Genomic DNA, 72,089 nt, shown 5'->3' with positions numbered 1-72,089 from the left:
ATTTATTTATATATTTTATTTATATATTTATATTTATTTTTATTTTATAATTTATTTTTATTTTTTATATTTTATTTATTTATTTATTTATTTTTATATTTATTTATATATTTATTTATATTATTTTTATTTCATATTTGCTGATACATTTATTTATATGTATTTCTATATTTATTTAATTTCTATTTATATTTTATTTATTTAAATTTATTTATATTTCTACTTTTTTATATTTATATTTATTTTTTGTGATTTTTATTTATTTCTATTTTTTCTATATTTATTTATGTTCATATTTGTTTCTATGTTTATTCTTATTTATTCATATATTTATTTATATGTTTTCTATAGTTATTTATATATTTCTTTATATTTCTATTGATTTAGTTATTTATTTATATTTATTTATTTATTTTTATATTTATTTATTTAGATAACTATCTTCTATTTATTTTTATATTGAGATAAAGTCGATATATGTTTATGTTTGTCATGTTTCTATTAATTTATCTAGTTATTTTATTGATTTATGTTTGTATTTATACTTTTTATTTTTCTTTATATATTTATTTATATTTATCTATATATTTTTTTATAATTCTACTTATTTGGATTTTTTATATTTATTTTTATATATATTTATTTATATATTTATTTATTTTTATATATTTATATTAATTTTATATTTTATAAAATTTATATTATTTATATTATATTTATATTTATATAGATTTATTTCTAATTTATTGTTTAGATACTTGTGTTTCTTCTATTTCTATTGATTTTGGATCCTTTATCCCGGGGGGGGTTCGCTTGGTGTTTGTTACACAGAGAGGGTCCGACCGCACAGCACAGCACAGCACAGCACACAGCACAGCACAGCACAGCACAGCACAGCACAGCACAGCACACAGCACAGCACACAGCACAGCACAGCACAGCACAGCACAGCACACAGCACAGCACAGCACAGCACAGCACACAGCACAGCACACAGCACAGCACAGCACAGCACAGCACAGCACACAGCACAGCACAGCACAGCACACAGCACAGCACACAGCACAGCACAGCACAGCACAGCACAGCACACAGCACAGCACAGCACAGCACAGCACACAGCACAGCACAGCACAGCACAGCACAGCACAGCACAGCACAGCACACAGCACAGCACACAGCACAGCACACAGCACAGCACAGCACAGCACAGCACACAGCACACAGCACAGCACAAAAAAAATAAACAAGAATAAACATGGAATAAACAGCAATAACCATGAAATTATTAAATCATTAAATCAAATTATTAAATAAAGAAGAATCAGCATTAAATAAACACAAATAATAATTAAACAAGAATAAACATTGACTAAACTCAGAATAAACTATAACAAACATGAAATAAACACGATTAAACATGCATAAATATAAAACCAACATGAATAAAGACGAACGCTCATGAATAAACATTAACATTCATGAATAAACATGAAATAAACAAGCAAAAAACAATCAAAAATGAGAATAAACACAAAATCAATCCAGGCACTCATGCATAATCATGAATATTCATGACCGGCCGCAACCTTTGCCCCCGGGCCGCGTCTCCCAGCAGCCCCCGCGCCCTTATTTGCATACGCTCATGCATATTCACGCGCCGCAGGCGGCCAACGCCGATGGGTCGCGGTTATGGTAATTACATGCTAATGATGGCGGGCGGCCTGGTAATTACATGTTAATGAGGCGGCGGCATGCTAATGACAGGCCGCATTTATGGTAATGAGATGCTAATGAGCGGGTACGAAGTTTGTCTGGAATCAAAGTCGACAAAAACATTAATTTTATCAAAAAGTGAAAATTATTTTGTGAAAAAAGTTTCCTAAAATTCATTTTTTTTAAAAAGTTTCTTTAAAAATTAAAGTTTTAAAAAGTTTCTTTTGAAAAAATGAAAGAAGTTTGTTTAAAAAGCTTTAAAAACGTCAAGTTTATTCTAAGATACAGTTGATGCTAAAATAAACTTTATTTTAAATTTTCCTTAAATTTTGTTGGAAACTAAGCTTGATGTGAAATTTCAACTTTATTTGAAAATAAAGTTTAATTAAAAATAAAGTTTAAAAATAAAGTTCAATTAAAAATAAAGGTTAATTAAAAATAAAGTTTCTTTTAAAATAATTAAACCTCAAGATTCTTTAAAAAGAAAGTTTGTTTGAAAAACTTTAAAAATATCAAGTTTATTCAAAGTTGATGGGAAAATAAAGTTGATTCTTAACTTTATTTAAATTTTATTGGAAAGTAAAGTTGATGTGAAATATAAATTTAAACATAAAGTTTAATGAACAAGAAAGTTTAAAAATAAAGTTCAGTTAAAGTTTTTTTTGAAAAAAAAAGTCAAGTTTGTTTAAAAAATTTTTAAATTATAAACTTTATTCAAAGATGAAATTAAAAAACAACATTTATTAAAAAGTCAAGTTTAAATTTTTCTCAAAAAATATTTTACTTAAAAAAGTTTCTTGGAAATAGAAAGTTTATTTTAAAATTTATTTAAAACCAAAGTTGATTTAAAACGAAACTTTGCCTAAAAAAAAGTTTAAAGTTTAAAGTTTTTTTCAAAAATAGATTTTATTGAACATAAACTTTTTAAACATAAACTTTAAATGTTTCTTCTTTAATTTTTTAAAAGTCAATTTTTATTGAAAACCAAAATTTGAGATTCAAAGTTTAAACGCAAAGTTTAATTAAAAATCAAGTTTCTGGATCGAAATTATTTCTAAAAATAAAGTTTCTTCTTTAAACAATTTTTTAAAAATAAAGTTTGAAAGTTTGAGGGAAAAAGTTTGTTTTTAAAAAGTTGCAAAATAAAGTTTCTCAGAAAGAAATAATTTCCAAGTTTATTTAGAAATAAAGTTTAAAAAGTCAAAGTTTCTTTTAAAAAACTTATAAAAAGTCAACTTTAAAAAATAATTTCTTCCAATGAAGAAAATAAATTTTATTGAAAACTAAATTTTATTGGAAACTAAATTTTATTTTAAAAGAATGTTTAATCAAAAATAAAAGTTTCCTTTAAAAAACTTACCAAAAAGTCAAGTTTATTGAAAAGTCAATTTTAAAAAATAAAGTTTATTCCAATTATTAAGAAAATAAATTTTATTGAAAATTAAATTTTATTGAAAAGAAAGTTTAATCGAAAATAAAAGTTTCCTTTAAAAAATTTACTAAAAAAAAGTTTATTCCAATTATGAAAAAAAGAAATTTTATTGAAAAAAAAGTTTAATCCAAAAGTTTCTTTAAAAATTTTTTCATTTAAAAAGAAAGTTTATTAGAAAGCAAAGTTTTAAATTTTTCTCAAAAATCATTTTTAAAGTTCATTTGAAATGCAGTTTTTCTAAAAATGAAGTTTAATTAAACTTTCTTTTTTAAAATTTTGTGAAAAGCTCAAGTTTAAAAGGAAACTTTGTGAAATATCAAGTTTCTTGTAAAGTTTGTTCCAATTTTTAAGAAAATAAATTTTCTTTAAAATAAAATTTTTATTTAAAAAAAGTTTCTTGAAAAAAGTTTAATCAAAAGTAAAAGTTTCTTTTAAAAAATTGTTTTAAAAAGAAAGTTTATTAAAAAGTTTAAAGTTTTTTCAAAAACAATTTTTATTTAAAACTTTACTGGAAAATAAACTTTAAAGTTTCTTTTAAATATTTAAAGTTTAAAATAAACTTTTTATTAAAAAGTTGATTGAGAGATAAATTTTTTTCGGAAATAATTTTATTGAAAATTTTATTGGAAACATAAAGTTTAAAGTTTCTTTTTAAAAATTCATTTCAAAATAAAGTTTATTGAAAAGTTTTTTCTGACATTTTTTTTTCCCAATAAATTTTATTGGAAACTAAAGTTGGAAATACAAAGTTTATTTTAAAAATGAAGTTTAATTCGAGTTTATTGAGAAGTTTGTTCGAAATATAAAATTCAAACACAAAGTTCATTTTTTTTCTTGAGGAACAAAAACATTTATTTGCAAATATTTATTTTCGTAAAGTTTAATTTTTAGTATAAAATTATTAAATTTTAATATTTATTACATTCTTCTTATTTTTTAAAATATTTTAAATTGGAAAAAAATTTTTTAAAGAAAAGTTTATTTTTTTTTAAAAGTTTCTTTTTGAAAATCAAATTTTTTTTGGAAAAAAAAATGTTTTTTTAAAAAAAATAAAGTTTCTTTAAAGGAAATTTAAAAAGTTTATTTTTAATCCAAACAAGTTTTAATTTAAAAGGAAAAGTTTGTTAAAAATGAACAAAACTCTTTAAAAAGTTTATTTTTTTTTATTTTTCGGGAAAATTTAATCTGTTATTGTTATTTTTTAAAATAAGATTTTAATGGAGAGAAAATTGCGGTTTGTTTTGTAGTTTAAGATTCATTCATAAATTAGTTTTCAAATGATAATTATTAAAATTTAAATAATCAGCTTTTAATTATTAGAATCGTTAAAAAATTTAATAATTCTTAAATACTTTTCATCATTCTTAATACATATAATTTCATAATTAATAAGATTCATTAATAAATTAGTTTTACGAAAATAATGATTCTTAGCATTTTAATAATCATGTTTTTGATTCTTAAAATTATTATCAGAATGTAATTATTTTAAGACAAATGGTCATTATTAATAAATATGGTTTTATAATTAATAAGATTAATAAAATAGTTTTAGAATAATAAGTATTAGAATTTTTTATTACAATCGTTATTAGAATCTAATAATTATTGATACATGACGTCATTATTAATAAATAAAAATTTATAATTAATACGTTTCATTTAAAATTAGTTTTAAAAAAATTATTTTTAGAATTTTTAAAAATCAGATTTTTTATTATTAAGGTTTTTATTAGAATGTAATTTTTAAATACAAATGGTCATTATTAATAACTAAATTTTATAATTAATAAGATACATTAGTTTTAGAAGAATAATTATTAGCATTTTTAATCGTCACCATCATATATTTATCACAAAGATTCTTAAAAAATAATTATTGTTAATAAACGTCGTCATCATTAATAAATAGGATTTATAATTAATAAGATTAATTATAAATAATCATAATTAGAATTTTAACAGCCATGTCGTATTTTTACTAGAATTTTCATTAAAATGTAATTATTATTAATACATGTCATCATCATTAATAAGAACAATTTTTTAATTAATAGGATTCATTAATGAAGTTGATTAATGATTAGATTGATTAATAAATAAGCGGAAATGAGTCAAAAATCATGAAGAAAATCACTTTTCTCACTTTTTAGAAACTTTTTTCAAACTTTCTAAACTTTCAAGAAACTTTGGAAAACTTTTCACAAACTTTTTATAAACTTTGACAAACTTTCTACAAACTTTACAAACTTTGAAAACTTTTTACAAATTTTCCCTAAACTTTTCTCAAACTTTTCAAAATTTTCACAAACTTTTAGAAACTTTAAACAAACTTTTTACAAACTTTTAAAAACTTCAGCAACTTTTATAAACTTTTCAACTTTTGAAAAACTTTTCATAAAGTTTTTGTAAACTTTTCCCAAACTTTTTCTAAACTTTTTGCAAACTTTTAAAAGCTGCACCAACTTTTTCTGAGCTTTTCGCAAACTTTTCAAACTTTTGACAAACTTTTTCTAAACTTTTCTCAAATTTTCCCAAACTTTTTACAAACTCTTTACCAACTTTGAAAAACTTCTGACAAACTTTAACACTTTTTACAAACTGATAAAACTTCACAAACTTCTTGTAAACTTCCTACCAACTTTTCCCAAACTTTTACAAACTTTTTACAAACTTTTAAGAAACTTTTCACAAACTTTTACAAACTTTTACAAACTTTTTACAAACTTTTTAGAAACTTTTCTCAAACTTTTTACAAACTTTTCAAACTTTTCCCAAACTTCCGGCCGACTCTCGGTTCCGCCGCGTCAGCGTCTGCCGGGCCGTCCTGACGCGGCGTCTTCTCCCTCGGCGCGTCCTGATTGGACGGCCCTGCCCCTCGGCCCCGCCCCCCGCCCAGGCCACGCCCACCAAGCCCGGGTAGAAAAGCGCCCGGCGTCGGCCCAGGGAGACAGGGAAGCAATCGGAACCTTCCGGAAACGCACAGGAACTTCCGGAACTTTCCGCAACCGCAAGGTGACTTCTCTTATTTTTATTTTATTTTATTTCATTTCTATCTTATTTATTTATTTTCTTTTAATTTAATTTGATAAAGCAAAAAGCTTTTTTATTTTCTTTTTAAAATTTTTTTCTTAGATCAGTAATTATTATTTAAATGGATTTTTAATTTTTTAATTTTCGGAATTTCTTTTCACAATTTCTCATTTTTTATTTATTTCATCGTTAAATTAGGTTTTTATTTTCTTTTATTTAACAAGTTTTTATTTTTATTTTTTCTTGATTTTATTTTCAGATTTTATTTATTTTATTTTTATTTATTTTTCCGTTTTCATTTCCTGTTTGATGATTTTCATTCGTTTTATTTTTATTTTGTTTGTATTTGTATTCGACACGTGATATTTCTATTATTTATATTTATTTCCGTCTATTTATATTTTTTATATTTCTACATTTCCATGTTTCTATTAGTATTTTTTTTTCATTTTTATATTCACATTTATGTTTTACATTTGTTTTATTTTTATTCAGGATTTTTTTTAATGTTTTGACGTTTATATTCGTATTTGTTTCTATTCACGTTGATATTTTTATATTTGCAGATTTTATGTTTTTATTGTATTTACGCTTTTTGTATTTCTATTTATTATATATTAATATTTATTTGTTCATCAACCGACTGTTCGATCGATCGCATCGAACTGCTTTGCGTTAATAAACCGACTCTGCGATCGCGGTCATCAACCGACTATTCGATCGGATTAAACTATTTTGAATTAATAAACCGACTATGTGATCGATCGAATGAAACCATTGTAAATTAATCAACCGACTATTCGATCGGATTAAATTATTTTGCGTTAATAAACCGACTGTTCGACCGACTCACTGACGCCGCCCCCTCCCCCCCGCAGCCGCCCGTGCCGTCGTCATGGCGACCTGGCTCGTCTTCGCCTGCCTGCTGGCCGCCGCCGCCGCCATGCCCGTGAGTGACCCCCGACCCCGCGACCCCACGACCCCAAACCCGACCCCCCTGACCCCATGACCCCAAACTTGATCCCTGTGACCCCGTGACCCCGTGAAACCACCATTCAAAATTCAACGTATTCAATTAATTTTTAAATTTAATTAATTGTTAAATTCGATTTTTTAAATTTAATTCTTTATTACATTTAATTTCTGACGTAACTTTAAATTTCATTTTTCCATGTAATTTTCCATCGATTTTTGTTTTAAATTCCAAATTTAATCCGAACTTTACTTAAATATTTCTTTTTAAAAATGTGAGGAAAAAAGGCAATTTAAAAAAAAAAAGGAGAATTTTCCGACGAATTAATTTTTATTTTCCCTAATTTTTTTTTCTCTCTCCCCGTTCTCGCCGTCGCCACGGCAACCGCGCGCCCGTCGCCACGGCCTGGCAGCTCCCGGCTCACCCCGGCCACCCCGGCTACATCAACTTCAGCTACGAGGTGAGGAAACAACAACAATCATATTAATTTTAATAATAATTAATAAAATAAAAAATAATAATATTAATAATAAAAAATAACTAAAAATAAAAATAATAAGAATCATAAATAATAAGAATAATTAATAAGAAAGATGAATTCGTGACGCGAAGCGCGCGACTCAGTTTCCCCTCCCGGGGCATCCGACATTCGCTCGTGAATATGCATGAGGGCCGTTTTTTTAAAAAAATGATTAATTAGCAAATGAATTATTCGTTGATCGTGTCATGGTCGGACGTTCATTATTTGATCAATTCGCGGTCGTCGCATTCGGTGATTCATTATTTATTATTATTTATTTTTAATTTTTGTTAGAATTTTAAAATTTTTTTCTTTTATCTATTATTATTTTTATTCTTAATAATTTTTATTTATTTTATTAGTATTTTTATTCATTATTGTTAATTCTTATTTATTATAAATATTGTTATTTGTCATTATTATTCTATTATTATTTAATATTATTCATTCTATATCAATTTTTAATTATTTTCTAGTTAAACATTTTTATTATTTTTTAATTATTATCTTTATTTAGTTAGTTTTTTAATTTATCATTTTTTAATTTATTTTCATTTATTTTTTTTTACTTTGATTTTATTTTTACTTTTATTTCTTAATTATTCTTTATTTATTATTTATTAACATTCATTTTTATTATGATTAGGCTTTTATTAATAGTTTTTTATTTAATGTTAGACATAATTACTGTTTCTTAAATTTTTACTTATTATTATGTGTTTATTATTAATTATTGATTATTATTTATGATTATTGATTAATATTTACTGGTGTATTTCATTTTTTCCGAATTTTATAAAAATTCAGAGTTCTCGTAATTCGTGAAATAATCCGTTGTTCATTTCCCAATTCGATCAATATCGACGTCGATTTTTCTAAAAATTGATGATTCGGTTAATTAATTTATTCGAGATTCGATCGACGATTTCCGTTTCCTCTTCGACGATTTAAAATATTTAAGAATATTGATATTTAAATGTTTAAAAAACGTTTTTTCTGAATTTTATCGTATCGATAATTTTATAGGATTCAACATATAAAACTCTTATTTAATCGCCATTTCTCATTCTTGAATATTAATTATTTTCTTAAAAAATTAGATTTGTAAAAACGAACTAAAACAAATAACAGAATCAGTTAGAAAAAGTTTAAAGTTTTAGAAAAACAAAATTTCCCCGGGAAAAATTAAAAAAAGGAAAAAATCAGAAATTTAATTTATTGTTTTGCGTTTGATTTCAACACAATTCCTTTTTTACATAATTTTTTAATTTGTTTTTAATCGGAATTTTTATTTTGATTTTCTGGCGAATTCGGCTTTTTTTTGCGATTTTTCGTTCTCTGTTTTTTTTTGGATTTTATATTTAATATTTAATATTTATTTAATATTTCACATTTCGTGTTTTATATTTTCTATTTTTCCTATGATTTTTTATTTTAGCTTTTGTATTTTATGTTTTTATTTAATAGATTTTATATTTTGTATTTCGTATATTTTAGATTTTAACGCCCGCCTTGTCATGTCTTTTATATTTTATACATTTTGTATTTTTTATTATTTTATATTTTATATTTTGTCTATTTTGTATTTTAGATTTTGTATATTTTATATATTTTATATTTTTATTTATTTTGTATTGCAGATTTTGCATATTTTATAGTATTTTATATTTTACATTTTGGTTTTTATATTTCTATTTCAGATATTTTATATTTTATAAATTTTCTATTTTATCTTATTTTATATTTTGTATTTCTAGATTTTATATTTGACATTTTGTATTTTCTATTTATATTTTGTATATTTTATATATTTTACATTTAGTAGATTTTGTACATTTTATATTTTATATTTTGTATTTTACATTTTGCATTTTTAACGCGCGCCTTGTCGTGTCTTTCCGCAGAAAGGCCGGTCGGCGGCCTCAGACTATGACAGGACGGCGCTAGTGAGTCGCCCCGCCCCCTGACGTCACGGCCCCGCCCACCGGCCCCGGCCCCGCCCACAAAGCCCCGGCCACGCCCACAACCCCTGGCCACGCCCCCTGTGCTTCTAGTTCCGCCCACCACATTATAATTATAGAATTATAGAATGTTCATGAATATTTATTATTCTATTATTAATATTCAATGACTTACTATTAAAAACTAATAATTTTCCTCATTTAAAAAATTTTGATTATTTTATTTCTTATTAGTAGTAATTTAATATGAAAATTAAGAATATTTTATTTTATTCTTAATTATTATTAGTCGTATTAGTAGTAAAAGAATGTCAATAATTCTTAATTTTCTATAATTCATTATTCATCGATGCCGATCATTTCTCCTAGAACTGGAATTTGCCTCATTAGCATATCTATGAATATTCATCATTAAAATATTTACAATTATATTTTTTAAAGATTCGGGCTGGGAGAAAAAAAACCCAGTGCCGAACATGCAAATGGCGGGGTGGGCGGGGCGTTTCGGGCATGAGATGCAAATGAGATGCAAATGAGATGCAGACGAGCCCGCCTCCGCCCAATAGGTGCTGACACCGCTCAAGTGGTACCAGAGCCTCGTGCGCCCCCAGGTAGGCCCGGGTCACGGGGTCACGGGGTCATGGGGTTGCGGCAGGGGGTCAATGCACCGGGGGGGCGTGGCTACTGCCAAGTGGGCGGGGCTCGGGCGGGAGGGGTGAGTGGGCGGAGTCGGCACGTGCCACGCCCACTTGCTGTCCGTCCCCCGCCCCGCCCGCCCCTCCCTCCCTCCCACCCCGACACGTGACCCGCCCACTTCCTGTGCGGCCCCGACCTTCGGCCCGCCCACTTCCGGTGTGTGTTTCATTTCTCCTCTCGCCGCTTCCTCTCCGTAACCCCGCTTCCGTTTCACTTCCTGCCTTCTCTCTGACGCACTTCCTGTCCTCCTGCGCGTCCTGTCCATGTCCACATGATGTCCGACCCCCATTTCCGGTCCTTTCCTCCACTTCCGGTTCACTTCCGGCTTCCTGTCGGCCTACACTTCCGCTCTGCCTGCCACTTCCGGTCCATTGCACAACTTCCGGTTGACTTCCTGCCCTTTCTCTGCCCCACTTCCGGTCCTTCCGCACTTCCTTTCCGTCTCCACCTGATGTCCGACCCCATTTCCGGTCCGTGTCTGGACTTCCGGTTCTGTCCCTGCTTCCTGTGCGCCTCCACTTACTGTCTGCCTGCCACTTCCGGTCATTTGCACCACTTCCGGTTGACTTCCCGTGTCCTCTCCGACTCACTTCCTGTCCGCCTGCACTTCCTGTCCGTCTCCCCTTGACGTCCGACACCACTTCCGGTCCGTCCCCCGACTTCCGGTTCCCCTTCCTCCTTCCCGTCCCTCCCCGGCCCGTGTCCCCCCCCAGTACCCGGCCTACGCCTACGAGCCGGCGGGCGGCTGGCTGCACCACCAGGTCGTCCCCGTGTCGCCCGTCGGCCCCGCCCACCCCGCCGGCCCCGCCCCCAACCCCCTGGCTCCGCCCTCGCCGCCGACGTCGCCATCCGCCGCCGCGCCGCCGGCCCCGCCCACCGCCTTCCTGCCGGGCCCCGCCCCCTCGGGGCCGTCCAACTCCGCCCCCGGCGTCGGCATCAGCCCCGCCCACTTCCCGCGCGCGCCCGTCGGCGGCCACGCCCCCACCTTCCTCCCCGGCGGCCATGGCCACGCCCACCACGTGCCGCTCGTGCTGGCGCCCGCCGCCGGCCACGCCCCCTCGTCCGCCGCCGGCGCGGGCCACGCCCACCTGCTCCCCCCGCCGGGCCACGTGATGCCGGCCCCGCCCCCGCCCGCGCAGAGCCCGCTGCTGCCGCTCTTCCCCCTGCAGCCGCTCGCGCCCGTCCTGCCCGCCGACCTGCCGCCCCTCGAGGCCTGGCCCGCCACCGACAAGACCAAGCGCGAGGAGGTGGTGAGTCTGACCGCGGGATCACGGCGGGGTCACGGGGTCACGGGTCACGGTCACGGGGTCATGGGGTCACGGGCAGCGTCCGGGTTCCGTGGTTGGGTTCGCGGTCATGAGCTCGTGATGTCGGGGTCAGGGTCACGGGGTCACGGGTTCACCGGGTCACAGGGTCAGAGTCTGGGATTTGTAAGGTAAAGGGTCGGAGTCGAGATTTCGTGGTTGGAGTCGGGGTCACGGGTCATGGGGTCGCAGGGTCACAGGGTCACGGGGTCACGGGGTCATGGGGCACCAGAAGCACGGATGGACAGGAAGTGGGTTTGGGGAGGAGGATCAAGGGGCGGGGGAGGTGGGACAGGAAGTAGAATCCCACGTCCCGGAAGCGGGACAGGAAGTGGGACGAGAGGCAAGCAGGTTCTCGCGGAAAGGAAGGCCCAGAGCAGGAAGTGACGTCACGCAGCACGTGAGTCGCCCCCCCCACCTGGAGGTTCATGACACCGGATGGGTCGGCTCATAAATATGCAAAACAACCGGGGCCCCGCCTCCTTCCGCCGCCGCGGCGTCTCACGCGTCTCTCCTCTCGCTTCCCCCAGGACTGAAGGCCGCCGCGCCGGGCTCCGCCCGCTCCCGCTCGGCCACGCCCCCTTCGCCCGTGTCCACGCCCACAAGGCCACGCCCCTCCCACTTGCACACGCAATAAAATTAAAAAAAAAAGTACGGTTTTTCGTGTCCGTGTTGTCATTCCTGCCGCCGAATCCCTTCCTGCCACACAGGAAGTTCCCCCCCAAAGCCACAGGAAGTCGCCCTGGAACCAACCGGAAGTGGCCCAGGAGCAAGCAGGAAATGCATTATCCCCTAGTGACACAGGAAGTTCCCCTCCAGCCACAGGAAGTGACCCAAACAAACAGGAAGTGGCCGAGAAATTAACCGGAAGTGGTCCAGGAGCAAACAGGAAATGGCTCAGCCCCTAGTGACTCAGGAAGTTCCTCTCAAGCCACAGGAAGTGGCCCCAGAATAAACAGGAAGTCGCCCTGGAACCAACCGGATGTGGCCCAAGACCAAGCAGAAAATGCATTATCCCCTAGTGACATAGGAATTTCCCCTCAAGCCACAGGAAGTGGCCCTGGAATAATCAGGAAGTGGTGCCGGAACCAAACGGAAGTGATCCAGCGAGAAGCAGGAAATTTCTCAGCCCCTAGTGACACAGGAAGTTCCTCCCAAGACATAGGAAGTGGCCCAGGAACAAAGAGGAAGTGGCCCTGGTGTCACAAGGATGGGACTGGGCTCATAGCTGAGAGAGGAAGTGACCACACATACACAGGAAGTGACACTGAATTCCACACAGGAAGCGGCTGTGGCTCCAGTGACACCGGAAGTGCCCCTGGTACAGGCAGGAAGTGACCTTAGACCAAGACAGAAAGAACATGGGCCACTAGTGACACAGGAAGTGCGTCAGAATCCCACACAGGCAATGGTTTGAACAACAGGAAGAGGCAGTGCCCCTACTGCCAAACCGGAAGTGCCCTGAAGCAGCACAGGAAGTGTCCGTGGAACCAAACAGGGAGCGTCAGAGTCCCTAGCCGAGACAGGAAGTGCATTCTGTGCCCACAGGAAATGACATCGCCCCCCCAAACAGGCAGGAAATTGTGCAACATCCACACAGGAAGTGTTGGTCGAGTCACAGCTGTGCACCTAGAAACACAGGAAGTGCGGCTGCTACAGGCAGGAAGTGACCTTAGACTGAGACAGGAAGTGCCGCCGCCCCTGGTGACACAGGAAGTGCCACAAGCATCGACAGGAAGTTCGCACGCCCCGAGGGAGGAAGTGCCCGTGCCCCTAGTAACACAGGAAACGTCTGTGGCAGCGACAGGAAGTACCGAGGCTCAGGCAGGAAGCGTGTCGGCCCCTAACCGGGACAGGAAGTGCGTGTGGCGCAGAAAGGAAGTTGATTCCCGCTTCCTCTGGACAGACAGGAATAACAATAATAATTAATAATAATAATAATCTACATATTGAAATTACAATTGTATGAAAAATAACGTCAATTGAATCACATTGATACGTAAAATAAAAGAGAAATATGAATCATTAACGTAAACGATAAATCCAGGGAGAAAATAATACAAATTTTCGAGTATTAAATCACGTTAATATTGAAAATTTTTTTAAATTTTCATGTTTTTTGAAAATCTGAAAATTTCAATACCAAACGAAAACAATGAATAAATGAAAATTAAAATTTTAATCCACGAATCTATTCATAAATTAAGAAATCCTATCGTATCCGATCGATGACAGATGCTGAACGGGAGATTAAACTGGAGTAAAAAATAATGGGGGGAAATGAAACAGGCAAAATCCAAAACGTTTAATTATCATATAATATGATATAACGCAACATAACAAGATGGAAGATATTTTAATATAGTAAAATGCAATATAATATAATGTAATACAATCTAATATGACATAATATGACATAATAAGATGGAATATACTTTGATATACTAAAATACAATACAATATAATATAAAACAATATAATAAAATATAATGTGATATAATATGACATGACGTCATAAGATGGGATATATTTTAATGTACGAAAAAAATTATTTTATTATATTAATCACATTATATAAATTATTATATTCTATAATTCATTTTATACAATCTTTGTCATCTTTTCATATTTTATATAGTTTTTAATTTCTTATAATATTCATTAATTAGAATAATAATTATTAAAATCCTGATGATTAATTTTAATTAATAATTAAACAAATAATTATTTTTTAGAGATTTTTATTAAAATTCTAATATATTAGAATAATATAAAAATAGTATATATTCTATATAATATAAAAATAGATTTAAAAAAATATCATGGAAAATAAAAAATTTATTAAATAGATATATTATATATATAAGAATATAATTTATAAATAGCTATATTATATATTATATAAGAATATAATATAATGTAATACAATAATTAGTATTGCATAATTAACATAATCTATACTATCCCATCATTAATATCTAAATAAATAGAATTTTCATGGACAATAAGATAATGAATATGCAAATCAGCATTAAACATCAGGTGAAACTAATCGAAGAGAATTAAAAAAAATTTTTTTGAATATAATTTAAATAAAAGAAAATATAATCCATATGCAAATCCATAAAATAACGTCAAATAACCTTTAAAAATAATATTTACAATATTCTGTAAAAAACAAAAATACAAGTGAAAACACTGGAAGATGATTTAAAATAAATTTTAAAAATTAAAATTTAGACTATGGAAAAATGAACATGCGAATCAATAAGAAAATGCAGGTGGAAATGATTTCAAATAATTTTAAAGAATTTAAAAAAATTAACAACATAAAGTAATAAATATGTCAATCAAGTTTTAAATAGAGGCGATTCGAAACAACTTTCAATACTTTTTTGAAAATATAATTCACAATATAAAATAGATTCTACATCAATATTTAAAGACAGGTGAAAATCATTTGCCATATTGTAAAATAATTTTTTAAAAATAAAAAATGTGCCATATAAGATGATATAATAGACATGTAAATCAATATTAAAAGACGGGGAAATTAAAATAAATAACAACTAATAATAACTATCACTACCAATAATCAATAATATTGACTAATAATGATCGATATTCTCTAATTTAAGGAGTAATTAGCACTAATAGTCACTGAGACCGAACAATAATCATTAATAACGAATTAACAATGCCGAACAAAAAGAACCAAAAATGCGTAAATAATAACGAATACAAATATCTAATAATGAATCAATAATCACTATCACGGCCAATAATAATCAATAATATTTACTAATAATGACCGAAAATCTCCAATTTAAGGAGTAATTAGCACTAATAGTCACTGTGACCGAATAAAAATCACTAAAAATGAATAAATAATAAGCAATAATCACTATCGCCACCAGCAAAAATCAATAATACTGACCAATAATGACCGATAATCTCTAACTTAAGGAAGAATTATCACTAATAATCACTATCACCGCATAAAAATCAGTAATATTGACTAATAATTACCGATAATCTCCAATTGAAAGAGTAATTATCACTAATAGTCACAGTGACCGCGTAAAAATCCCTCCTAATGACCAATAACGATCAATACCCACCGATAACCATGATCAATCATGAGTGACAATCACTAACGGGGACGAACTACAAAAAAGGCAGTGCGAACTACACTTCCCTGCGGGCATTGCGGCGACTTCCGGCGACCACTTCCGGAACCGGTAACGCGCGGGAAAACTACACTTCCCAGAGTTCTGTGCGGCCACTTCCGGCGGCCACTTCCGGTGTCGGTAACGCGCGGGGAAACTACACTTCCCAGGGGTCTGTGCGTCCGCTTCCGGCGGCCACTTCCTGTTTTGGCAACGAGAGCCGCGACTTCATTCAGACACCGGAAATTCATAGGGTTTCAGGGGGGGAAATAATCAAAATAATCGATAAATAATCGATGACGGTTTACAAAGTCATTAGCCAAAAACTAATCGTCATCAGCAGAAGAAACAAAGTAATAATTAGCCGAAAATAGTTAAAGATAATTAGAAATACACATGAGAAACATTAGCAAAAATAATAATTGAATAAAAATGAAAGCCAGCCATAAAAATAAAAATAAATAGCAAAAAATGATTTGCAATTCAAATAATAATAAGTAGCAAAAATAATAATAATTGGCAGCACAAATAATCCTCATCACTAGAAAAATAATGATTGGCAATAAATTGAAAATGATTTGCAAAAATGATGGCAGAAAATAATCATTAGCAATCAAAATAATAATGAGCAATGAAAATAAAAGTTGTAGAAATTCGCAGAAATCATGATCAATAGCAATGAAAATAAAAATAATAATAAAAACTAGGAAAATAAGAATTAGCAACTAAAATAAATACAATTAGAAAAACCAAAAAAATCAAAATTGGCAATAAAAACAATTAGGAAAAATCATAACAGATAATAATTGGCAATAAAACAATGAGCAAAAATCATAACAAATCATAATTCGCCAGAAAAATAAAAATAAGATATAGCAAAAAGAAGAACTAGCAATAAAAGTGAAAGCAATAGCAAGCAGCAAACAATAATTAGCAAGGAAATAAAAGTCATGGCAGCGAAAAATAATTATAAGTAGCAATCTAAATTAAAATAATCAGCGATAAAAATAAAAATAATTAGCAAAAAAAATAAAAGCAATAACAAGCAGCTAAGAAAGAATAATAATTATCAACAAAAATGAAATAATGAATAAAAATAAAAATATAGAATATATAATATCTAATAAATATATATAATATAACAAATATGACATAAAAATATAATATAATCAAAATAACAATTATCAATCAATGCAAAAGTCATAGGATGCAGCAAACAATAATAAGAATTAGCAATAAAGACGGAAAATCCCTCGTCCCTCACAAACCGGAAATGGCGTCGGTTTTCCCCGGATGGGTCCGTATTTCACGCCGGCGGCGGAGCGCGCTAGAAAAGTCCCGGATGTAATAATGACAGAAACCGGAAGTCCGACCAGGAAGCGCGCGAGAAAAGACCCGGGGTCGGGAGCGAAAAAAGTCACACGTAGCAAAACAAAAAAAAAATCATCTAGAGACCCGGATGATGACGCGTTACGGATGCGCCGCTGGAATTTTTAAAGTCGCGGGAGACGAGCGAAAAATGTCCCAGTCGCCGGTGCCAAAAAAGTCCCGCAGGAAAATTAAAGAAAAATCAATAATAACAAGAATAATAATAATAAATAAGGCGAAGGCCCCGGATGATGACGGTTTCAGGACGCGCCGCTGGGATGTTGAAAGTCGCGGGAGACGAGCGAGAAATGTCCCTGTCCCCGGAGCGAAAAAAGTCCCGGTGGGATGCCAAAGTCCCGGAATGGGGAAAGGCGGCGGAAGCGGAAGTGCGGCGGCGGAAGTGGCGCGTCCGGGCGGCGGGAGGCCCCGGATGTGCGGGCGCAGCGGCGGCGGCGGCGGAGGCGGCGGTCGGAGGAGGCAGCCCCGGATCGAGCGGACGGACGGACGGACGGACGCGGGGACAGAACGGGACCCGGATGAGGACGAGGAGGATGATGATGGCGGCGGCCGCGCGGGGGTCGTGACCCCGGGGTCGTGACCCTCACTCTCCCCCCCCCCCGCCCCGCGCGGAGGAAACGCGTGTCTGTCTGTGTCTGAGTGTGAGGGACTGACTGAGCCCGACCGGAAGTGGGTCGCGGGGACTTCCGGTGCGCGAGTGGGCGGGGCCTGCGCAGCGGAGACGGAGCCCCGGATGGAGCATGGACGCCCGGATGTGCAGGTGGGCGGGGCCTGGGCGAGGAGGGCGGGGCCTGAGCGAGGTGGGCGGGGTCAAAGGGGAGCACGTGTCCGGTGGGCGGGGTCGGCGGTTGGACTCGGTTCTGTGTGCTTCCTGTTGATTATTATTATTTATTATTCTTAAATATTATTGCTATTTGTTATTATTAGTGTTGTTATTTATTATTATTTATTATCATTATTAAATAGTGTTATTATTGTTATTATTTAGTATTATTTTTTATTATTTTTAGTATTATTACTTAAAAGTGTTGTAATTTATTATTATTATTTATTCTTATTAAATAGTATTGTTATTTATTATTATTTTTCATTATTAAATAGTATTCTTATTTGTTATCTTTTATTCTTGTTTCTTATTATTTATTGTTTCTTCTGGTTTATTGCTGGAGTTTCTGTTATTATTTTTTTATTCTTAGTTTTTATTTATTATTATTTTATTATCTTAATTTTGAAATTTTATTTAATTTTTTTATTATTTTTCATTCTTGGTTTGTTGCCGTCGTTTCCATTTTTTGTTGTGGTTTGTCATTATTTGCTCTCATTCCTCGTTATTGTTTCTTGTAATTGAGGTTTTATTTATTATTTCATGATTGTTATTTGATTATTTTATTTATTTGATTGTTATTATGACGTATTATTCTTCGTGGTTATTATTTGAGATGATTTATTATCATTATTATTATTTATTATTTTTTATTCCGTTATTATTTGTCACTATTATTTTTTTCTCTTATTTGGAATTATTTTTCTCAATTTTTTGATATTATTTTTTCTCTTATTTATATTATTTTCTCTGTTGTTTGATTTATCCATTAATCTTTTTTATTATTGTGATGATTTGCTGTTATTAACGGTTTGTTATTTATTTCTCGTTTTTACTTTTTATTATTCGTTATTAATTGTTATTTTCATCTTGTTTATTATTATTGGTTATTGTTTGTGAATATTATTTGTGATTGTTATTTTGACATGGTTTATTACTGATTATTTGTTATTGTTACTTTAATCTTGGTTTTTATTATTGGTTATTGTTTGTTAATATAATTTTTGATTGTTATTTTTATCTTGTTTATCATTATGGGTTGTTATATTATTCTTGTTATTTTAATCACGTTTATTATTCTTGTCTATTAATATTTTTTGTTATTTTCATCTTGTTTATCATTTCTTAATATTCATTATTCTTGTTATTTTAATTTTGTTTATTATTATTGCATATTATTTATTAATATTATTTGTTCTTGTTTTTTCAACATTGATTATTATTACTGGTTATTATTTGTTGATATTATTTGTTGTTATTTTAACACTGCTCATTAATATTGGTTATTTCATGTTAATATTATTTTATTCTCGTTATTTTCACATTATTATTTGTTAATATTTGTTATTGTTATTTTAATCTGGTTTAATATTCTTGTTTATTCTCATTGGTTATTATTTATTGGTATTATTTCTTCTTGTTATTTCAACAGTTATTATTGTTATCGGTTATTATTTTCTTAATATTTGTTCTTATTATTTTCATCTTGTTCATTTTTGGATATTAGTTGTTATTGTCTATTATTAATTAGTTGTTATCTTGTCACTTTATTGTTATTGGTGATGATTGAATATTCATGAGTCGTTATTGCGACATCATCATTACTCACTGTGTATTACTAATTATTATTATTATTAATCTAGATTTTGATTCCTGGACCTTATCAGGATCCGTTTAAACGTTGACATCTTGTTATTAATTAAATTTTTAATGATTAAATTTTCCTCCATTATTTGATTATTTCGCAATTATTCTTCACAAGGCAAAAATTTCTTGATTAAAATTCGATTCCGCCGAAATCTGACGGATTCCCGGTGTCTTTTCCTTCCTCATGAATATTCATGGCTCGTCATGCTCATGAATATTCCGTCCCCGCCCCCCCCGCAGCCGCCCGTGCGCGTCGGGCTGGACGCTCGGGCCCGGCTCGCCGAGCGCCGTGGACGGCTACGAGCGCCACGCCGGGTGAGTGACCCCTGACCCGCGACCCCTGACCCCGACGTGACCCCGACCCCACCAAAGCCACACCAACTTCCCCATGCGGGAGATTGTACTTCCTGTCGGGGTTGATCCACTTCCTGTGTGGGAATATTCAATTCCTGTAGGAGAAAATCCACTTCCTGTAGGGGAAACTCCGCTTCCTGTCGGGAAATTGCACTTCCTGTAAAGTGCCATCCACTTCCTGTGTTGAAAGAGCCACGTCCTGTGTTGGAATATTCACTTCCTGTAGGGGAACATCCATTTCCTGTCGGGAAAATTAACTTCCTGTGTGTAAACATTCACTTCCTCCTGCGGAAAATTCACTTCCTGTTATAAAAAACCCACTTCCTGTTGCGGAAAGTCCATATCTAGTAGAGGGAGATCCACTTTCTGTGTGGGAATGATCACTTCCTGTAGGGGAAAATCTGCTTCCGGTGGATGAACATCCACTTCTTCCTGAGCGAGATCCACTTCCTGCATGGAAATATCCAATGACCGTGTGGAAAGATTCACTTCCTGTAGGGAAAAGGCACTTCCTGCGTGTAAATTATTACTTCCGGCTGATGAAAATTCACTTCCTGTAGGGGAAAATCCAGTTCCGGCAGAGTGAGATCCACTTCCTGTTGCTGAAATTCCACTTCCTGTCTGGAAATGTCCACTTCCAGTATAGGAATATTCATTTCCTGTAGGGGAAAATGCACTTCCTGTAGGGGAACATCCACTTCCTGCCTCGCCCCGTCCACCCCCTGCCCCGCCCCGCTCCCTGCTATGCTAATCTCATGCTAATTTCATGTTAATCTCGTACCCACCGCACAGCCCCGCCCCCGACGACGCGGCCCCGCCCGCCCCGCGCACGCTCGCCCTGCGCCGCGACCCCGTCCTCGGCTTCGGCTTCGTGGCCGGCAGCGAGAAGCCCGTGGTCGTGCGCTCGGTCACGCCGGGTGAGCCGGGGGCCGCGGGGTCGCGGGGTCGGAAGGGGTCGCGGGGTCAGGGGTCACGTGGTCGCGGGGAAGGGGCGGGGTTTTTTGTCGGTTTTCCGGGTCCCGGGTTTGGGGTCGCGCTGACTCCGCGGGGTCGCGGGGGGTCGCGGGGTCGCGGGGTCGCGCAGGCGGCCCGTCGGAGGGGAAGCTGTTCCCGGGCGACCAGATCGTGCGCATCGACGAGGAGCCCGTGGCCGCCGCCCCGCGGGAGCGCGTCATCGCCCTGGTCAGGTCAGTGCGCACGCGACCCCCGACCCCCGACCCACGCGTGACCCCTGACCTCGCCCCGACCCCCGATCCTGGCTTCCAACCTCACCGCGACCCCCCCAACCGGCCTGACCCTTGACCTCTCCCTGACCCCCCACGTGACCCCTGACTTTCTGGATCCCCATGCTGACCTCTGACCTGACCTGACTGTGACACGCCCCCCCTTGGTCTGACTCTGTTCTGATCGTGACCTCGGGTGACCCCTGACCCCCGACCCCACGCGTGTCACTCTCTCTTTCTCCGGCAGAAGCTGCAAGGAGTCGATCGTCCTCACGGTCGTGCAGCCGCTGCCGGTGCGTGGGGGGGTTGGGGGCATGCAAAAGAAGCGCATGCAAACGAGGCGCTGGTCCGGCATGGAAATGAGATGCAAATCACACACCTCCCTCTTCCCCCTTTATGCTAATGAGCCCGCCTCGTCTGCTTGTCCTGCCCTTTATGCTGATGACCGGGTCTCATTTGCATGTCCCGCCCCTTTGGGCAACGCTCCTCGTCATCCGCATGTTATGCTAATGAGCATGCTGCATTTGCATGTCCCGCCTGTTTGCCCATAACCATGGCTCATTTGCATTTCCCACCCACATGCTAATGACTGGGTATCATTTGCATACCACGCCCATGTCGCGGCCCTATCGCTGACGACTGCGTCTCATTTGCATGTCACGGTGTCATGCTAACGGACGTGTCTCATTTGCATACCCAAACTGCATGCTAATGACCGGGTCTCATTTGCATATCCTACCCCGTGTGCTAATGAATCTCCCTCATTTGCACGGCCCTCTTGTATGCTAATAAACCCATCTCATTTGCATAAAAGCCCTGACCTGCCCGCCACGCCTTCATGCTAACAACTGTGCCTCATTTGCATGCCCCGCCCCTCACACCCCCGCCATGCCTCATTCGCATGCTCGTTTGCATATCATTTGCATGCTCGTTTGCATGCTAGCTCTCATTTCCCCGCGCAGTCGCCGCGCTCGGCCTTCATCTCGGCCGCCACGCGGGCCCGACTGCGCTCGCGTCCCGCCCGGGTGCGCTTCGCCGAGGACGTTGCTGCCTCCGCCGCCACCGCCGCGGGGGGAGACGGGCGGCCTGAACCGGTCACGACGGTGAGTGCCGGGGACGCCGCGACCTTGCGGGACCTTCTGGAACGTTTTAGAACCTCATAGAATGTTCCGGAAGGTTCCGGCATTTTTCCTTTTTTTTTTGCTATTGTTTGTGACCCCGCGACCTCCCCGTGACCTCTTGACCCCTCCATGACCCTCTCTTTACCTCACTGTGACCCCGCGACCCCCCATGACCCACCCATGACCTCACCGTGACCCCGCAACCCCTGCAAGCCCCCAGAACGTTTTAGAACCTCATAGAACGTTCCAGAAAGTTCCGGCATTTTTCTTTTTTTTTTGGTTTCTTGGTGACCCCGCGACCTCCCCGTGACCCCCTTGTGACCTCACTGTGACCCTGCGACCCCCGCAGGCCCCTGGAACTTTTTAGAACCTCATAGAACGTTCCGGAATGTTATACAATTTTACTTTTTTTTTGGTTTCTCGGTGACCCCGTGACCCCCGGTGTACCCCCCGTGACCCCACCGTGACCCCTGACCCCTGCAGGCCCCCGGGAACGCACTGCTGTTCCTGCCCGACGTGCTCAAGGTTCACCTGGAGAACGGGCAGACCAAGAGCTTCCGCTTCGACGGGCGCACGCGCATCCGGGTGCGAGGGATGGACGCGGGGGCGGGAATATTAATGAGCGGGCGGGAATATTAATGTGGGGCATGAATAATGATGAGCGGGGCGTGAATATTAACGATATGGCTGAACATCAATGAGCAGGGCATGAATATTGGTGAACTGGTCGTGAATATTAATGAGAGGGCATGAATATTAATGACTGGGCGTGAATATGGATGACCGGGGTCATGAATGTTAATGAGAGGGGCGTGAATAATGATGAGAGGGGCATGAATGTTAATGATATGGCTGAATATAAATGAGCGGGCGTGAATATTAATGATTGAGGCCTGAATATTGATGAGCCAGGTTGAATATTAATGAGCGGGGTGTGAATGTTAATGAGAGTGAAGGATATTAACGAGAGGTATTTATTGGCCTTTCTGGAGGGTCATGAATATTAATGAGGGGCCACTTCCGGCCCCCGCCCACGTGCCGACGTCACTTCCTGTCCGCGCAGGACGTGCTGCTGACGCTGCAGGAGAAGCTGGCGCTGCGCGGCGTCGACCACTTTGCGCTGGCGCTGGAGCCGACGGCGTCGGGAGAGGCCGGGCCGGCCGAGCTGCTGCTGCTGCCCGAGCAGGAGACGCTGGCCCGGGTGCGACCCCGACCCCGCGACCCCGTGACCCCGTGACCCTGTGACCCCAACTGAGAGCCCTGCCGAGTCTCAACTTCCTGTGGGAGACCACTTCCTGTTTGCGGACTTAGGGGATGTCGCACTTCCTGTTTCTGCCACTTCCTGTCTGCGCCTTCCCACTTCCGGTTTGAGCCATGGTGGCCAGGGGAAGCTCCACTTCCTGTCTCTGTCACCACACTTCCTGTTTCTCATATTTAGGCTAGGGGAGGCCCCACTTCCTGTCTGTGTCCCCGCTCCCTGTCCCCTGCGCGTCACGCTCCCCCCGCCCCCCCGCCCGCAGGTGGCGGGCCGGCCCGACGCGCGGCGCATGCGGTGCGTGTTCCGCGCGAGCTTCGTGCCCAAGGACCCCGTGGACCTGCTGCGCCGCGACCCCAACGCCTTCGAGTACCTCTACCTGCAGGTGGGCGGGGCCAAGACGGGGCGGGGCCAAGACGGGGCGGGGCCTGTGGAGGGCGGGGCCTCGGGGGGGCGGGGCCCGAGAGTGGGCGGTGCACCCTGTGCTGACCCCGTGACCTTTGGCTGACTCTGACCCCGCGCTGACCCCTGGCTGACCCCGGGCTGACCCCGCGCCGACCCCCGGCCCGCAGAGCTGCAACGACGTGGTGCGCGAGCGCTTCGGGGCGGAGCTGGACGCGGAGGCCGCGCTGCGTCTGGCGGCGCTGCAGGTGCACGTGGCCGCGCTCGGCGCCCGGCGGGGGCGAAGGTCGGCGCTCAAGTTCGTCGAGTGAGTCGTCCCGCCCCCGGGTTGGGGTCGCGGGGTCGGGGGGTCGCGGGGAGGTCACGGCGGGGGCGCGGGTCGTGGAGGAGCTTACGACTGGTTATTGTTGATCGGTGATCAATCATTGGCTGGATCATCGATGATTATTGGTTATTGATCTCTGATTATCAGCTATCGGTCGTCAATGATTGGCTATCGGTCCCGATGCCCGCGCGGCGTTTCGGTCGTTTTTGATTATGCACCGCTGGTTATTGACTCTCGATCGTGGATTATCGATCTTTGGTTATTGATCGCTCATTCTGGATCTTTGGCTGTCGGTCGCTGATTATTCATCTTTGGTTGTCGATCGCGGGTTATTGATTTTTGGTGATTGATGACTGATTATTGATTTGGTCATTGATAACTGATCACTTATCTTTGGTGATTGATGACTGATCGTTATCATTGGTTATTAATAACTGAACATAGATTTGGTCATTGATCGATGATCATTGATTCGGTTATTGATTACTGATTTTACTGATAATTGACTATCGATTTGGCTATTGAGAACTGAATATTGATTTGGTCATTGATCGATGATCATTTATTTTGTCATTGATGACTGATTGTTATTGATGACTGGTGATTGATGGTCGGTGTCCGTCCGCCGCCCGGCAGGAAGGAGTGGGGCCTGGGCGCGTTCGTGCCGCCGGCCGTGCTGCGCGTCATGAAGGCCAAGAGCGTCCGCAAGGCGCTGGCGCGGCTCGCCAAGGACCACGAGCACCTGGCGCCGCCCGGGAGGAAGGTCGGTCGGTCGGCATGGGCGGGTCGGGGGTCGCGGGGTCGAACGTCTCGGGGTCGAATAACAAGGAGGGAGCGAAATTCAAGGGCCGAGGGGGCGGAGACCCGGGCGGGATGTGGGGGACAGGGCACTTCCTGTGTGGAAAAAAGCCCCACTTCCTGTATAGAGAAATGCCTCACTTCCTGTGGGCGCCATGTTGGGGGACAGGGAACTTCCTGTCTGGAAAAAAGCACCACTTCCTGTTTAATGTTGGGGCACATGGCACTTCCTGTTTGGAAAATGAACCACTTCCTGTTGCTGCCATGTTGGGGGACAGGGCACTTCCTGTCTGCCTGCTTTCCCTCACTTCCTGTGGGTTCAAAACTGCGGGAAAGGGCACTTCCTGTCTGGAAAAAGACCGACTTCCTGTGGGAACCAGTTTAGGGGACAGCACACTTCCTGTCTGCGTGGATTCCCCACTTCCTTTTGCCGCCATGTTGGGGCAATGCCTACTTCCTGTCTGCCTAGTTTCCTCACGTCCTGTGGGTTCAGTATTGGGGGAAAAGGGCACTTCCTCTCTGGAAAAACGACCCACTTCCTGTGGGCACCGGGTTAGGGGACAGGTCACTTCCTGTCTGCCTTTATGCCTCACTTCCTGTGGCCGCCATGTTGGGGGAATTGGCACTTCCTGTCTGAGTTTCTCACGCTTCTTTCTCTTTCTCTTGTTTCCTCTGTCCACGTGACCCCGTGACCCTGTGACCCCATGACCCCGACCCGCACCCTGACCCCTCCCACTGACCCCCGACCCCTGCTCCCTCCACCCGCGCCCTGACCCCGCGCTGTGACCCCGCGACCCCGCACCGTGACCCCGCGACCCCGTGACCCCGCGACCCCCAGCTCTCGGCCCTGCAGGCCAAGGTGCACTACCTGCGGCTGCTGAGTGACCTGCGCCTCTACGGGGGCCGCGCCTTCCGGGCCACGCTGCTGGTAACCACGGCGACGGGGCGGGGCCGGGGGAGGGAGGGGCGGGGCCTGGGGTCGAGGGCCACGCCCACCACCGCCCGGACAGAAACCGAGGCCACGCCCACTGGGAGGGGTTGAAGCCACGCCCACCGGCGGCCCCACCCGCCCTTGACCTGTGACCCAATCCGAGCACATGACCCCGTGACCCCGGGTTGACCCCGTCCTCTCAAATGACCCCGTGACTCCGTGTGACCACGGACTGACCCCGTGACACCTGGTCGAGCCGACCCCGTGACCCCACGACCCCGCGACTCCGCGACCCCGCGACCCCGTAACCCCGCGCCCCCAGCAGGCGCAGCGGCGAGCGGAGGTGACGCTGCTGGTGGGGCCGCGCTGCGGGATCAGCCACGTGGTGAACGCGCGCACGAGCCTGGTGGCGCTGCTGGCCGACTTCAGCCACGTGACGCGCGTGCGCCTGCTGCCGGGCGACGGCGCCGGACACGGACACGGACACGGAGGCGGAGAGGAACCCGGGCCGGGCGTGCGCGTCGAGCTGCGCGTGCTGGACGAGCAGGTGGGCGGGGCCTGACGGACAGGAAGAGCAGGGCGTCCTCACTTCCTGTGGGCGCCACGGTGGGGGAAAGGGCACTTCCTGTCTACATTTTCCCTCACTTCCTGTCTGTTTTCTCACTTCCGGTGGGCGCCATGTTGGGGGACGGGCCACTTCCTGTCTGTCTCCCCCTCACTCCCCCCGCAGTCGCTGACGCTGCTCATGGCGGCGCCCGACGCCGTGACGCTCGCCTGCCTCACCGCCGGCTACTACCGCCTGCTGGTCGACGCGCGGCGCTGCATCTACGACGCCACCGCGGGCGGCGAGGACGACGGCGACGACGTCACGGGGGGCGATGACGTCACGGGGGGCGACGACGTCACAGGGAGCGACGGCTACGACGCCGCCGCCGCGGACGGACGCTTCCTCTGCGCCGCCGCGGACGGGGACGAGCTCGCCGTCACCCGCATCGACGACGTCATCGGCGGCGGCTGCTACGACGTCGTGGCCCCGGGCGGGCGGCGCTGCTTCCACACCGCCGCGTGGGGCGCCTACGACGTCATCGGGCTCGGCGGCGGCGACGTCGTCACCCGCATCGATGATGACGCCGACGACGACGTCGCCAACGGGTCTGGCTACGAGGTCGCCGCGTTCGATGACGTCACGGGTATCGGTGACGTCACTAGAGATGACTGTGACATCACAGGGATCGATGACGTCACGTGGGTCGGCGGCGGGGTCGGCTATGGCGTCGCCGGGAACGGGGATGACGTCACGGGGATCGATGACGTCACAGGGGGCGGTGACATCACCAGCATCGACGACGTCGCGGGCGACGACGGGAACGCAGGTATCGAGGCCGGGTGGGCTGATTTGCATATTCATGAGCTGTGATTCGTGATTATTAGCGAGATTGTTTGTAATATTTGTGATTCTTAGCGACGTTATCGGTCATATTATCGATGATTAGCGAGATTATTTCAAGTATAAGCGACATTATTTGTGATATTCATGATTATTAGCAAGTTTATTCCTAATATTTGTGATTATTAGCGACGTTATTTCTAATATCAGCGCTGAACGCAAGTTTATTTCCAATATTTGAGATGATCAGGGACGTCCTTTCCAATATCCGTGATCACTGATCATCAATTGTTTCCCGGTTATTGCACCGATTGATTATTGCTCATCGATTGACTAATTTCCGACCATCGATCATTGATCATCGATCGATTAATTCTCGATTATTGATTATCAATCGTTCAATATTTCGATGGCTGATTCTCGATCAACGGTCGACTGATTATTGATTATTGATTATTGATCATCGACCGATTAATTCTCGGTCATTGATTCCTGCTCACCAGTCGCTTATTTTTCTGATCATTGATTATTGATTGTCGGTCGATTAATTTTCGATTATCGATTATTGATCATCGATTAGTTATTGGTTATCAATTCTCGTTGCTCATTTCTTTGTCTCAGGACTCTCGGCGCCCGGGACGCCGCCGTCGCCGCCATCGCCGCCGCCGAGCGTGGCGTTCGGACCCGCGGACGACATCATCGACCTGACGGCGCTGCCCCCTCCCCCGCGCGGCAGCCGCGGCGACGGCGACGACGACGACGAGGAGGACGACGACTTCCTGCTGCGCCGCCTCAACGCCGCCATCGCCGCGCCGCCGCCCCCCGCCTTCCGGGACGCCGCGGCCTCGGCGTTGGGACCCACGGGCGCGTCGAGCGACTGCGCGACCGGTGGACGAACCTCGGACGTGGCGGAGACCCACGGCCCCGTCCCCGTGTCGCTCATCGACGACGACGACGATGACGAGACGCGGGACGCAGGTACGGGCCGATCGATCGCAGATCGATAACCGATAATCAATGAACAATAATCAATGACCAATCGTTTTATTTCCGTTTTTATTTCCGTTTTATTCCCATTTTTAAAATTTTATTTCCATTTTGTTTCCGTCCTCGCGCCCTGCGCGTCTGACCCCGCCCCGCCCCCGCGCAGGCGCTCGCCCCTCCAGCCGCTCGGCATCGGCGTCGGACTCGGGCAACGAGACGGACTCGTCAGCGGACGACGTCGTCGCCCGCGCTCCCGCCGCTGCGGCCTGGCCGCCCCGCGTGCCGACCGACTTCACCATCGCACACTGCGCTCCCGCCGCCGCCGCATGGCCGCCCCGCGCAACCCCCGACCCCGCGGCCTCCTCGCCCTCATCCGCCGCCGTCATGGCCGCCGCCGTCCCCGTCCCCGCGCCCAGAGGAGACGCCGGGCGCCATCGGCCGCCGCCGCCGCCGCCCACGCGCATGAGGGAGACGACAGGTACGACGCCCCGGGGCATGCTGGGAGCTTCCCGAAGTTTTCGGAACTTTCCACAAACTTTCTAGAACTTTCTGGAAACTTTTCGCAAACTTTTTGCAACTTTTCAGAACTTTGCACAAGTTTGTGGAACTTTTCAGGAACTTTTCAGAAGTTTTTACAAACTTTTAGAACTTTCTGGAAACTTTCAAAACTTTTCACAAACTTTTTCCAACTTTTTACAAGTTTCCGAGAGTTTGTGGAACTTTCTAGAAACTTTGCACACTTTCTAGAACCTTGCAGAACTTTCCAGAACATTTCTGGAACTTTTAAAAACTTTCAACAAACTTTCCACAAACTTTCTGGACCTTTTCCAAAACTTTCTGCAAACTTTTTAGAAACTTTCAAACACTTTGTAGAACTTTCTGGAAACTTTGCAAACTTCTTACAAACTTTTCTCAAACTTTTCACAAACTTAAAACTCTTTTTGTAAACGTTTACAAACTTTGAAAAACTTCAAAAACTTTTCAAACTTTCCACAAACTTTGTAGAACATTCTGGAAACTTTGCAGAAACTTTGCAAACTTTTTACAAACTTTGAAAAAACTTTTGCTAAACTTTTCACAAACTTTGAAAAACTTCAAAAAACTGAAAAACTTCACAAACTTTTCAAAAACTTTTTCGAAACTTTCCACAAACTTTGTAGAACTTTGTGGAAACTTTGCAGAAACGTTCCAAACTTTTACAAACTTTTCAGAAACTTTTTACAAACTTTAAAAAAACTTCAAAAAAACTTCACAAACTTTTGAAACTTTTCACAAACCTTAATCGATCGACGTCGATTCCTGAGCAAATCGGGTCTATCGATCGACTATCGATCGACACCCGACATTGACTTTTCAATCTCGGCATCGATCGATTATCGATCGATATCGATCCGGGTGGAAATTATCGATCGATATCGGGTTCGATCAGCCGAGTCCATCGATGGCCTCACGCGCCCCCTGTGCCCTTGTCACCCCGCAGTGTAGCGCGCGAGGAAGAAACGACGTACGATGAAGAAACGACGCCGACGTGTCGACGACGACACCGATCGGCGATCAATACCGAATCGATAACACCGATCGGCGATCAATACAGGCGATCGGCGGGCCGGACTCGGGTTCTCGACCCTCGGTTTCCCCGAATCGATCGGTTCCGGTTGTTTCATTGCGAAATAAACGAGTTCAAGTTTCGCCGGTCGCGGTTTTCAGATTATTTTATTCTTTTTTCTTTTATTTTTTAGTTTCTTATGTTTGTTATTTAATTTTTTTGATCTTAATTTTTCTATTATTGCCTTTTTATTTTAAATTTATTATTATTTATTATTCTTTTTTATTTTATTTTAAAATTTCCTATATTTCTTACTTATTATATTTTATAAATTCTAATGTTTTTTATTATTGTTTTTTAAATTTATTATTGTCGTTATGATTTTTTCTTTATTCTCTTTTCTTTTAATTTTTATATTCATCATTCATTTAATTTTCTAAATTAATTTTAAGATTTTTGATTTTCGTTTTTTATTTTTAAATTTTGTCCTATTACTTATTTTTTACTTATCTTTTAATTTTTATATTTATCATTTCTTTAATTTTCTCAATTTTAATATTTTTTATTATTGATTTTAATTTATTCTTATTATTTTTTATTTTTTATTTTCTTTTTTGATTGCTCGTATTTATTCTTTATTTTCTTAATCTTAATATTTCTTATTATTGATTCTTGATTTTTATTTTAAATGTTTTTTATTATTCATTTATTATTTCTTCTATTTTTACTTCTTAGTTTAATTTTATTTTTTAAACTTTTTATTATGACTTTATTATTATTTTTATCAGCTTTTTAAATTTTTCTTATTTATTCTCTATCATGTTTATTTAATTTAATTTTATTTTACTGATATTATTTATTTAATTTTTAAATTGATTCTAAATTGATTTTAAACTGATTTTATCGATTTCAAATGGACTTTAAATGAATCGACTTTCGTTTTCAATTCGTCGATTTCGGCTCTTGATTTGAAATCGATTCGTTTGAATTCCTGGTTGTCGATCAATAAATTTTCACTTCATCAATTTCAAATTAATTGAATCAGATCCTTGATTATTTTCAATTCTCGATTTTAAATTGATTTCAGTTTTCAATGATCAATTATTGATTCGTTTCAGTTTTAAAATGAACGGATTTTGATTTTGTTTCATTTTAAATGCATTGATTTTCCCCCCCTTGATTTTAAATTGATTTTAAATTGAAAACATTTAATTTTGAATCTTAATTAATTTTAAGTTTAAACGACGGGATCTTGATTCTTGTGAATTCATCGGTTTTAATTGCCAACAAATTTATTTCGATGCTTGATTTTAAATTAATTGTGAGTTAATTTTTATTCCGATTTTAAATGAATTTATTTCGATTTTAAGTGAATTTATTTCATTATTTTTTATATTAATCTCACTTTAATTCAATATGTATTCATTAAGCACTATTTTTTATTTATTAAATATTCATTAAATGCAATTTCTTTTTTAATTTACTATTTATTTATTTATTCCCTAAGTATTTGTTTCATATCAAACTCTTTTTCCATATTTTTAATTCTATTTATTTTTATGTTAATTTTTAATCGGATTTATAGCTTCATATCAATTAATCGATTGATAATTAATTGATAGTCGATTACTTAATTGATTACTTGATTGATTGATTAATTCATTCATTTCTTCCACATCTTTTTTTAATCTTGATCTTTTATTTTTTGGGAAAAAATGTTTTTATTCGTAAAATATTTTTCAAAAATTTTTGACGAACCTTCGTGTTTTTGATTCTTTAATCAACGTCTTTCTTATATTTTCTATTTGATATTTTTTACATCAATCTTGATGTTTTAATATCAATTTCTAATTTTTCCTACATTTTTAAAAAATCTCGATTCGTCGTTTTTTCCCGATATTTTCATATTGATCCTTTTCTGATAATTTTTAATTCACCTTTGATTCTGATTTTTAATTTCCCGCATTTTTTGTGTAATTTTTAATGTGAAATCTTGATATTATTTATATTTTAATCTCAATCTTTTCCCATATTTTTAATTTTAATTAATCTTTCATTATTATTTTTGTATCAATTCCTTTTTTCCCAATTTTTCTGCAATTTTTTATATCGAACCTTTCCATTATTTCCATTTTGATCTCAATCTCTTTTTCCAGGTTTTTAAATTTTTATTCAGCTTTTATTATTTTAATTTCCCCTTTTTTCCCATTTTTTCGTATAATTTTTTAAAAGAAATCTTGATGTTATTTATATTTTGATCTCGATCTTTTTCAATATTTTTAAAAACTTGCTATTTTCTATTTTTCAATCTAATAAAATGAATGTTTGAACCTCAATCCTTTTATTGATTGTTCTTTTTCACACGATTTTTATTTTAATCTGAATTAAATCCCCGACATTTTATTCATGAAAACTTATCAATCCGTCGCTTTTCGCATGAAAGAAATAAAACAAATTTAAAAGGATTTATTGATTATTGATTATTATTTGTTTTTTATCCGCTCAGAAATTTGTCATTGAATTTGCAAGAAATTATAAATCAAGAATAATAATAATGTCCACGATTTCTCGATCCAATAATAATCAATCACAATAAAAATATTAATATTAATCAAAATCAATCTTAATTAAAATGAATTACAACGAAATGTTCTTTTAAAAATTTAATTTAAAATTTAATTTTTATTTTTATTGAAATTTAATTTAATATTAGTTTTACATTTAATTTAGTTAAATTGAATTTATTTAAAATTGAAAATTAGAATAAAGAATGTTAAAATTGATCTTTTATTCGAAAATAAAATAATAAATATTAACTATTTTGGAGAAAAAAAATTTCGCAATTAAATATCTTACGATTCAAGACTTTGCAATTCAATATTTAAAATTCAGTATTTGAGGATTAAATACTTTATGATTAAATGACATTTTGCAATTAATGATTTCGCAATTAAAGATTTCACGTTTCTATTTTCCGATTAAACATTTCGGAATTAAATCTTCTGCAATTAAATATTTTACAGCGAAATAAATGCAATTAAATTTTTCACGATTAAATATAATAATTGATAACACGTCGCAATTATAATAATTAAACTCTGCGCCGTTTCATAAAAAAATAATCACTATTAATTCATCAGAAAAAATAATGTTTAATAATGTATATTAATAAGATGCAAAAAAGTGGAATAAATAAAATAAAAATTGTTATTTTTATTCATGGTAAATATCAATTCCTTCATCTTAAATGTTTAATATTATTTGATATTGAAGCATTTTCAGATTTAAACATGAATATTTAATGTCTGATATTAATATTCTTGATATTAAATGTTCAAATTTGAGATTTAATATTGACATTTAATGCTTCATATTAAATCCTAAAATGTGATCGATGACCGTAAGTGTCAATGTCGGATAAATAAAAATTAATCGCGGTGTGAATGAAATAACCAAGTTAATAAAATATAAATACAATATAATATGAATATAATGTCAATATACCAATAAAAAATTAACTAAATCTAAAAAATCCCAACTTTGCAATACTCACTTTCCAATAAATCAATCAATATTAAAACCAAGCAAACAAACATGAAAAGACACATAGAATAAAAAGCAAATAAATATAAAAAATAAGTCAAATAAAATAAATATAAAAAATAAAGAAAGATACATAAATAAAATAAAATGAATAAATATAAAAAAGAAAAATAAAATAAACGAATATAAATAAATGCCGGGTTTCCCTTCGAATAAATCCTGACTTTGCAAAAAAAATAATGTGATCCAATCAAAAATCAATCTAATAAAATCAGAGAAAATAAAAAGGCAAATAAATTTTGACAAACAGGAATTTTTTTAATTAAAAATAAAATATCTGGGAATTAAAAAAAACCAATTGGGATTTATTGATGAAAAGGAATTCCTTTTTTTAATTAAAAAATTTTAAATATGAAAGATTAAAATTAAATGAAGATTAACATTAAATCTGAAGATTTTTTTTTAAATTAAAAAGGTGGGAAAAAAATCCAAGTTTTCCTGAAAAGGAATTGGTTTTTATTTTTTAAAAAATCAGTTTTTAATTTAAAGAAACCATGTAATTAATTAATAATTAAAGAATAGATAAATAATCAAAAAATCCAAATAAAAATCTCCTTCATTTTAAACATGTTTTTTTAATTAAAAAATTGTGAAGACGATTTTTCCGATAAAAGAAATAAATATGGGCTTTCCCATCGTGTCGATGCCGAGTCGATAAATTAAATAAAACAAAAAATAAACGGAAAAGCTGAGAAATAAAACAGAAAAACCCGTGTCAAAAAACAATAAATACGGATAAAAACCGGAAGCGAAATGAAAACTGAATAAATAGATAAGATTTCCAATCAATGAATCAATAAGAAGAGATCAATAAATAGAAAAAGGCGTAAATAAAACAGAAAAATAAACATAAAAAGGAGGCAAACACGTACAAAAACATCGATAAAATAAAAAGTCAATCAATCAATAAAAAGACAGAAAAAGGAAACACTGCCTTCCCAATAAATAGATATAAAATAGGAGCCAATAAATATAAAAAGATTAAAATAAACACGCAGAGAGGTTAGAAATAAAACGGAAAAATAAATAAAATAATAGGATAAATAAATAAATAAGAAAGAAGCAAATAAATATAAAAAGCAGAATAAAAAGTGAATCAGTAAATATAAAAAAAACCACAGATGAATAAATAGAAAAAGTCGTAAACGAAACAGAAAAATTAATACAAGAAATAAGATAAATAAATTTAAAAAATTAAATAAAGAAAAATTAAGAAATAAGCAAATAAATAGAAAAACGTCAACAGAATAAAAAGCGACCCAGCAAATCTAAGAAAAAAAAAATCTTAGAGGAAGAAAAATAAATATTAAAAAAATACAGACGCGTGAGAAAAAAAAAAACACGAATCGAATAAAAAGCAAAGAAAGAAATGAAATTAAAAAAAAATAAAGACACGTGAGAAAAAAAAAATAAATGGAAGAAGCGGCGACGGCGATTGGGCCGCGCGGGGACCCGAGGATCCAACATGGCGGCCGGCCGGAAGTTGGAGCCTTCCCGGGACCCGTAGTTTCAAAATGGCGCCGAACCGGAAGCTGGGCCTTCCCGGTATCCGTAGTTTCGAAATGGCGCCGGGCCGGACGTTCGAGCCTTGCCGGTATCCGTAGATCCAACATGGCGCCGAAACCGGAAGTTGAGCCTTGCCGGAATCCGTAGAGTCAACATGGCGCCGAAACCGGAAGTCGTGCCTTCCCGGTATCCGTAGATTCAAAATGGCGCCGAGACCGGAAGTTGAGCCTTCCCGGTATCCGTAGGCTTAAAATGACGCCGGAAGTTGAGCCTTGCCGCTTTCCGTCGACCCCACACGGCGCCGGGAGGGACCCGGAAGTAGCGGCTGTCTCTCTCTCTCTCTCCGGGACCCGTACGTGCAACATGGCGCCGGCGCGGGCGCAGTTCGCGTCTCGCGAGAAGAACGGCGCGTTCCGGCAGCGGGTGTGGGGGGGGTCGGCGTCTGCGCGTGCGCGTTGCCGGACGCGGCGCCGCGGAGACGGAAGGACGGACGGACGGAGAGCGGAGCCGCGCGGCTGCGGGTCGGACCCTCCGTGTGTTTTCTTTGTGTTTTTGCGCTGTGCTGCGCTGTGCGGTCGGACCCTCTCTGTTCCCTGTGTTCTCCGCGCTGTGCTGCGCTGCTCTGCGCCCGGACCCCTTCCCTCTCTCTCTCTCCTTTCACTCACAATCTTTGCCTTTTGCACAGGGTTCCGCCCGCGCAGCCTGGATGACGACGATGACCGCCACGCGCCGGCGCCGGGACCGCGAGCAGCGGGAAGAGCAGGAGGAAGAGAAGGAACGGAGGCGTGAGGTGCAGGAGGAGGAGGAGGAAGAGGCTTCCCGGCCCTGATTTTTTGCCTAATTCTCCGTTCCACCCGTATTTTCTGTTCCCACCACTGATTTTCCGTCTGATTTTCCATCTACTTTTCCATCTAATTTTCTGTTCCCGCCCGAATGTTCCGTCTGATTTTCCGTCCCTGATTTTGCATCTGGTTTTCTGTTCCCGTCCATCAATTGCTCTTCCCTTCCCTGATTTTCTCTTCCCGACTCTGATTTTCCGACTGATTTTCTGTTCCCGTCTCCCATTTTCACCTAATTTTCATTCTACTTTTCCGTCTGATTTTCTGTTCCCGCCCGTGTTTTCTGTTCCCGCCTCTCGTTTTCCGACTGATTTTGCGTCTAATTTTCCGTTCCCGCCCCTGGTTTTCCCTTCCAGGCGCCCGACCTGCTGAGCCGCGACGCGCTGCGCCTCGCGCTGTTCCGCGCGTTCCGGGAGCGCGGCGTGCTCGACGCCCTCAAGGTGAGCCATCGGTTATTGATCGGTTATCGATCGGTTATTGATCGGTTATCGATCGCAGTCACCTGGTCGTTAATTAATTAATTATTAATTCTAATTTTTTAATCTCTCATTTTTATCTTTATTTATTGTCACTGGTCATTTATTAATTATTAATTTCCCTAATTATTTTCATTTCTTATTTATTTATTGTCACCTGGTCATTAATTTTTAGTTATTAATTCTTCTAATTATTCTCATTATTTATTTGTTTATTCTTAATTATCTATTTATTAATTATTCTAATTATTCTCATTATTTATTTATTTTTCTTAATTTTCTATTTTAATTATTCTAATTATTCTCATTATTTATTTATTTATTCTTAATTATCTATTTATTTTTCAATCTTTACTCGTTCCTTATTTTTCGTTTGCCTTTTTCCGATTCTCAAAATTCATTTTCGAGTATTGATTTTAATATCTTTTTTTAATATTTATTTTGATATTTACGGCTTACTTATTTGTTAATAAATCTTTTTGGTGTTTGTTTTTTCTTAATTATTATTCATTTATGATGATTTATTTTTAATATTTCTTCATTCAATTCATTTTGTTTTATTTTTCCAATATTAATTTTTCTTGTATTTCTAGTGTTCATTTTTTTAAAATGTTTTTTTCCTGATTTTTCGTTCGGTTTAATTTTCCTCATTTTTGAAATTTTTTCTAATTTTCAAGTATTTTAAAAATAGTTTGTAATGTGTTTTTAATTTCGTTTTTAATATTTCATTCTTATTTTTTGATTTATTTTTGCTTCATCTTTTACTATCGATTTTTTAATATTTATTAATTCAATTTATTTACTATTTATACTGTTTCTTATTTTTCTAATCTTTTTTGCTTGTTTATTTTTAAACACTTTTCTTATTTTTGAGGATTGACTTTTCAAATCTTTATTTTTTCTTATGTTTTAGTGTCTTTAACATTTCTTGATTTTTAAGAGATTTTCAATTCATTTTTTAATTATTTAAAATGTGGCAACATTGACTTTTTAATAATTTTTATTTTTCATTTTATTTGCCTTTTTTATTGCATTTTTTAATATTTGTTTATTTGTCACATTTATTTTTCTTTATTTTGTTCTTAATATTTACCTTTTTTGGTATTTTTTAATATTTTTACATTTCTCGTGTTTCTTTTTCTATTATTTTTCGTTTTCACTATTTTTCCTCATTTTTAAGAAATTTTTTTTTAGTATTGATTTTTGGATGTTTATGATTTGTTGTTATTGATTTATTTTTATATTTATTGATTTATTGGAAAGTCAGACATTTTATGGCTTTATTTTCATATTTATTCATTTGTTCGAAAGTCAACTTATTTTATATTTATTGATTTATTGGAAAGTCGATTTTCTATTTATTGATTGGTTGGATAATTGGTTTATTTCCCTGCTTATTGATTTATTGGACAGTCGGTTTATTTGACATTTATTGATTTATTGGAAAGCCTGTTTTCATGTTTATTGATCTATTGGAAAGTCGATTTTACGTTTATTGATTAATTGCAAAGCCGATTTCTTATCTTCCTGTTTATTGATTTATTGGACAGTCGACGTATCTTGTATCTATTGATCTATTGGCAATTTCCCCTATTGATCCGTCGACCCCCGGCAGGCGCAGCTGCGCGGGACGCTGGTGGCCGAGCTGCAGCGCCGGGCCCCCTCGGCGTCGTTGGCGTCGTCGTCGTCCCTGGCGTCGGCGTCGTCGTCCCCGGCGACGGGAGGGGGCGGGGCCGTGCTGGCGGCGGCGGCCGACGCCCTCGTGGCGCGGCACCTGCGCGCGCGGCGCTACGACTACTCGCTGTCCGTCTTCCTGCCCGAGAGCGGGCTGGGCGCCGCGCGGGTGAGCGGGGAAACCGAGGCACGGGGGGGAAACCGAGGCACGAGGGGAAACTGAGGCACAAGGGGGGAAACCGAGGCACGGGGGGAAACCGAGGCACGAGGGGAAACTGAGGCACACGGGGGAAACTGAGGCACGAGGGGGGAAACCAAGGCACGAGGGGGGAAACTGAGGCACGGGGGACGACGAGGAGCTCGTCCTCATTTACTTGACATTAATGATCCCGTCCCGCGCTCGAGTGTTGGCTAATTCATGCAGATTTATGCGCGCGGATAGTTAATTTATGCAGATTCATGCGCGTGGATTGCTGATTTATGCAGATTTATGCGCGTGGATTAACGCCGGCCCCGTCTCGTTGCAGGCGCTGAGCGAGCGCGAGCTGCTGCGGCTCCTGAGCGTCGGACCCGCCTCGCCCGGATACGCGGAGCTGGTGCGGGGGACGAATATAAATAATATCAAATAAATATCAAATAAGATAAAATTTAAAATATAAGATATGAAAAAATATAATATAAAATAATGTAAAATATCAAATAATATCAAATAATATAAAATATAAAATTATAATTCTTATTCTTAGAATTTTTATTTTTTTCTATAAATTCTACTAAAGTCAACTAATAAATTTTTCTAAATTAAGATTTATTATTAAGTAATAAAATTAAATAATAAAATTAGAATTAAAGCAAAAATAAAATTTAAGCAGCAATAAAATAATATAGAAAAAATGATATTAAAAATGCAAAAATAAAATGTCAAATTAAAAAGAAAATAATTTGTAATTAAAGCAAAACACAAAATAATCGAAAACCCGTGTGTTTTTTCGCCCGCAGGTTTCGCCGAGCGACGCGGGACGCGACGAAGGTGAGAAAATGTTTATTAATGTTTATTAATGTTTATTATTAATGCTTTTATTTCCAGCTTTTATTCCGCATTTACCGACATTTTGTAGAATTCGTTACCTGTTTTGCATATGCTAATCATCGTGTCGAGATTTTAAATTCTGCGTGATTTTTCCACGTTTTATTTCGGCTTTACGCTGTGACATCTTGCATATTCTAATCAGCAATTTGCATATTCCAACTGCCTTGCGAATCCCAAACACCTCTTTCGCAGATGCCGCTCTCGTTTTGCATATTCTAATCACCAAATCTGCATATCGCAGTTGTGGTTTGTGCCGCTTAATCATCTATTTTATACATGTAAATCGTATTTTGCATATTAATTCCCATTTTTAATTTTCTAGAATGCAGTTTGTAATTGCCCTGTGGTATTTTTGCATATTCCAATTACCTATTCTGCATATTTCAGCCGCATTTGCATGTTCCAATCACCTATTTTGCGCATTCAGCTCGTGTTTTGCGAGTCCCAATTACTTATTCTGCATATTCTAATAGCCTATTTTGCATTTTTAAATGGTACGTTGCAAATCAGACACCTATTTTGCATATGTTGATCTATTTTGCATATCCTAGCCACCGACTCTGCATATTCCAGTCGCGATTTGCATATTTCGGTCGTCTAGTTTGCATATCCTAGTCTTACTTTGCGAGTCTCGGCCGTATTTCGCATATTCTCTCTGTGTTTGCGTATTCTAATTGCCTGCTTTGCATATTTTAACATACATGTCCTGTGTCCCCGCCCCCAGGCCTCCTGCTGCGGCTGCTGACGACGCTGAGCGAACACGGGGCCCGGCGCTCGCACACGCGTGACGCCGACACGCAGACGCTCGGGGACGCGAGGGACGCGCTCGGTCGGTGTCCACACTAAGAACCTCATGAATATTCATGCCACTAATGACCTCATTAATATTCATGCTACTAATGACCTCCTTGATATAAATAATGTCGATTTTATCAATTTCATTAGTATTAATAAGACTAATTCTGATCTCATTAATATTCATACCACTAATAATTTCGTTAATATCAATAACCCTGATATTGTTTTCGTTATTGATTTTATTTATTATTATTATTTATTCTCGTTTTTTATTTTATTATTAGTGTTTTGTTATTTTGTTATTTTTTGTTATTATGTTTATTATGATGATTATTTTGTAATCATTTTTATTATGCTTATTTTTATTGTGATTATTATTTATTATTATTATTTTGTTATTATGATTAGTATTATTTTGTTATTATTGTTGTTTTATTATTATGATTATTGTTCGCGCAGCGGCGAAGCTGGCGCAGGTGGACGAGGCCTTCGCGAGCTCCCGCCGCCCAAGCCCGGCGACGCGGGACCCGGAACTCGGCGCGTTCGTGCGCGACGCGGGACGGCGACTGCGGGACGAGCCGGGCCGCACGGTGAGCGGGCAACGACATGCAGATTCATGCAAATACATGCAGATTTTTGCACAGAAATACCTCGAATCATGTGCAATACCAGCTGTAATTTAATGCAGAAATATGCAGATTTATGCGCGGAATGATGCACAATTAAAAGGAAAAATAGCTGCAAGTTAATGCAAAAATTTCCAGAATGACATGCAAAAACATGCAGATTTATGCACAGAAAGTCCCCGAACTATGCTAAAAACAGCTGTAATTTAATGCAAAATTATGCAGATTTATGCGTGGAATGATGCAGAATTGAAAGCAAAAATAGCTGCAATTTTTTGCAAAAACATCCAGAATTGAATGCAAAAATAACAGGAATTATTCGCAAAAAATATGCAGATTTATGCGCAAAATTATCCAGGCTTTTCTGCAAAAACACATAAAATTACGCACAAAAATATCCCGAATTTTATGCAAAAATATCTGGAAATTTTACGCCAGAATTATGCAAGAAATATGTAGAATTATGCGCAAAAACAACCTGCAATCAAATGCAAAAATGTCCGGAATTATGTGCAAAAATATGCAGATTTATGCGCAGAAACATTCAGAATGAAATGCAAAAATATGTAGAATTATGCGCAAAAATTTCTTATCAACAAGATATTTCCATTTTCCATCAATATATTGACATTTTCAACTTATTTATTTATAAAAAACATGTTTATATTTCAGATTTGAATTTCGGATTTATTTAGATTTTTTTGTCAATTTATTGTTTGTAATTCTTTTACATTTATAATGTTAAAATTTATATTTTAGACTTATTACATTATTTTTATATTATTATTTTATTAAATTTTTAGTAATAAATCATCTCATATTTATATTTTAGGCATTTTTCATATCTTTAATTTATGAATAATTTAAATTCTATTTTAGATTCATTTGCATTTATGGATGATAAAATATTTATATTTTAGATTTCTTTTCATATTTTTTATTTATAAAATATCTGTATTTTATTTCTTATTTTTTATATTTTGTATATGTTTTCATTGTCTATTTTTCATTTCTTATTCTTTGTAATTTATATTTGTAATTTTAATTAAATTCATTACTTATATTTAGAAATACTGGTTTTTTATATTTGAGATTTATTCTATTTTTATTTTCTTATTTTATTGGTAAATCGTCTCATATTTCTATTTTAGGTATTTTTCGTATTTTTTATTTATGAACAATTTTTATTTTGTCAATACCATTTATAAAATAATTTCTAAATTAATTTAACTTATAAATACTTTTATTTATTTATGAATAATTTATACTTTAGATTCATTTGCATTTGTGGATGATAAAATGTTTAGATTTTAGACTTATTTTTATATTTTTTATTTATAAAGAAATCTGTATTTTAGATTTCTTTATATTATTTTTATATATTGGCTCTTTTTATTTGCTATATATTTATTATTTTTATACATATTTTGTCTATATTTTGACTTTTTTAATGTTATTTTTTAGATTTATTTTCTATGTATTTTTATTTGCTCTATATATTTTTTACATGTGTTTTTAATGTTTTATTTCTTGTACATTATTTTCCGTCTCTGTTATTTGCAAATAATCCATTTCCATTTCGCATTATTTCTATTTAACATCTATTAAATTTTAAATTTCCTATTAAATTTTCATAATATTGATAAACAAGACGTTTATATTTCTGATTTGTTTTTTATTTGTAAGTGACTTTTTTGCATTTATTTTTTGTCAAGAATTTATTTTTATATTTTAGATTTTTTTGTTTCGATTATTTATATAAAATCTGCTCTTATTTATATTTTAGGGAGTTTTACTTGATTTCTTATGTTCTTAATGTTCTATTTTATAGATTTATTTCAATATTTTTATGTTCTATATTTTTAATATTCTATGTATTTTATAGATATTGTAATATTGTAATATTATATTTTCTAAATTGCATATAATATATTCACATTTTGGGTTTATTCCATTTATGTCATTTCTATTTCACATATTTCTTCGTTATTTATTCTTTATTATTTTAGATTTCCTACATTTATTGATTAGATTTTCTTATTAATATTTAATTATATGGAAATAACATGATTCTTCATGTTTTTCACTTTAAAAAATCACATTTGCATTTTCAGAATTCTTGTTTCTATTATTTTTTTTACATCTACTTTTTTACATTTATTTTTTAAAAAATTTCTTTTACTTCCTATTATTTAATCGGAAAGCTTTTATTATTTTGAACTTTCACCTTTGCATTTTGAAATTTACTTGAACTTTGCACTTTAAATTAAGATTTCAAATTAAGATTTTAAATTTATGTTTTAAATTTATGTTTTAATTCAATATTTCAAGTTTCTATTTGAAATTAAATATTTCAAATTAAGATTTTAAATTAATATTTTAAGTCAGTCTTTCTAATCATTCTTTCCAATCAATTGTTTAAATTGATATTTCAAATTTACATTTTAAATCTGTATTTTAAGTCAATATTTCCAATTATTATTTCCAACTAATATTTCAAATTTGCATTTTTAATGAATATTTTAAACTAAGATTTTAAATTTACATTTAAAACTTTACGTTTCGAACTTTCTATTTTAAATATTCCGTTTTCAACTTTTAAACTTTACGTGTCGGACTTTTTTTTTTGAATTTTTGAATTTTTATTTCATTTTCAATTTGACATTTAAATTTTAATTATCATATCTTAAATTTTCGCCTTTAAAATTTCTGGATTTTTATGATTTATCGGAATTCTGATATTAAAATTTGTAATTGATATTAAAGCTTACATTTTATCGTAATTATGGAATTAAACTTATAATTGCTATTAAAATTTTTAAGATGTTTTTGGTATTTCTGATATTTAAATTGGCGATTATAATTGATATTAAAATCCATATAATCTGTCATAATTATGTTGAAATTTATAAGTATAAGTTTATTTTATTTTCGTTTATTGTAATTAAGGAATTAAACTTCAACTTGATATTAAAATTTTTAAAATGTTTTTCATAATTGTGATATTGAAATTTACAATTATAATTGATATTAACATTTATGTTACGAATTATCCTAATTATATATCTAAGAAGTTAAATATTTATAATAATATTTTGTTTCCCACGTTTCCAGGCGAAGGAGGCGGAGCTTGGGCAGAAAGAGGAGGAGCTTAAACGGAAGGAGGCGGAGCTTCAGCGGAAGGAGGCGGAGCTTAAAAAGAAGGAGGCGGGGCTTGAGTGGAAGGGGTCGGGGCTTCAGGAGAAGGAGGCGGAGCTGAAACGGCACGAGGCGGAGCTTAAACACAAGGAGGCGGAGCTTCAGCGAGAGCAGGTGGGGCTTGGACACCGGGAGGCGGGGCTTGAGCAGAAGGAGGTGGGGCTTAAACAGAAGGAGGCGGAGCTTTCGCACAAGGAGGCGGGGCTTGAGCAGAAGAAGGCGGGGCTTGAACACCGGGAGACAGAGCTGAAACGGCAGGAGGCGGAGCTTAAATACAAGGAGGCGGAGCTTCAGCGGAAGGAGGCGGTGCTTGGACAGTGGGAGGCGGGGCTTGAGCAGAAGGAGGCGGAGCTTGGACCCCGAGAGGCGGAGCTTGAGCGGAAGGAGGAGGAGTTTGAGCACAAGGAGGCGGAGCTTCAGCAGAAGGAGGCGGAGCTTGAGCGGAAGGAGGCGGAGTTTGAGCACAAGGAGGCGGGGCTTCAGCGGAAGGAGGCGGAGCTCGAGCAGCGGGAGGACGAGTTCGCACGGTGAGCGCGTCGCATATGAAAATTGGTCAGATATGCAAATCGATCGATTTGTTTAGATTTGTTCTTATTGGGTTTTTAAAAAAATTAGCATGTGAAACTAGTTTTCAAAATCTTTTACTTATATTTTTTATTTTTACTTATTATTTTTTATTACGATTTATTATTTCCTGTTTTTTAGACTTTTCAAAATCTAATTAATTATTTTCTACATTTACTTATCGATCTTTCCTGGAAAGTCAGAGATTTTCTGGGCTTATTTCTTTGTTGTCTGAGTGCTGATTGGCTGAAAGTGTGAAATCTGCCCGGCGACGGCTGGAAAATCTGTGTGACGATTGGTGGAAAAGCTGCGTGCTGATTGGCTGAAAATGTGAAGTCTGCCCGGCAACTGCTAAAACCCTGCGTGTTGATTGGTCGAAAGCCTGCGTGCTGATTGGCTGAAAATGTGAAATCTGCCTGGCGACGGCTGGAAAATCTGAGTGTTGATTGGTTGAAAAATGTGAAATCTGCCTGGCAACTGCTGGAAAATGTGCGTGTTGATTGTTCGAAAACCTGCATGTTGATTGGCTGAAAATGTGAAATCTGCCCGGCGACGGCTGGAAAATCTGCGTGCTGATTGGTTGAAAATGTGAAGTCTGCCCGGCAATTGCTAATAAAAACCTGCATGTTGATTGGCTGAAAGTATGAAATCTGCCCGGCAACTGCTGGAAAAACTGCGTGTTGATTGGTCGAAAGCCTGCGTGTTGATTGGCTGAAAATGTGAAATCTGCCCGGCGACAGCTGGAAAACCAAACGATTGGTTGGAAAGCTGCGTGCTGATTGGCTGTCTGTGCCGCTCGGCTCCGGCCTCGGGCCCGCCCGTCTCACTCCCGTTTCCCGCTTCCCGCAGGCGCCGGCGCGAGTTCGAGGACGAGGTCGCCGCCCGCAGGGACGAGCGCCACACGCGAGGTGACGCCGCGCCTGCATATTCACGGCCCGCGTTTGCATATTCACGGCCCGCGTTTGCATATTTGCTCGCTAATAATTATTAGTAGCTGATTATTAATTATTATTAACTCATTAATTATTAGCTCATTCTTAGCTTGTAATTATTACTATTGTTATTAAATATTAGCTCATTATTATTAGCTTTTTATTAATTGTTATTAGCTCATTATTAGCTTGTTATTAACTATTAGCTGGTTATTACTAGTTCGTTGTTAACCATTATTAGTTCGTTATTAATTATCAGCTCACTATTCATTATAAATCATTAGCTGATTAATTATTATTAGTTCGTTAATTGATATTAGTTTGTTATTAACTATTAGCTGTTTATTAATTATGATCAGCTCATTATGAATTATTATTAGCTCATTATGAATCATTAGTAGCTGATTATTAATTATTATCAGCTCGTTTTTATTTCCCGCTTACGTTTCTTTCTTTTGTGGCAGCGCCCGACGACCCCTTGCCCTTTGACCCCGACCTCGACCCCAACCCCGACCGCGACCCCGATCTCGACCTCAACCTCAACCTCGACCTCAACCGTGACCTCAACATTGACCTCAACCGTGACCCCGACCCCGACCCCGACCCCGACCTGGAGCTTGAGGTCGCGGCGGCCCGGGCTCGGGTGTCGGCGCTGCGGCGCGAGGCGGCTCGGCTGCAGTCGGCGTTCCGCGCGTACGGACGGCGCCGGCGAGGACGGGGAGGGGGACGCGCGGGTGCCGGTAGGTCGCGTAGGAGCGCGCCGGGCGGCGGGTGGGCGGGGCGGCGGCCATCGACTGTGATCATCGATCGACTATTTGTCGTAATTCATTATTCATCGTCATCGATCGACTATTTGTCATAATTGCCCGACTCTTTGTGGTAATTGATCGACTATTTGTGGTAATTGATCGACTATTTGTGGTAATTGATCGACTATTTGTGGTAATTGATCGACTATTTGTGGTAATTGATCGACTATTTGTGGTAATTGACTGACCATTTATGGTAATTGACCGACTATTTGTCATAATTGATCGACTCTTTGTCGTAATTGATCGACTCTTTCTGTCGTTAGGCCCGACCCCGCCCACCGACGCCCCCGATGACGTCGTTGCTTCCTCCGCTTGCCCCGGCTCCGGACCCCAGCCCCGGCCGGCCCGCTGCAGCCCGAGCCCCGATGACGACGCCGACGCCGAGGAGCCGAGGTGACGGACCAAAGTTTGTCGACCGACTGCGCGATGGACGAACGTTTGTCGACCGACTCCATGATGGATGGATGTTTGTAAATGTTTGTTGACTGACTTTGTGATCGACAAATGTTTGTTGACCGACTGCGTGACGGACGACGTTTGTCGACCGACTACGAGTTTGTCGACCGACTGCGCGCCCGTCGTCTCCCGCAGCGGCGACGGCACCGACGGCAGCTACGACGTCGTCCCTCGCGCTCGGACCCCGGCCGACGACCGCGCGGAGCACGAGGACGCGGCAGCTGCGACCCCGGGTTCGTTTTGAATTTTTAATTTGACGAATAAATTAATTTGCAAATTTGTGATTTTAGGGTTTCTATTTTCTTATTTGGTTTTTTTAAAATATTTTTGTGTTTTAGAATTAATTTCTTAACGACAGATATTTCCTTATTTGGTTTTTTATTTTCGTATTTCAGAATTAATTTTTTGTAATTAATTTATTATTTATTAATTTTTTTTCAATTAATTAATTTCAGAATAATTTAGTTATTTTTATAACTTAGAATTGATTTTGAATGACGTTATTTAGATTTTTATGTTCTTTGTATTGGTTTTTAAGGCCAAATATTTTATTAGATTTTTATATTTATATCTTAATTTTTCATCACACATTTTTATTCTGTAATTTTTTTAAATTTTAAAATTAATTTTTTTAACGACGGATATTTTTTCCTGATTTGGATTTTACGTTTATTTAATCAGTTACTTTATTCCTATTTTGCATTCGGGGTTTTTTTTATTATTATTTAGATTCTATCTTTTTTAGATTTCACGTTTATTTTTTGAACATTTTAATTTTTTTAACGATTTTTATTCTCGACGTTTCGCATTTTTGTATTTATCACAAAGTCTTATTTTTTAATTTAAATTTTAGTTTTTTAAATTTAGTTTTTTAAATTTTTAATTCTTTCAATTATTTTAGTTTCATTTTAAAATTTTTAACAATTTTTAAAATTTTTTATATTTATTTCTTTCAATTTGATTTTATAAATTCTTGATTTTTTAATTTTTTTAAACTTAATGTTTAAAATTTTTAAGTTAATTCTTTAAATTTTTTAAATTTCATTTTTAAAAATTTTTATATTTAAATTTGATTTATTTTTATTTCAGACTCATTTTTTACTGAAAAGTCAGTGATTTTATTTATATCTTATTTTTTGATGAAAAAGATATTTTTTGATTGATGAAAAGTCAGATATTTTGTTTCAATTTCATTTTTAATGGAAAATATATTGAATATTTTATACTCATTTTTAATGAAAAGTCAGACATTTTTGTTAAAATTTAATTTACTTTTTATTGAGAAAGATTTTTATATTGTAGATTTTTTTATGATTTAATTTATTCTTTGCATTTATTAATGAAAAGTCAAATAATTCATTCATATTTTATTTATTAATGAAAATTCGCATATTTTACATTTTATTTTTTGATGAAAAGGGGAATATTTCATTTATATTTCATTTTTAATGGCCAGTATTTTTTAATTAAGCAATTTAATTGAATGTAATTATTTTATATTAGTATTTACTGATTATTAATAATTAATAATTAAGTAATTAATATTTTAGATCCATTTATTAATGCAAAGTCGGACATTTTATTGAGATTGTATTAATATTCAGATTCTGTTTTCTAATGCAGAAGACGTGGGGAAACCGAGGCACGAGGGCTGCGACGCGGCGACGGACGGCGAATCACGTGACGAGGCCGCGAATATTCATCAGCCGGCGCGACCCGATCATGAATATTCATGAACATCGACGGCATCGATGGGCGAACTCATTAACATTCATCCTATCGATGGACGAGCTCATTAATATTCATGACACAGATGGTTGGACTCATTAATATTCACACCGATGATTAAACTTATCGATATTCACGATCTCCATGTTCCCAGTCCCTGTTATTGATCCGATCATGAATATTCATTAGAATTCACGACACCGTTGTCCGAGCTCATTAATATTCATGAAATCAAATCTCGAGCTTATTGATATTCATGTCGAGCTTCCTATTCACTGTTATGATTGATCCGATCATGAATATTGATCTTCACGACATCGAAGGTCGAACTCATCAATATTCACGATGTCAATGTTCCTATCAACTTATTATTGATCCGATCATCAAAATTATAAGAAATAAGAGACGTGATTTTATATTATGAATATTAATCTTCGCAACATCAACGTTCGCCTAAGAACGAATATTAACATTGACATCAACGTTCGTATCAATAATATGTATTTTATACAATAGAATTAATATTCGAATAACTCGATTATCAATGAAAATTGATGACGTCGGCGTTTCGACCCTGATTAATATTCACGTCGATTTGATATCATAGAATTTCACTACATTATTTATATTAATTGTTCATATCATTTTTATTTTTTAATGTCATTAAAATTCTAATAACTTCTCGTTTTATTATCCTTATTATTTATATTATAGTGATTATGATTTATGTTATCTACTATTATTATTCATTTATTTTTCAATTTTTGTTATTATTTGATTTATTTCAATTTTTATTTATTTGTTGTTTTTAAATATCGATTCATTTTTTTCTGATTTTTTTCTACTTGTTTTATTTTCTAATATTTATTTTTCCTTATTTACGTTCATTTATTTTTCCTTATTTTTCGTATTGATTTATTTCTTGCTTATTTTGTAATTCAGTTTTTAATCTTATTTCTTTATAAAGAGGATTTTTTTAATTCATTTTTAACATTTTTTACTAATTTTTAAAATTTTTTCCCCTTACTTTTCGTTTTATTTTCTATTTTTTAATATTCGATTATTTTATTCAGATTTCCTGTTTATTCATATTTGTTTCTTTAAAAAGAGGATTTTTCCAAATTTATTTTCTCTTTAAAATTTTTTCCTTATTTTTACTAAGAATTTTTTCTGATTTTTTTGCATTTTTCTCTTATTTTTTCAATATTTTTTATTGATTGGAAAATAATTTTAAAAATTTGAGAATATATTTTTTTGTAGATTTATTTATTGGAAAGTCGGAGGATTTTTCGAAAATCTATGATTTTTTAATTTTTTTATTTATCAGAAAGAGGGAGAAATATTAATTCTTATTAATAATTAAGCTTAAAAATTTTTTTTCCGTTTATGTTGTTTAATTTTTTATTCTATTTTATTTTTATTCTAATTTGTTTATTTTTATGTGATTTTTTAAAATTTTATTTTTATTCTATTTCCTTTTCTTTGTTATTTTTACTCCATTTTTTGCTTTTATTCTATTTTAATTCTATTTTATTTCCTTTTTATTTGATTTATTTGTTTATTTTTTTCATTTTATTTTAATTCTATTTTATTTCCATTGAACTAAATTAATTAATTAATTTTTTGTTTTATTGTAATTTTTTTTAGATTGATTTATTGGACGGAATTGAAACTTATTTATTAAAATGAACTCTTTGCGTGGTGAGCGACGGGAAAGAAATAAAAATAAAAATAAAAGGCCGCGTCGTCTGTCGTGTTTGTCGGGCGGAAAAAGGAAAATATAAAAACTATAAAGAATTAAAAGCATTATAAGGATCAATAAAATCGTAAGTATTAAAGATCAAAAAATAATTAATAGATAATTAAAATAAAATAATTATTGTCTTATTTATATATTAAAAATAATTAGAAATTGATAATATTTAATCAACATGATTAATATAACTTTGTCATATTTCATTATATTATTTATATCATATTTTATATGATATTGCATATTATATTATATGATTAATTTAATTATCAAACTTGAAAATAAAGATTGAAAAATAAAAGTGCAAAGACGGAAAAAAAATAAAATTGTAAAGATGGAAAAAATAAGCTGATAAAGATTAAATTATGAAGATTAAAGATCAAAAATAAAATATAAAATCAAGATTAAAGGAATGATAAAGATCAAAAACCAAGATTGTGGAAATTAGAAAGATTAAAAATAAAATTGTGAAACGTTAAAGATCAAAAAAATCTGATTTTAAGGATTAAAGTGTCAAAATAAATTATAAATGTCAGAAATAAAATTATAGAGCTCAAAAATAAAAGTATAAATGATAAAGATCGAAAAATATAACTATAAAAATTAAATTATGAAGCTGAAAAATGAAGTTATAAAGATGGAAAATAAAATTGCCAAGATTCAGTTTTAAAGGTGAAGAACAAGATTTTTATAAAGATCAAAAAATAAGGTGATAAAAATTAAATTAGAAAGATCAAAAATAAAATTACAAAATCAAGACTAAAATAAAATCAAGAATTGTAAAGATCAAAAATAAAATTGTAAAAATCAAAGACCAAAAAAATCAGAATAAAATAAAGATAAAAATAAAATTTTAAAGATTAAATTTTGCAAAAGATCAAAAATAAACTATTTACAGATCGATGAGATTTTAAAATCTAATAAAATCAATATTTAAAATAAGACGAATAAAACCAATAAAATAAACACGTGATGCTGAATTTAAATAAAAAACCCAAATTTTTATTCAATTTTATTCGATTTTTCTTGCGTTTTGCAAATTAAAAAAAATCCAAAATCTACAATTTTTATTCACTTTAACGAAACAGGAAATAAGTTTTCAAATTGAAAAAAATGTGTGCGAGGTTCATTTGCATATTTTTCATTTGCATACTTGTCATTTGCATGTTCCTCATTTGCATGCATCTCATTTGCATTCCGGCTGCGTCCGACGCTTTTCTTAAAAATCCGGGAAAGAAAAACGTTTTCCCAAGAACTTGACAATCAATAACAACGATATTTATCAATAAACAGAATTAATTAATAAGCGACTTATTAATCCTCACGGAATTTATTAATAAAAAATTTTTTAAACAATAAATAATTTCTAATCAATAACGACAATTATGCAATCAATAACAGAATTTATTCATCAATTATAGAATTTATCCATTAATAACAGAAATTATTCAATAATAGAATTTATTCATCGATATTAACAGGACTTGTTAATCAATAATAACAGAATTAATCAAAAATAGATCTTATTAATGACAGAGTTTATTAATAACAGGAGTTATCAATCAATAACACTTTATTAACCAATAACATGTTTTATCAACCAATAAAAATTTAAAAAAAGATTTTATGAATAACAGGATTTAACGACAGAATTAATCAATAATGAGACCCGTATTAATCACTAATAACAGACTTTATCAATAAAGAATTTACTGATCAAGGACACAGTTTATCAATCGGTCATCAATCACTAATCATGTTGTGGATTAATTAATAAGAATAATTAAGAATAATAATAGATTTCATTGTGAAATGGATCCGGAAAGCGGGTGGGTTAATTAATAATAATAGTAAAAATTTCTAATAATAATGATAGATTTTTCATAATAATATCTAATAATAATAACGCATTTCTAATGAAAATAGATTAATAATAGATTTCTGATATAATAGATTCCTAATAATAATAGATTTCTAGTAATTGTAATAGATTTGTGGTTATAACGATAGATTTCTAATAATGATCCATTTCTAATAATAATAGATTAACAATAGATTGTAATAATAATGGATTTCTAATAATAATGATAGATTTCCTCGTAAAACTGGTGACGGATTAATTAATAATTAACAATTACTTTGATTTAATTTAATTAATTTTGATTTAATTTGATTTAGCGTTTTGTCATTTCTCTTTATTTGAATTTTTCCTGTTTTCTCTCAAATTAGAATTTTTTTATTTGATGTTTTTGGTGATTTCCCGTAATTAGGATTTTTCCATTGATTTTTTTTCTCAATTTCTCTTGATTTGAATTTTTTTTTTAATTTATTTTTTGGTGATTTCCTCTTAATGAATTAGAATTTTTATTCAGTTTTTAATTAGAATTTCTCTCAATTGGAAGTTTGTTTTTCTGATTTCCCTTAAATTGAATTTGTTTGATTTTTGTTCCATTTTATTGTATTGTTTTTTCCGTGAGGCTTCGTTGCCGGAATCGCCGTCAAATCTCCATCATTTTTCTTTCTGATTTTTTTCTGTCCCTCGGCCCCGCCCCCTCTGCCTGCGGCCCCGCCCCTCGGCCCTTGGCCCCGCCCCCTCCGCCTGCAGCCCCGCCCCTCGACCCTCGGCCCCGCCCCCTCCGCCTGCGGCCCCACCCCTCGACCCTTGGCCCCGCCCCTCGCCGTGACGAGGCACCAGGGGGCGGGGCTGAGTGTGAGTGGGCGGGGTTGCAGGTGGAGGGGGCGGGACCTCCGCTGGGGGCGGGGCTTCAGCCAGGGGGCGGGGCTTCGGGTGGAGGGGGCGGGGCCACAGGCCGGCGATCGGCTGTCGATTAATAACTGGTATTATTAGTGATTAATAATGTCTTATTAGCGATGCATAAGTGGCATTATTAGGGATTAATAAGTGCTATTATTCGGAGTTCATAACGTATTATTAGGAATTAATCACTGATATTCTTAGTTAACGACTAGTGTTGTTGGGAATTAGTATCTGGTATTATTAGCAATTAATAACTGGTATTATCAGGAATCAATAACTGGTATTAGGAATCAATAACTCTTATTATTGGCAATTAATAACAGTATTAGGTATTAGTAACTGATGTTAGGAAATAATAGCTGATATTAGCAATCGATAACTGGTATTATTAGGAATTAATAACTGATATTAGGAATTAAATGATATTAGGAATCAATAACTGGTACTATTACCAATTAACAACTGGTATTATTAGGAATTAATAACTGATATGAGTAATTAATAACTGGTATTATTAGGTATTAATAACTTGTATTATTAGCAGTTAATAACTAGTATCATTAGCAATTAATAACTGGTATTATAAGGATTTAATAAGTGAAATAACTAAAATTATTCTGAACTAATACGTAATATTACTAGGAATTAATATTAGGAATTAATATTTGGAATTAACATCGAGCGTTTGCAATTAGTATTTGCAATCAATATTATTTGGGATTAATAACTAATATTAACAATTAAAAAATGGAGTCATTAAAAAAATCAGATTATTCAGAATTAGTATTTGGTGATTAATATTCTTTGCAATTAAAATTCTTCAGAATTACGAACTAGGTTGATTAGGAATTGATATTTGGAGTTAATACTTGGGATTAATATGATTTGGGATCAATAACCAATATTCAGATTTGATATTTCGTCATGAAGGTTGGAATTACAATTAATCTGAATTAATCACTAAATTATTAGGAATTCATATTTGGAATTAATGTGATTTGGAACTAATAACAGATTATTTGGGATTAATAAGTAATATTAGAAACGTTGGAGAAGTTGAAAAGTTTTGGAAAAGTTGAAAAGTTTTAGGAAAGTTTAAGAAAAGTTTTTAATAAGTTAGAAAAGTTTGAAAACTTTTTAAAAATTTTAGGAAAGTTTTAGAAAAGTTAGAAAAGTTTTTAAAAAGTTTTAGAAAAGTTTGAAAAAGTTTTTAAAATTTTTAAAAAGCTTTAGAAAAGTTGGAAAAGTTTTAGAAAAATTTTAAAAAGTTTTTAAAAGTTTTTAAAAGTTTTTAAAATTTTTAGAAAAGTTAGAAAAATTTTTGAAAAGTTTCGGAAAAGTTGGAAAAGTTTTTAAAAAGTTAGAAAATTTTAGAAAAGTTTTAGAAAAGTTAGAAAAGTTGAAAAAGTTTTCAAAAAGTTTTAGAAAAGTTGGAAAAAGTTGATCATTAAATCAAAAACAAAATGAAAAAATGAGAAATAAAGAAAATGGAAAGAAACGATCAATATTTTCGACGCGCGAAAAAAGTCAGTCACGTTTGGGCCGAATTTGGCGAACGGCGATTATTTATTTATTATTATTATCGCTGATTAACAAATTATCGACGGGTTATTTCGGACACTCGATTTTTTCACGTGATCATTAGCCGATTATGAACCAATATTGGAAACTTTATTTCGACGTCACGATCAATGCGAAATCATAATTATTAACGTCTATTAATGCAAATATCGGTGCAGAATTTAAATATTACAAGCCTATTAGTGCAAAATTATAATTATTAACGCAGAATTCAAACTATTATCCGTCCATTAATGCAAATATCGATGCAGAATTTAAATATTAAGAGTCTTTCAGTGCGAAATTATAATTATTAACCATCGATTAATGCAAAATTAGAATGATTAACCGTTGATGTTTGCGCATATTAACGCGGCATTTAAATACTAAAAGCCTATTAATGCGAAATCAAATTTATTAAGTGCGTTAATGCGAATATTAATGCGAAATTACCTGCATTAATGCGAAGATCACGAAAAGTCAGTCTATTAATTCAAGGTCGGTCTGCGAGTCGGTCGATGAACGTCGATCGGTCCGTGAGTCGGTCAACAAACACTTTATTAATCCAGTAAATCACGAAAAGTCAGTCTATTAATCGTCTATTAATTAAGTCGATCCGCGAGTCGGTCAGCAAACGGTCGGTCCGCGAGTCGGTCAACAAACACTTTATAAATGTGATAAATCACAATAAGTCAGTCTATTAACTGTCTATTAATTAAAACTCCGTCTGCGAGTCGGTCGACAAACACTTTACAAATGCGATAAATCACGAGGAGTCGATCGATGAACGGTCGGTCGGCGAGTCGGTCGATGAACGTTGGTCGATCTGCGAGTCGGTCAATGAACGTCGGTCAGAAGCGGGTGCAGCACTGGTCGCGGCCCCGCAGCCTGAGCAGCGCGTAGTTGTAGGTGGCGGCCATCATGTACACGAGCTGCGGGGACAGAGACGGGGCTGACGCGGCACAGCGCGCGGGGCGGGAACAGAGACGCGCGGACGCGGCACAGCGCCGGCGGGGGGACTTTTATTTTTATTTATTTTATTTAAGAAATTTTTAATTTTTTACATATTTTAAAATATTTATTTCATTTAATAAATTCTATTAAATTTTTAATATTTTATTTTTCTCATATTTATCTTATTTAATAAATTTTATTAAATTTTATTGAATATTTTATTTGACTATTATTTATTTTATTTAATAATTCTTATTAATTTTTATTTAATAGTTTATTTTATTCCTATTTTTATTATTTAATAAATTTTATAAGATGTGATTTAATCCATAAACGAAATTAAATGTCAATAAATATCAAAAATAGTCAAGAAAAATAAAGGGGAAATGGGCTCATTTGCATATTCATGCTGGAGGTGATTTCCATATTCATGCGGGGTAATTTGCATATCGGTGACGGGGCGATTTGCATAATAACTACAATGTAGGGGCTAATATTTAATATAATAATAATAAATAGAAGATCTAGAATAATATAATTCTCCAATACCTATAAAATATCTAGAATCGACGATTATGTCCCTTTTTATAGATTTATACATTGATTTTATAGATTTATAGACAGAATAATAATTATTATTATCTATCACATTGGTTTTACATCTTTATTAGTGTAAAAATCTCTATTATCTATTTTTCGTATTTATATGTTAATTATCTCTATAATTCTATGATACAGAACCACTAATAATAGAATATTCTATATAATGATAGATTCTATAATATTTTCAATTTAATAATATTCAATATGTTAATATTAATTAATTAATACTAATTAAATTAATATTTAATATCTAAATGAAATAATAGCATCGCGTTTATTAATAGCAACATATTAATATGTAAGACGATAGAATATCTAAGAATAGATATAAAATCTATAGAACGCAGAATATGTTCCATGTTCTTCATTTTAAAGATTTAATCTTATTTTTAAAAATATTATAATCTAGATTAAATATCTATAAATATAGATAAATATATTAAATCTCTATTAAATATATAAAAAGTCTATTAAAACCTTTTTAAAAATATATAAATATATAACTTAATGTCATATTAATAATAATATGGATAATATATAGGTAATAATTTATATTCTATATTATATATATTTCTTATAAATATTTTTCTTATTTTTTATTTTTATTTTTAGTAAAAATCGAGCTAACTCACATCCAATTCACATTTGCATCTAATTTGCATTTTCTAAATCAACTCGCGCCCGTCGCCGCCCCGCCCTCCCCCGCCCCGCCGCGGGCTCATTTGCATGCGATTTGCATGCGGCGACTCACCAGGGCGACGACGGTGGCGGCCGCGCCGGCGCTCGCCGCGAGGAACAGGCGGAACGAGAGCTCGAGCTGCAACGGCAAGGGCTCGTTTGCATATCTGCATATTCATGCAAGCTCATTACATATTCACACACCCCTATTTTATATTCATAGATTCGTATATTGATTCTAGATTCGTTTTTCACACGTTCGTAGATTATTCCTCAACCCCATATTTTGCATATTCATGCGAGATATTCAGATCTCCCCATTTTACATATTCACTCATTGTGTATTCATATATTCACACGTGCGTTGCATATTCACGCACCCCTAATTTATATTCGCGTATTCGTGGATTATTCCTAGATTTCCATGTTTTGCATATTCATTCACGGGATATTGTGCTCGCTCATTACATATTCATATATTCATAGATCGTCGGTCCCACGTGTCTGCACATTATAGATTCATAGATTCAATAATTGATCGACTCAGATAGTCATGCTTTCTCGGCTCGCATTTGCATATTCCTACATTATCTATTCATATATGCAGACCGCATTAATTGTGAATAATGAAAAATTGATGAATTGTGAGTAATCGATGATCGATGTAATTATTGATCAATGGTGATTAGTTATGAATAATCAATGACCGATCGAGGCTGATGAGTCGTGAGTGATCGATGACCGATCGATCGATCGATCGATGGGGATGCACCGACCCCCCCCCCCCCGGTCCCGTCACCTCGGCCGAGTCGCAGACGCTCCCGAGCGCGGAGCCGCACACGCGGCCGGGGACGGCGTGCCACGGGACGACGCCTGCGGGGAGAGCGATCAGTAACGTCATCAATACACAGACCGCCGATCAATAACGTCATCAATACACAGACCGCCGATCAATAACGTCATCAATACACAGACCGCCGATCAATAACGTCATCAATACACAGACCGCCGATCAATAACGTCATCAATACACAGACCGCCGATCGATCAGCGACGTCATCGATAAACAGACCGCGGATCAATAACTATCAGCAATAAACAAACTGTGGATCCATAAATGACGTCATTGATCTAAAGAAACCACCGGATCGATAACCGACGTCATCAATGAACCGCGGATCAATAACGGTCATCAATAAATAACGTCATCAATAAACAGACCGCGGATCGATAACCGACGTCATCAATAAAGAAGCCACGGATCAACGGATCGTCGATCAGACATTCGTAAGTAGCGTCATTAATAAATCTCAAATTGAGAAATGATGTCATTAATCAATCGCTGGTAAATGACATCGATAAACCAGACTAATAAATGACGCCATTAATAACTTGCAAATTAATAAATGACGTCATCAATACACCGCAGACTAATGACGTCATCAATGAATCGCAAATACATGACATCATCGACGAACCGCAGACTGATAAATGACGTCATTAATAACTCGCAAATTAATAAACGATGTCATTAATCAGCCAGGAATTTTCTGTATTTTATATTCTACTCACCGGACTGTCTCGTCATTATATTATATTATATTATTTTATATTAGTCTATTATTTTACATTCTATTCTATTATCTATTATTTTACATTATTTTACGTTATTTTATACATAATTTTCTCCATTTTCTACTCACCGTACGGCCGCGCGTCCGCCGCCCCGTTATGATTAATTCTATCATATATTATATTATTTTATATTATATTATCTCATCTATTATTTTATATTATTTTATATCATATTATTATTTTATATGTAATTTTCTACATTTTATTTAATAGAATTTTGCAGATTTCGCACTCACCGTACTGCCGCGCGTCCACGCACACGTCCGCCGCCCCCGCGCCGCCCGCCGTCCCGTTGTCCGCCGCGCGCAGCGCCTCGCAGGCCGCCCGGGCCCCGTGCAGCACGAACACGGGCAGCGCCGACAGCCCGAACACGCCGAGCCACGCGACGCCGAGCAGGAAGGTCAGCAGCACGAGCTGCGGGGGGGAGACGGGGTCACTTCCTGTCCCTCCCCGCCCACTTCCTGTCTCTGCACTCACTTCCTGTCCCTCCTGACTCACTTCCTGTCTCTCCCCGCCCACTTCCTGTCCCTCCCTGCTCACTTCCTGTCCCTCCCGACTCACTTCCTGTCCTTTCCTACTTACTTCCTGTCCCTCCATGCCCACTTCCTGTTCCTCCCCGCCCACTTCCTGTCCCTCCCGACTCACTTCTTGTCTCTCCTGACTCACTTCCTGTCCCTCCCTGCCCACTTCCTGTCCCTCACCGCTCACTTCCTGTCCCTCTGTGCTTACTTCCTGTCTCTGCACTCACTTCCTGTACCTCACCGCCCACTTCCTGTCCCTTACCACCCACTTCCTGTCCCTCAACATTCACTTCCTGTCCTTCCCCACTCACTTCCTGTCCCATTTTGCTCACTTCCTGTACCTCCCGACTCACTTCCTGTCCCTCCACGCCCACTTCCTGTCCTTTCCCGGTCATTTCCTGCCCTGCTCACTTGCTGCCCCGCCCCGGCCCCACCCTTCCGCCCTTGGCCCCGCCCCTCCGGCCCCGGCCCCCTCCCGGCCCCGCCCCCTTCCCCTTGGCCCCGCCCACCCCCGGCCCCGCCCGCCCCCGGCCCCGCCCCTCACCGTGGCGCCCAGGCAGCGCCCGCAGCCCGAGGCCCGGAAGCTCCCGTGCGTCTGGCGGGCGGCGCCGCTGGCGTAGAAGCCCTGGGCGAGCAGCACGACGCCGTACAGGAAGAACACGCACGCCGCCGCGTAGATCACGTGCTGCGCCAGGCGCACGCTGCGGGCCCCGCCGGGGTCGGGCCGGGGTCAATCACCGCGCCGGGGATCAATACAGACCGATCAGTGATCAGTCAGTCACCAGGACAGGACAGATCAATCACGTCAGAAATCAATCAATAATCAACCAATAACCAAGACATCACAGATCAATCGATAATCAGTCAATCACCAAGACACCACAGATCAATCAATAATGGATCAATACTTCGGAAATCAATACAGATCAATCAGTAATCAGTCAATCACCAAGACAGACAGATCAATCACGTCAGAAATCAATCAATAACCAACCAATAACCAAGACATCACAGATCAATTGCTAATCAATCAATCACCAATACATCACATATCAATCAATAATCAGTCACCAAGACATCACAAATCTATCAAATTCAGAAATCAATCAATAACCAATACATCACAGATCAATCACGTCAGAAATCAATACGTCACAAGTCAGTCAATAACACATCAGAAATCAATACCAATCAATCAATCACCAAGACATCACAGATCAATCAAATTCACAAATCAATCAATAATCAATCACCAAGACAGGACAGATGAATCACGTCAGAAATCAATGATCAATCAATCATGTCACAAATCAATACTAATCAATCAATACAACGCAGATCAATCAACACGGCAGAAATCAATACGTCACAAGTCAGTCAATAACACATCAGAAATCAATATGTCAGAAATCAATACAAATCAATCAATGATTAACACATTACACATCAATCAACACGTCACAAATCAATTAAGAATTAATACCCCACAAATCAATCAATACGAATCGATTAATAATTCATGCGTCGCACATTAAATAATTAAAACATCACAAACCAATAATTGACACGCCACAAATTAATTAATATGTTACAAATTTATTAATGACGAACACGTCACAAAACAATTAAAACATCGCAAATTAATGAACAATTAAAAGATCGCAAATTAGTAATTAACACGCCACAAATTCATAGATGAGAAATGAATCAGAAACTAATATCTGACTAATTAATACATCACAAGCTAATTACAAATTAATTGCTAATTAATACAAATCGACACGCCACAAATTAATAATCAATAGATTACGAATCAATGATTAACACGCCACAAATGAATTTATGTTCAATACATCGCAAATCAATATATAACGAATTAATAATTAATATGCCACAAATTAAGACATTACAAATTGATTAGTGTCTCAGAAATTAACACATGAGTAATTAATACATCGCGAGTTAATACATCAAAAATTAATTGCTAATTAATACAAATTATTATGTCAAGAATTAATATATCAGAAATTAATTATGAATTAATATGACAAATTAATACAAATTATTACATCAGCAATTAATTACCAACTAATATTGCAAATTAGTGCAAATTATTATATCAGAAATTAATTACCAATCAATATTTCTCAAATTAACAATCTTACAAATTGATATCCACGTTTATTATCTATTTATTTGTTATCTGTTTATTAATTATCTGCTTATTATGTATTTATCTGTTTATAAAATATATTTATAAAGATTTTAAATTTCTAGATTTTAAATTTATTTTTTAGCTGTTTATTATCTATTGATTTGTTTATAAAATGTATTTATATAGATTTTACATTGATATGGATTTTATATTGATTATATGCGTGTTTACAGATACAATATCTTTGTTTTATTGATTTCGGACATTTATCGATACCTGCCAATATATTGATTGACAGATTTATTGATTCAGGTTTGTATTTCTCGTATTGATCGATACACGTTCCCGTGTTCCTTATATCGGCAATATATTATTTTATTATGTTATGAATATTTATTCTTTATTAAATTCCATTTCATTCTATTGCATTCTATAATCGATATAATCGTCTCCCAACACAAATTAACATAAATAGAATTAGTATAAACAATTCTATTTAAATTAGTTAATATGAAGATTATAGGAATAAATATAAATATAATGATGGATATCAATAAATAAAAATGATAGAAATAGAGACAAAGATAATAAATTAAATATAAATTAATAGGAATATATTTTCTTACATTATATTTATATGACATTATATTACATTTTATTAAATTATATTACTTTATATTTTCTTATATTCTATTAGATTATATTTTCTTATATTACATTATCTTTTCTTATATTACATTATATTTTCTTATATTTTATTACATTATATTTTCTTATATTACATTTTATTAAATTATATTATTTTATATTTTCTTAGATTATAGATTACATTCTATCATAATCTATCACACTATATTACTTTATATTATATTTTATTATATTATTATATTGCCTCATACTCTATTTTATTACATTCTATCACATTATATTATTTTATAATTTGTTTTATTCTATTTCATTCTATTTTATTATATTATATTATTCTAGTGTACGATATTAGTCTATTACTATATTATATTAGATTATATTTTCTTAATTTATTATATTCTATTAGATTATATTCTATTACATATGTTACATTATACTATATTATTTTATGACATTATATTACATTCTATTTTATTAGATTATATGATATTATAGTATATTATTATATTACATGACATTATTTTATAGATGACACTGTATTATTTTATATCATAGTATATTACGTTATATTTTTTATATTATTTTATATGTTCTTATATTACATTACATTATATTATTGTATTATCTTAGCTTATATTTTCTTATATTACATTCTATTATATTTTATACTATGTTATATTACATTATATTATTTTATATCATATCATATCACATTATTTTATTTTATATTTTGTTATATTACATTATATTATTTTATATATTATATTACATTCTATTATTTTATATATTATATGACATTATTTTATTATCTTAGATTAATTTATTATATTAAATGACATTATATTACATTCTATGCATCATGATATTACATATTACGATATCACATTTGCATATTCTATTATATTGTCTTATTTTATATTTTCTTATATTACATGATCTTATATTATTCTATTATCTTTTATTACATGATATTAACATATCACATTTGCATATTAATGTTCTGCATTTGCATATCTGCACTCACCCGAGCCCGAGCGCGTCGTCGTCGTCCCCGTCCGTGTCCCCGTCCGCCGTCCCCCCGTCCGTCCCCGCGGCGACGGCGAAGTGCGCCCGCAGCACGCCCGCCGCGCCCGCCAGCCCGGCGTGGCCGCAGCCGCAGAAGAGCGCGACGCCCGCGAAGCAGAGCGCCGTGGCCGCCAGCGACGCGTACGGGAGCCCGGCGAGGCAGCGGGCGCAGCACGCGGAGCAGCCTGGGCGCCGGGAGCGAAACAACGAGAAACAACGAGAAATCAACACCCAACGCTCCAGAAAAGACCCCGAAAAAACCGAGTTTTTGTAAAAGAAAATACAAGTTTTTCCCCTCCGACCTCAAGCAACAAAGAGCAACGAAGAAAAAACAAGTTTATTCGGTGCCGACGCAGCGGCTTTTCCAAAAAAGATCCAAAAAAAACAAATTTTTCCTTCATTTTTCCGTCCGAGCTCAAGCAACAAAAAGCAAGATAGAAAAAACAAGTTTTTTCCCTCCGACCTCGTTCGGTGCCGACGCAGCGGCTTTTCCCAAAAAAAAAAACCCAGGGATTTTCAAAATAAAGCGGTTTTTCTTTTTTTCCGCACCGTTGCCGGGCCCTTCATCCATCAATTCATTCATTCATTAATCAGCGCGAACCCTCATTAATTAATTAAAAGCAATGCGAACCTGAAAAATTTTAATCATGGATCAAGTAAAAATTAATGTGAACCTAAAACAGATAATTCATTTATAAATGAATGTGAACCTAAAATAAACTCGTTTATGAATCAACGTGAACCTAAATAATCAATGCATGTAAACCTAAAAAATTAATCAATGCGAACCTGAATTAATTAAAAATTCATGTGAACCTGACCATTTAATTCATGAATCAACGCGAACCTAAGATAGAAAAAAAAAAATCCAATTAATTCATAAATGAATGTCAACCTAAAATAGATAAATTCATTAATAAATCGATGTGGACCCAAATAAATAAAAAAATAAAGAAAAAGCAGAGACAGGAAGTGGCTTTTCCCCCAACATGGCGCCAACCGGACGTGAGGAAAAGCAGAGACAGGAAGTGCTTTTTCCCCCAAACTGGCGCCCAAAGGAAGTGAGGAAAATCACACACAGGAAGTGCCTTTTCCCCCAACATGGCGCCCACAGGAAGTGAGGAAAAGCAGAGACAGGAAGTGCCATTGCCCCAAACATGGCGTCAACCGGAAGTGAAGAAAATCACACACAGGAAGTGCCTTTTCCCCCAACTTGGCGCCCACAGGAAGTGAGTGAAAAAGGCCGACAGGAAGTGAGGGATAAACACAGGCGGGGGGGCAGCAGGACAGGATTGCATTGGCCGCGCCGTTTGGAAGACTCGTTAAAAATTAAAAATAATTTTAAAAATTAAAAATAAACACATTGACAATTAAATGCATATTAAAAATAAACACTCACCCACGGGGGCTGAGGCTGCAGAGAGAGATTGTTCATTTGAGGTCATTGTTCATGTGATACCAGATTTTTAAAAATTTATTTTATTTTTACTTAATTTTTTAAATTTTTAATTAATTAAAAAAAATTTTTTAATGAATTTTTAAAAATTTATAGTTAGTGACATTGTATCATGTGATACAGTTTTATAGGCGCTGGGATTCCCCAATGTCAATTTCTTTTTCCTCTTTTTTTTTAAATTATTTTTTCAATTTGTCATTAATTTTAAAATTTTTAATTAATTTTTTATTTTTAATTGATTTTTTAAATTTTTAATGAGTTTTTAAAATTTTTAATGAATATTTTATACACACTGGGATTCCCCAACGTCAATTTCTTCCTCTTTCTTAAATTAATTTAAAAAAATTTTTAATTTTTAACTAATTTTTTAAAAATTTTGAATTATTTTTTCTTTAAATTTTGAGTTAATTTTTTAAAAATTTATCGCTAGGCATCGATACACAACGTTATGGAATCCGTCGGCGCGGTATCGAGCAGGCAATATGTTAAAAAAAATCATGCAAGTTCAATTCTTGCAAGACGTCTGGGCCGAGACAGGTGCTTGTTGATCAAATAAATCCAGAAAATTACAAATAAAGAAAACTAGTTCACCACCCCGTCGTCGTCGTCGTGATTTACCAAAAAATCCAGCAAAAGAAAACTCAGATATTTCCCGTATTTACCCAAAAATCCTGCAAAGGAAAATTAGACATTTCCTGTATTTACTGAAAAAAATCCAGCAAAGGAAAATGGATTTATTTCCTGTATTTACTGAAAAAATCCAGCAAAGGAAAATCGAGATATTTCCGTATTTACCAAAAAAAAAATCCAGCAAAGGAAAATTGAGATTTCCTGTATTTACCCAAAAATCCAGCGAAGGAAAATGGATTTATTTCCCGTATTTACCCAAAAATCCAACAAAGGAAAATGGATTTATTTCCCGTATTTACCCAAAAATCCAGCAAAGGAAAATTCAGAGATTTCCCGTATTTACCCAAAAATCCAGGCAAGGAAAATTGAGACATTTCCCGTATTTACCCAAAAATCCAGGCAAGGAAAATTGAGACATTTCCCGTATTTACCCAAAAATCCGGCAAAGGAAAATGGAGATTTTCGTGTATTTACCAAAAAAATCCCTCTCTCTCTCTCTCTCTCTCTTACCCATGGTTGGAGTCCGGCAGCAGGGAGTTTGCAGGTCCGCGGGTTCGAGGCCGGGGACGGGGACGTGAGCGAGCGATCCGGACCCCGGGCGGGCGTTTGCAGCTCTGGCTGCGCCGGGCGGGCGTTTGAAGGTCCGCGGGTTCGAGGCCGGGGTCCGGGCGGGCGTTTGCAGGTCCGCGGGTTCGAGGCCGGGGTCCGGGCGGGAGTTTGCAGGTCGAGCCGGACCCCGGGCGGGCGGGAGTTTGCAGGTCCGCGGGTTCGCGTCCGGACTCCGGGCGGGCGTTTGCAGCTCTGGCTGCGCCGGGCGGGGGAGGAGGCTGTGCCTGCCAGGCGGGTCACGTGGCTCCTCCTTGCAGCCTCATTGTGCCCTGTGCCTTTGCTTTCAATTTCTGCCGTATTTTTCTTTTTTTCCTCCCCATGTTTACATCCTTTTTGCTTCTCAAAGAAGAATCGTCACGAGAAGCAAAGAATGATTAGCAAATAATAATTGTCATGCAAAGCAAATAATAATTGTCATGCAAAGCAAAGAATAATTAGCAAAGAATAATTGTCACGTCCATGCAGAAGCCGTAGGACGCGGTTCAGAACTTGCACTCTTTTTTTTCTTTGTTTTTCCTCTCTCCTTGAACGTGCTGCTTGCACAACAACATTTCAACTAATTCTGCTACGTTATAAATTGTTACTGTCTTCGGCTTAATGTTCAGATCAGAAACTGCCTCCCCGTGGAACGGATGAACTTGTTGCACAATGAGACGCTGCACTCTTATGTTTTGCAAGGGAAAAAAAAACAAAATCTCAACTGAATTCGATCGGTGCTAATGGAACAAGATGGAAAAATCCACCTTGGTGGGAGGAGCGGGTTTTGGGAAGGGACGGGGGGGATCCAAGTGCCTGTAAAACTGCGTCTCATGATGCAATGTAATAAAAAAAAAATACAAAAAACAAACAAGCCAAAAAAAGCAAAGGGGGGGACAATGGCAGTCACAGGATGAGACGGCCCAGCAAACGCAAACAAGGTTTAAAAAAAAAAAATTATTTGTTTTTTCTCCAATTTCCCTCCTCCGGCCGCTGGGAAACTTGAGGGTGTGCACAGACACAAGTGCAGGGAAGCTTAAAAAAGAGAAAAAGAAAGAAAATCCAACGTGCGAGGCATTTTGAGAGTCACAGTTATACGAAGCTGCAAAGACAAAAGGAACAACAACAAAAAACAAATGGGACCCTCTTCCTTTCAGCATAAAAAATCATAGTTATACAAAGTTGCAAAGGCAAAAGGAACAAAAAACAAAAAACAAATGCAACCCTCTTCCTTTCAGCATAAAAATCTGGCAGCCATTTGATGAGTGAAGCAAAGGATGCAAGCTTTCCCTCTCTTCTTCTAAGTCCAGTTTTCAACTTAAATGAATCAAATAATTTTTTTTAAAAAATAGGAAGGGTATATGGGTTCATACGTTAAGGTGCGCAAAGCGGACCCAGACCTAAAAATTAAAAATGCTACATGGTCACAGCAAGCAAAACCCCAAGCAAAAACCCAAGCAAAAACCGAAGCAAAACCCCAAGCAAAAACCCAAGCAAAAAAAAACCCAAGCAAAAACCCGAGCAAAAACCCAAGCAAAAACCCGAGCAAAAATGAATATAAATGGCGTGCCAGAATCGAAGTAAAATTAAGAGGAGAGCTAATTCATGCATCACATTTTACTGAGCAATAAAATCTAAATTATTTATGCTCAGTCATGAATAAAATGCAGCTTTCAATTTCAAAAACAAAAAAACAGGCTTGCACGGGGGAGGCCATTCGCCCCACGCAAAGCAAAAAAAAAAAAAGGGAGCTACAGATGAGAGAACAGTGACGTCTTTCATGAATTCTTTCCGGAAACTTCTTTCTTGTAGCCAATGTGCTCCGTGCATAACATTCTCCATGATCATCTATTGTGCTCTGAATTCACACATGGAGAAATGGAACCTTTTTATCCTGAATGCTTTATTTTATTTTATATATATATATATTTTTTTGGTGCAATCCGCGGAAATTTGTTATTTAAACCTATTTAGCAGGATGGAGACCCAGAATGCTTTATTTTATTTTATTTTTTCTGCAATTCGCGGAAATTTGTTATTTAAACCTATTTAGCAGGATGGAGACCCAGAATGCTTTATTTTTTATTTTATTTTTCTTCTGCAATCCGCGGAAATTTGTTATTTAAACCCTGTCTAGCAGAATGGAGACCCAGAATGCTTTATTTTTTATTTATTTTTTTTTCTGCAACCCGCGGAAATTTGTTATTTAAACCCCGTCTAGCAGGATGGAGACCCAGAATGCTTTATTTTTTATTTTTTTTTTTTGCTGCAATCCGCGGAAATTTGTTATTTAAACCTATTAGGCTTACGGAGGTGAGATGGAGCACGTGGGTGGTAGGAGCAAAAACTTACCGAGGCCACGTGGATTTCAAAAAAAATATTTTTGAAACATTTTGAAATATATATATATTATATTATAAAAATAATATAAAAATATAAAAGTTTTTTTTTTTTTTTTTGGCACCAAAAAATAAACTTGTCCTTTAATTCCATCTTCCCGTGAACTTTCGGAAGTAACCTTGCATTTTACCAAGGAGGAGCAGGCAACGCACCCGGCAAGGACTTCACTTATCTGAAACCGAGCACAGTGACCGGGCTTGCGGGTTCCAGCTCTGTGTCTCAGATCCAATAATAGAAATAGAAATAGAAATAATATGATCTAATATATAATATTTAATAATATATAAAATATAATACTTTATAAGAATATAAAAGGGCGATTTGCATCCCATCAGAGTAGCAGGTGGCCACCTACAGATGAAATTCTAGCCCATGGCTTATGTTATAAATAAAGTTTTGTTAGAAAAAACAAAAGGCAAACGCAACAAGGCAGTGTCTCTGGCAGAGACTTTTAATGAACACAACACTGTCGTGAGCGATTCCTCGCTAGGTGCAAAGTCTGACGCCTTTTCCGTGAGGCCGTGTCGGGGCAGAGACGAACGGGGGGCGGGAGATTCGAAGTGAAGGGAGGGATATTGGAAATAAAGGGAGGGATATTGAAAATGGAGGGAGGGATATTGAAAATGGAGGGGGGGATATTGAAAATGGAGGGACGGATATTAAAAATGAAGGGAGGGATATTAAAAATGGAGGGTGGGATATTGAAAATGAAGGGAGGGATATTGAAAATGGAGGGAGGGATATTCCAAATGGAGGGAGGGATATTGGAAATGGAGGGAGGGATATTGAAAATGGAGGGGGGGATATTGACAATGGAGGGAGGGATATTGAAAATGGAGGGAGGGATATTGAAAATGGAGGGTGGGATATTGAAAATGGAGGGAGGGATATTGAAAATGGAGGGAGGGATATTGAAAATGAAGGGAGGGATATTGAAAATGGAGGGAGGGATATTGAAAATGAAGGGAGGGATATTGAAAATGGAGGGTGGGATATTGAAAATGAAGGGAGGGATATTGAAAATGGAGGGTGGGATATTGAAAATGGAGGGAGGGATATTGAAAATGAAGGGAGGGATATTGAAAATGGAGGGTGGGATATTGAAAATGAAGGGAGGGATATTCCAAATGGAGGGTGGGATATTGAAAATGGAGGGTGGGATATTCCAAATGGAGGGAGGGATATTGAAAATGGAGGGAGGGATATTGACAATGGAGGGAGGGATATTGAAAATGGAGGGAGGGATATTGAAAATGGAGGGTGGGATATTGAAAATGAAGGGAGGGATATTGAAAATGAAGGGAGGGATATTGAAAATGAAGGGACGGACATTGAAAATGAAGGGTGGGATATTGAAAATGGAGGGTGGGATATTCAAAATGAAGGGTCGGATATTGAAAATGAAGGGACGGATATTGAAAATGAAGGGAGGGATATTAAAAATGAAGGGTGGGATATTGAAAATGGAGGGTGGGATATTGAAAATGGAGGGACGGATATTGAAAATGAAGGGACGGATATTGAAAATGGAGGGTGGGATATTGGAAATGAAGGGACGGATATTGAAAATGAAGGGAGGGATATTAAAAATGAAGGGTAGGATATTGAAAATGGAGGGTGGGATATTGAAAATGAAGGGACGGGATATTAAAAGTGAAGGGACGGATATTAAAAATGAAGGGACGGATATTGGAAATGGAGGTGGGATATTCAGAACCTGAGCGGGATGACCGGCCAGTACTTGGGCCGCCTCCTGTCACAGTGTTTGTCGAAGCCGAGCTGCACGGCGGCCTCCATGGCCTGGATCCTGGCGGCGGCCTCCCCGTACAGCAGCGCCATCTCAGCCCGGCGCCGTTCGCCAGGCCTCTGCGCCGGAGCCTCGGCCGAGCGGCGCGAGTAGTAGAGGTCGTGGCCGGCGTCCACGTAGTCGTCCAGCCGGGCCGCGTCCAGCTGCTGCTGCCGCCCTGGGGACAAAAGGTCAAAGTGCAAACGGAGTTAAAACCTGTGACTTGTCAAACTTGTGACTTGTCAAACTTGTGACTTGTAAAAAAACTTCTGACTTGTAAAACTTGTGACTTGTGAAACTTCTGAGAAAAAAACCCTGGGACCCTGCACCCGCGTGGGAGACCCAGAAGAGGCTCCTGGCTCCTGGCTTCGGATCCTGGCGCAGCACCGGCCGTTGCGCTCACTCGGGGAGCGAATCATCGGCCGGAAGATCTTCCTCTCTGTCTCTCCTGCTCTCTGTGCATCTCTGCCTTTCCAATGAAAATAAATCTTGATAAAAATCAGTTTATCATGATACAAAAAAAAAGTTTTGAAATCCACGTAAAATAAATCTTGATAAAAATCAGTTTATCATGATAAAAAAAGACATTTTGAAATCCACGTAAAAATAAATCTTGATAAAAATCAGTTTATCATGATACAAAAAAGACATTTTGAAATCCACGTAAAAATAAATCTTGATAAAAATCAGTTTATCATGATAAAAAAAGACATTTTGAAATCCACGTAAAAATAAATCTTGATAAAAACAAGTTTATCATGATACAAAAAAGACATTTCGAAATCCACGTATAGTTTTTCCGTTCGAAGATCCTCAATAAAAATAAATCTTGATAAAAATCAGTTTTTACCCGAGAGGGCGGAGACAGAGGGAACAGGCACGGGGGGCCCAGCACTCACGCCGCTCCGCTCGGTGCTTCTCCGTCGTGGCGAAGAACTGGCGCAGCTCCTCGGTGATCTCCATGTTGCTCAGGTCGCATTCCACCTCCTCCTCCTCCTCCTCCTCCTCCTCCTGCTCTTCCTCCTCCTCCTCCTCCTCCTCCTGCTGCTCTTCCCACTGGGGCCTGGTGCTGCTGCAGGGAAGCTGCCCGCCCCTCGTGCAACAACGTGCACCGCTGCAGCGCGAGTCCCGCGAGGCCATTCGATGGTCAGGGAGCTGAGGGTACTCGGCGTAAGCACCCTGGGGAGGGTACTCGGCGTAAGCACCCTGGGGAGGGTACTCGGCGTAAGCACCCCGGGGAGGGTACTCGGCGTAAGCACCCTGGGGAGGGTACTCGGCGTAAGCACCCTGGGGAGGGTACTCGGCGTAAGCACCCCGGGGAGGGTACTCGGCGTAAGCACCCCGGGGCTGAAGCCCAGCAGCACAGTACCCCGGGGGGCCGAGGCGGGCCTGCAGCGCCTTGCCGTACGCGCGCCGGTGGCTCCGCACCCACGCCGCGGCCTGGCGGTAATGGCGCCAGTACCGTGCGTAGGCCGGGTGAGAATCCCACGGGCGAGGGGCATCTGACGCCGACGCCTAAAAAAAAACACAGTTTTTTAATTTACAAATATCTGCTCACCCTTACACAGTTTTTATTTACAATTTTTAATTGACAAATATCTGCTCCCCGCAGACTAAAAACGGTTCATAGTCAACACAGTTTTTTAATTTTCATTCTGGGTGAGAAATGGCTGCCCGGACTGCACAGGTGAAGGGATCAGGGCTTCAAACACTAAGCTTTATTATTATTATTATTATTATTAATTTTTTTTCTTATGAGTTAAAAAAAAAAAACTTACCTCTGCCGCCGCCATCTCTGATTGTGCAACTTTTTTTCTTATGAGTTTTTCTGCCGCCGCCACCTGCACTGCAGAGGTGGATGAACACGAGGGACCCCGGGTGCTCGGCTTAGTCCTCCTAATCACAGGACGAAGGGGGATCAGGGCTTCAAACACTGAGGTTTATTATTATTATTATTATTATTATTATTATTATTATTATTATTTTACAGGACAAAGGGGGATCAGGGCTTCAAACACTGAGGTTTATTATTATTATTATTATTATTATTATTATTATTATTATTTTACAGGATGAAGGGGGATCAGGGCTTCCAACACTGAGGTTTATTATTATTATTATTATTATTATTATTATTATTTTACAGGACGAAGGGGGATCAGGGCTTCAAACACTGAGGTTTATTATTATTATTATTATTATTATTATTTTACAGGACGAAGGGGGATCAGGGCTTCCAACACTGAGGTTTATTATTATTATTATTATTATTATTTTACAGGACGAAGGGGGATCAGGGCTTCCAACACTGAGGTTTATTATTATTATTATTATTATTATTATTATTATTTTACAGGACGAAGGGGGATCAGGGCTTCCAACACTGAGGTTTATTATTATTATTATTATTATTATTATTATTATTTTACAGGACGAAGGGGGATCAGGGCTTCAAACACTGAGGTTGATTATTATTATTATTATTATTATTATTATTATTTTTTGCCGCCGCCATCTCTGATTGTCCAAGTCCGAATGAGGCACGGAACGTAGTTTTGGGGTCAAAGGAACCTGGAACCTTCACATAAATACATGTATAAAACAGGAACAGGAT

General features: G+C 37.1%; 3 protein-coding genes and 1 long non-coding RNA gene across 4 annotated transcripts; 3 read left to right on the top strand and 1 right to left on the bottom strand.

Moving 5' to 3' along the window:
* Positions 1-20,780: 20,780 nt before the first annotated feature.
* On the top strand, positions 20,781-28,340 carry LOC121159469 (FERM and PDZ domain-containing protein 4-like; the record flags this gene model as incomplete). Its single annotated transcript, XM_040984633.1, has 14 exons — positions 20,781-20,931; positions 21,099-21,201; positions 21,485-21,530; positions 22,200-22,331; positions 22,842-22,943; positions 23,422-23,559; positions 23,879-23,998; positions 24,186-24,322; positions 24,977-25,103; positions 25,977-26,066; positions 26,392-26,527; positions 26,567-26,616; positions 26,800-27,442; positions 28,078-28,340. Coding segments are annotated over exons 1-14 (2,238 nt in total), but the record flags the coding sequence as incomplete, so codon positions are not given.
* Positions 28,341-35,458: 7,118 nt separating this feature from the next.
* Positions 35,459-38,713, top strand: OFD1 (OFD1 centriole and centriolar satellite protein). Its single transcript, XM_040984632.1, has 5 exons — positions 35,459-35,518; positions 35,781-35,885; positions 36,291-36,374; positions 38,026-38,253; positions 38,612-38,713. The coding sequence occupies exons 1-5, from the start codon at positions 35,459-35,461 to the stop codon at positions 38,711-38,713; spliced, it is 579 nt and encodes a 192-aa protein (XP_040840566.1).
* Positions 38,714-39,062: 349 nt separating this feature from the next.
* On the top strand, positions 39,063-40,500 carry LOC121159470. Its single transcript, XR_005884381.1, has 3 exons — positions 39,063-39,114; positions 39,899-40,003; positions 40,432-40,500. It is a non-coding gene; the product is annotated as an uncharacterized LOC121159470 (long non-coding RNA).
* A 28,899-nt stretch (positions 40,501-69,399) lies between these two features.
* On the bottom strand, positions 69,400-71,268 carry LOC121159467 (gem-associated protein 8-like). Its single transcript, XM_040984631.1, has 3 exons — positions 71,254-71,268; positions 70,375-70,990; positions 69,400-69,653 (listed from the first exon to the last, which is right to left on the bottom strand). The coding sequence occupies exons 1-3, from the start codon at positions 71,266-71,268 to the stop codon at positions 69,400-69,402; spliced, it is 885 nt and encodes a 294-aa protein (XP_040840565.1).
* Positions 71,269-72,089: the final 821 nt, after the last annotated feature.

The sequence above is a fragment of the Ochotona curzoniae genome, unplaced genomic scaffold (assembly GCF_017591425.1).
Source record: "Ochotona curzoniae isolate NIBS_2020 unplaced genomic scaffold, NIBS_Ocur_1.0 contig_4220, whole genome shotgun sequence".
Lineage (NCBI taxonomy): Eukaryota > Metazoa > Chordata > Mammalia > Lagomorpha > Ochotonidae > Ochotona > Ochotona curzoniae.
Note: the sequence above shows the minus strand (reverse complement) of the source record. Positions and strands in the feature narration are given on the sequence as shown.

Coding starts and splice junctions, on each gene's coding strand:
- OFD1 (XM_040984632.1), top strand. CDS start 35,459: ATGGCGCCGGCGCGGGCGCAGTTCGCGTCTCGCGAGAAGAACGGCGCG. Junction 35,886..36,290: donor AGAAGGAACGGAGGCGTGAG/GTGCAGGAGGAG, acceptor TTTCCCTTCCAG/GCGCCCGACCTGCTGAGCCG. Junction 38,254..38,611: donor GCGGGCTGGGCGCCGCGCGG/GTGAGCGGGGAA, acceptor GTCTCGTTGCAG/GCGCTGAGCGAGCGCGAGCT.
- LOC121159467 (XM_040984631.1), bottom strand. Junction 69,654..70,374: donor GAAGCACCGAGCGGAGCGGC/GTGAGTGCTGGG, acceptor TTTTGTCCCCAG/GGCGGCAGCAGCAGCTGGAC.